Consider the following 72,089-nt stretch of genomic DNA (forward strand, 5'->3'; position numbering starts at 1 on the left):
ATTAAAGAGCTCTGCCGTTCTTATGGGATTGCCAAGAGTAGGACGAGCCCCTACCACCCTCAGGGCAATGCCCAGTGTGAACGTTTTAATAGGACAATGCATGACATGTTAAGGGCTCTACCTGTAAAAAAGAAAAGAAACTGGAAGGAGCATCTCCCAGAGTTCCTCAACCGGGTATGCTCCCTTTTACTTACTTTTCGGACGGGATGCAAGACTCCCGAGGGACATTCTCGCAGGCAAGGACCTGGAAGTAAGGGATGTGGGCAACCTTGATGACTGGGTCCTGGGCCATCACCAGCGACTACAGGCAGCAGCTGATGCGGCCCGTAGGGCAGGGCAAGAAGCCTCCCAGAAGCGCAAGAGGATATATGACCACAGGGCACGAGGAGCCCTCATTAGGCCTGGGGACAGGGTTCTTTTGCGCAACCATCGACCAAGAGGTAGAAATAAAATCCAGGATCGGTGGGAGTCAGAGCCTTACCTCGTTGTAGCGCAAAACCACTCTGATTTGCCTGTTTTCACCATTAGGCCTGAGGCTGGCGGCCCTACTAGAGTTGTGCACCATGACCAGCTGAAACCCTGTGTTTTCCAAGTCCCCATTTTGGGGACCAATCCCAATACCCATAAACCCCACACTCAAGATAGGGCCCAATATCAGTCCATGTCTGACACCTGTGATGCAATATTTTTGCCTGGCGCACAGTCAGAAGTGGGTGGAGACCAGGGGGCCTTGGGCGTTGAGTTAGAGGGTGGGGCGCCATATGAGGACACAGATGAGTCTAACACAGACATTACACAGTCAGAAGTGAGTGAAGACCAGGGGGCCTTGGGTGGGGAGTTAGAGGGCGGGGCACCGTCTGAGGACGCAGATGAGTCTAGCACAGACAGTGAAGATTTGTCACGGCTTACTCGGCCTCAGAGAAGCACAAGGGGTCAACTTCCCGGGAGTTTTAATGACTATGTTTTTAAATAGATCTGGTGATTGTGTTTTGTTTTTTTTTTTTTATTTGTGTGCTAATGTACCCATGTATGCATTATGTTGATTGTGAATGTTCCACCTTAATTCCTACCAGCTAAACTATCTTGGACAAAGGTAACCGATGGACAGTTTTCACTACGTCCCAGTGCTGTGGAGAAGTCTTGGTAGTGGCAGAGTTTGAAGGGGGGGAATGTGACGAGCCCATGACAGACTTGGACCAATGGGAGGAGACAACACAGAGGGAGAGCGTGAGGGGGGCCGGACTTCCGAGAGAGCCAGGTGACAGAGAGAAGACGGCGGCACAGTGTGAGAGCCTGTGGAAAAAGTTAAAAAAAGGACAAGCTGAGGAGCTGTGGGTCGCGAGGAACCGGAGGACGGCTGGCGAATCTGGATGAGAGGACGGCGTCGGAGTCACGGTGGGAGGTGTTCGCGCGGCAGGCTTGATTGTGTTGCGCTCTCCAAGCTCTTTTCCCCTCTCCCCTAGTGTCTCCTCTCCTAGTGTTTGAACTCTGACGCTGGCGTTCTCCACGGCAGCACTGGGCTGTGAGTTAGCTCCCGCTACAAGCTGCGGATTCTATGAGGCATCTCCCCGACCGAGTGTTACGATAAGTGAAACGGACACTTCTGACTGACTGTGACAATAGTGAAACGGACACTTCTGACTGACTGGGACGTTAAGTGAAATGGACACTGTGAACTGACTGTACGGAGTGAAGTGCGCGGCACCAACTCTACGAACAATTCTGTCGTGATATTTGGACTGCTTGCCCACGGTGGTACATTGCACTTGATTGACGTGTTGTAGTGTTATTTGTTGCTCTCTGTTCACTGATACCAGCTGGAATATATATTGTGTAAGTTGTTTTTTGCTGTTGTATTGATGTGTGTTAAAATTAAAATATTTTGGTTATATGAAAGATACATATGAATGGTGATTGTTATTATTATACTGTTGGGGATTTAGCACTCGTTACACATGTGTTATCATTTGTTTAAGGATTTAGAATTATTACTGTATACAACAGAGTTTTATAGATTTATCTTTTAACCTAACTGCTAATATACACATTTACAGATTTGCCATACCCTGTCTATCAGTTTAGGTTTAGGAACAAAGCAGCACAGCAGTTTGGGCCTTGAAGCACAGAAACATCATCAGAATACATAAGGCCTCATTCAAAGCTGGATGCTCATGTCGTCATGCCAGAAATAAACCACATTTAGTGGGTGTTCTGTTGTTGCCTCTGGAGTCCATCGTATTTCCGAGGCGAGCACACTCTTACGAGGAGCTGATAGATATAAGAGGGTCACCTTGGCTTGGATGCTGTCACCTCTCTGCTGGCCTGCCTGACTCTCTTTCTCCTGGAGCAGCAGTCCTCAGAGTATGAGGGATTTTGAGAGTGGTTGTGTCTATAAAGCATTTATTAAACACACACACATGCACAAACACACACACATACACACACAAACACACACACACACTCTTTCAAAGTCTCACATAAGCTGCCACTTCAACCTCCTATATCTCCATCGATAGACAATTACCTCAGTCCGGTGGGGAATTTATCTCCAGGTTTCTCTACACAAAAGAACCATTTGCAAATTCAAGTGAAACAAAAGGTTAATAGGTGTGAGGGAGGCAGAGAACATAAATAGTTTTCAACGAAACTTGGAAATGGAAATGGTTTATCATACGAGAGAGGGTTAACAACATTTTCTCTTACGATTTAATGCGTCTCTCTCCGGCCCTAATCTGTATCAATACATCAGATAGCCAGATGGCACAGAGTTATTGTGGGAATAGAGTAACTGACAGGCACAAGAGCTTGTAAGATAGATAGAGCGAGAGGGTCAGAGACTGAGGCAACATACACTGAAATAAAAAATAAGATCCAAATGATGCTGATACTGCAGCCATTATGCCTAATCTAGCCATTTTCAAAAGAGCATTTTAAAAGATAAACTTTTGAATAAAATTGATTCTTTAAAATAGTGTCACCTCAGGACTTTATTTCCAACATTTCCAGAGGCACTGTTTGAGAGTCTTGATGTGTCCTGATGTGTGAGGGCCAGCAAAGCAATGACATGTTGCTACCATAGATTGTATATACATTTATAAAAACAGATTTTTACGAAACTTGATGTAAGGATGAACTATGGTTAAATATTTCGGTGCAGATCTGGATCAGGTGGCAATACCAGGATTTTTTTTTTTCACTTTGTTGAACTTTTTAACATTACTGTGGGAAACCACAAACACTTTCAGGGAACTGATATCTATGAGTATGAAATTTGGTGCAGCTATTTTAAATTATTGGACTATTTGACCTTGGCAAAGGTCTGCACTCAATTTAATGCTAGTCTAAGTGCCAGTCACATACACGCACACTCACCTGCTCCTGGTTTTTCATGATGGCCTGATACGATGATGATTTAAAAAATGAACGTGATGTTCACTCACGTTCATCATTACGTTCACGTTAATAGTATGTAAACTGATTTGTTAAGTTCAGCGTTCGCGAAAAATATACACAACACTGCACAGCCACTGCAGAGGGGCTGAAGAGCCGCATTCGGCTCCAGAGCCGCGGGTGGCCGAACCCTGTGTATGGAATTTTAATTTGTATGGTGTATTGGACTTTTTTGTGTCTGCTGTGGCAGCAGTGTCCATCACTTTTAGCTGTCCTCTGGAAACACTTCGTTGTGGTTTTTCCTCTATTTTCAGGGCGTTTGTCTATATGCAGCGCGTTTCTTTATTGGCAGCACGTTTGTCTATTTGCAGAGCGTTTGTCTATTTGCTGCGCGTTTGTCTAATGGCTGCGCGTTTCTGTAATGTGTTGTGTTGTGAAATTGATGAATATGTTTTCTTACTTTGCCTGTGTTTTGTCAACTTGCATGTGTTTTCTTAAGTTGCTGTTCGTTGAGCTCTCAGGGCCACCGTAACTTTCAGAGGCATTTGAGGACAACTGAGTATATCTTTGTCTCGGCCTCCTCTTGTCTTTACTTGTATCCTTTTCTTTTCCCTCGTCACGCTCATACACTCACACACCGAAGATGACACAGAAGAAAAAGGCTGAGAAAAGACAGAGGTGAGAGGCCTGAGCTTTCTGTATGTGCCTCACTTTTCTTTCACACAAGGTGACACTCAGCTCTGTTTACACCTTGCATGACAGAAACCAAACTTAAAGTCAGGTTCAGGCAGGAAATCTTCTGTTAACACTGACGGTAAGTCATTGTTCAGCTTAGTGTAAACTATACGTAGCTCTGGTTATACACTATTTGTCACATGGGCAGTGCATCCTGAGTGAGCCTGTTCAATTTCAGTACATGGTAATTGTACTATACTGCAGTTGTGAGATTAACAATGAGACACATGCTTTTCAATAGGTGATTACTTTGTGGAATGTGTTTGCAGGGAAAATGCATTAGAAATATGATAGTCTATGTGCTGAAATTTCTACACTGTATATTAGAAGCAGCATTCTGTCAGATAAAAAAAATCTATTTTTTCTATTATTCTCGTTTTTAGCCAGATTGCATGAAACAAAAGAGTTTATTTGGTCGATTTGACCTTTTCGGTGGATGACACTAGTAATTATGTTTTTCATCAGATAATCAGTAATCTTTGGTAAATCACAATTCATATTGTTGTGGCTGAGGGGTAGAGTGGTCGTCCTCCAACCTGAAGGTCAGCGGTTCGATCCCCAGTCTGACCCATCTGCATGCTGAAGTGTCCTTGTGCAAGATGCTGAACTCCGAATGGCCCCCCCACAGAATAACAAAGTGCTGCAAATAGATGCACTGTATGAATGTGTGTGAATAGGTGAATGCAAAACTGTACTGTAAAGCACTTTGAGTGGTCATCAAGACTAGAAAAGCGTTATATAAATAAAAAACCATTTACCATTTAACCATATTAATCTTTGCAACCTTGGCATTAACCCTGTTCACATTCCTCAGCAGCCGATTAACAGGGATTTGCCATTCCCTTATCCCTCCAGTCCTTTTGTTGTTTACTCTATGTTGCCAGCCAAGATGCACATTTACTATGGAGCCCCGCCAACTGTTTGAGGCTATATTGCATTATACACAACATTTAGCTAACATGATGAATGATATGGAGCTGGATGAAAAATTCAGGTGAAAGGTAACGTGCTTATTTCTCTCCCTTTTCTGAAATAGGGGGTGTTATTCTATTATATTCTGAGCCAGTCTTGATTCCAAAATGTTGCCTAAAATGAAAAAAAATGCACAATTTGCATAAAATTGATTGAGATATGATATAATTTATAGGTTCTTTTCTGTTTGAAAGGGTTTATGTTGTACCCTTTTTGTATTTAATGAAAGGAAACTAATACAAATATTAAAGTGATGCATTTAATTTGGACAATGTTTACAAAACCTGTATCCTCCAAGCTATCAAGGGGGATGGGCTACACTATATTATTTTACAGTGCATTGAAGGGATTTACTGATTTGTACTGTAGATAATGATAACGCGATAAAGGTACCCCATTTAGTGTGTGTTATAAATATGAGGCACTTTCCTTGACAAAGTATGCGAGGTAACTCCACAGTCATCTTAAACTTGAACTCAGTCCCACACTATACAAGTTACAACATAATGTGTTATAACTTTAGTGTGTGTGTGTGTGTGTGTTTCTGTGGTGAGGTGATCATGCATAATTCAACGAATGTCTGAGTGGGGACCCAAGGTGAGAATGAAAGTCTGCACCAGTCACGCGGCAGCAGATGAGATGATACTGACAGGGTATCACAAGGCCTGTTGGGGGAGAAAGCTATTGCATAAATAAATTCAAATGTTGACTAAGTTTCACACAGAGGCAGCTGGAATCATATAGCTGTGCAATCTTTGATTACCTGCCCAGGTTCAGAGAGCATACTTTCTTTTTACAAATCATGTGCCAAGAAATCATCAATAAGAGTCAAGGTATCTTGAGGATTTGGAAAGGCTATATTTGCCTAGTTCCGCCAAAAAAAACACCACAGTGCAGCTGTATTCCTCAACATGTTTTGTCCCCCTCATTAGTTCTTTCTACCTTTCTGCCTGTGAGGCAATTGTGATCACATCTAGACGCGACTTTCTGAATGAGGGCTGTAATTGAAACAGTTACATTATGGCGCCAAGAAAGACAGCAGACTTCAGACAGCGAGTTATAATTGGAGTAGACACTCAAGTTGTGCTGGTGGGGACACAGATCTCACACTGTTACACTACATGCATCTCTCTGATGGGATTTCTGTGCTTTTACATTTAGTGGGGAGAAGATCAGTGGTTTCCCCCACAGATAGTCTATATTTAGCTCAGCCTAAAGCCAGTCAGACCATAATCCGACCACTGGGCTACCGATCTGGGCTATTCATCCAGGGAAAATGGTCTTTTAGCACCCACACAAGTGAGAAAATGACAGCCCTGCTCACAGGTTAAATGCACTTGTGAACAACCACCATTATAGGTCATTATTTATTAAATGGCGCTTTAATGGCAGTGTCACCGGAAATCAAACGGTCATAGTAATCAACATGAACCATTTTGGAATTGAAGTGAAAAGAGCAGAAATGTGGATTGGATGTCTCACATGGCTGACCCAAAGTATATACCTGACAGAAGCCAAATTGTATCATGATTTCCAAAAAATAAAAAAAGTGACACCCAGAGCAAGGGGCTTACCTTATTTCAGTTTTGTAAGTTTCAAATTTGTTTTCTGGCCGATTACTTCTCACAAAAATCCCTGATTTCTACTTATTGCCAGCCTCATGAGTATCATAGGGGGTTGGACAAGGAGCAGCTAAGAGCTTTTGCCGGATAGCATTTCCCATCATTGGATCCCTGCCTCTCTTCATCCATCCCCATATCCGGCTCAGAGGGATGACTGAGGGGGTGTTGGAGACAAGGTGTCCAGGATTTTTAGGATCTTGTCAGGACTGCGGCTTGGGGGAGATGGAGTATACACTTGTCAACTGAGGTGCCAGCCATCATCAGTTTTCAGGAAATACAATATGATAGGTGCACGGCCTAATATTGGGTGGTTTTCCCAAAGTGGGTGCCGTTTGGGGAGAATTTCCAGACGGTAACTAATGACCTTGGTCTACAACTAGCTGTGGCTAGGGGAACTGGAGAATGATTTGGTTGGCTTGTCCGACAGGAAAACGCTGAGGAGGTTGAGATTAGAATATAAATAAAGTATGGAGTTGCCCTCCACTGCAGCAATGAGTATCCTGCAATTTCACACTATGGAGAAGAAAATCTGGAAACTGACAACCTGTCTTTCTCTGATTGTCTGACCATGAATTATTAATGGGCACACTAGATCCCTTGAGCCTTTGCACAGGCAAATTCTGCTATTTTAAAAGGGGCCATGTTTTTCTCATGGTCTTACGACGTCAAACAGTAGTGTTGACAGAAATCGGTAGAATTACATAGCACAGATATTTTTGAGCGAGAACGGACAACATCCACAGATTTGGTACCTTCTGACGTATTCTGTCCAGTGGTTGTGTGTCACCTTGTGTGTATTTGTGGGTCCAGCCCATTACACAGGCAACTAAAGGACCAGTGTTTTCCATTAGGCCTGCTGATCAGCTCCCTTTACACTGCTGATTCACTTAGACTGACTAACATGCAGTTCATTACACCAAAGAGCGTCCACTCAATCATGTCTGGATACAGAACATCGGCTTGACTTTTATTTCTGTGGGCATGAAGGTGGCTCAGAGAGCACCTCCACCTGTACAAGAGGAATAGTCAGTGCAGCCGAGGGCTGTTGGCTGATACTCCTCATGTTCAAAAAGGAGAAACTCAGAGAGACACATGACAGAGAGTTATTTGACTTTATGTTTTAGCCTTTAAAAGAAAAAAATTCTGAAAATCAACTTGTTTGTCTCTGGCTGTGTTCGGGAGACCCTGGTGGCATTGTCTTTTGCCACAATCTCCGAGTGGGGAATGCAGCAGATTAAACCGAGTCTGCTAAAAACAGGATGACAATGTGTCTAATGCCAAGCTGTAAGAACAAAGTCAGGAGCTACATCAGAGAGCTGCAGCTCTGGATTAAACAAATGGCAACGATGAGTGATTGTGACAGAGCTATCAAGGGAAAGAAAGACCAACAGATCATCAGGCATACACCTGATTTAATCCGAAGCAAAATGGAATTATCCCTATGTTAGGTCTAAGAAACAGAAATACAAATGGCAAGAGCAGCAAAACTGTGTCATCAGTCATGGTCATCATCTGCAGACCCTTCCCTGAGGCGTAAGCTCAGGCAGTAACGATGTAGAACAATGTTCTGACTCAGCATCTGGGCCTAATGTAAAGGGCAAATGCCATATTATAATTTTAAATGACTCCTTACTCAGTTGATCAAGCTATGAATTAATGAATTTTCGAGGGGATTATTGGGAGGCATTATTAAAGCGGATTATTTGTGTATAGGCCAATGCTATCCTGAAGCAATAAGCAATGAGCAAGCAATGACATAGTTCATCTTCAGCCTGTGCTGCTTGCTAAATTCATTACTGTCACCTTAAAACACCTCAAAATAACCAAATACTATACATATTTTTGCCTTACTCTGCATCAGTGTAGGCCCATCAAAAATTAGGCTGCAAAATCAGTCCAACAGGCATGTGAAGGCATTCATATATGCACCAAAAAGGGATAGTCTGCCACGTTCTGCAGTCCTCAAACACACCACATCTCTTCCCTAAGGGTTGATTTAGCTGTTTAGCAATGGAATTTCTTTCTTATCTTTATTCAAGTGTATGATCTTTCATTTTCAAAGTATTTCTTCACAATATCACATTCAGATTTTCTAATGCTTTCCTTCAGAGCCCTGACATCTCTCTTAAACAGTCCATGCTCTTGTGCAAATTTGCTCTTATTCCGCTCATCCCATCAGATCCATGGCACCAAAATGCATTTCATTGTGATATACTGTTCCTGCTATTTATTAATATGAAGCCTGCAACTGCATGTCTTGTAATCAACAGTCTTTCCTTGAAAAAAACATGTATGCAATGATCACCGTGATCAATCTACAAATGGACTGATTTATCTGTTGGGGTGCACTGTCCTTTCCCTGCAGCATCACCATTTCCCCACTTGCATCAATCATGCTTATGTCCCATAATGCAATCAAAAGCTTAATGGCAAACACGGCCCAGCAGCAGAAAGCTGATGCAGGACATTTTTTTTGCTGGCATAAGTGGACGCGTAAATAAGTGAGTTAGGCTAATCAGGGAGTAGAGATAGCTGTAGCTCTGGGTATTGGGGTATGGGTGTGTGTGTGTGTGTACGTCAGGCCAACATTGATCACATTCACAGCTGCAAGACCATGTTGGGCAACCTGCCTGCCAGTTTGACAGGTGTCCTTGTCGGCCTAATTCCTCTTGCACCATTTTCTTTCTCCTTCTCCTCTCTTCCTCTCTGAGGTGCAGTACCCCAGAGGGCTGCTCACGTGACAGGTGTCCCAGTCGATAGGGAAAGCACAGACAAAGACAAAGGTGAAATAAAAGACACCTGCTTCCATGGCTCCTTCCTTTAATATGTCAAATATATTTAAGTGGCCTGTGTGCAAATGCAGGTTCATGCTAAGCAGAGGCTTTAGCCAAAAACAAAACAAAACATACAGACATGAAGGCAAGCAAACAGCAAGGTGTCCTCATATGACTGGATTGAGGTCAGGTGTGAGGCACCAATGTGTGTGAAGAATCCTTGGAGAAGCTTTAGATGAGCAGCCATGTGGCAGGTTGAAAGAGGAGTGGTAATCACTATTCAGAATGCAAAAGTTCTTTATTATAGGGATACACTGCGATCATGCAAGGCAGTTTTGCATGAAATTGAAGAACTGACATACTGTGTTTCCATCTCCTTTTTTATTTGTCAGCTTTCCACAGTTCAATAACGAGGTGCGTCAGTCACTCACTCAAGGCGAGTGACGCCGTGTTATTATTTTAACTTTTCAATCATGCTCAACTATTTCCTTATCCCTGCACTGAATGGGGCAGCTGATTGAAGCAACGTACCTTTGTGCCACCTGCGAACTTGTGTGTCTGCATCTGAAAGGTTGCATCCCTGTGATTGAAGGAGAGAGGCCTTCCTTTGACGTGCCACACAAATATGTCCAGGAGAATGGGTGATAAAGGGGTTCTGGGAAGGGACTGTCACCTAAAATTGTTATCAGCAAGGGAGGACACAACACGTGGCAACGGTTCAGTGGTTCACCATGTTCTGGCAGTTATTCATGACGACAACTTTTCAAACACTGCTTTGCATGACTTTATCCCTTAAATAATGAATTCATACAAACCAACATAATCTACCTGGCTTATGAGGGTGTCATTCTGCTTGTCATGTAGATTTGGTTGTCATCCAGCATGTTAAATGTTTCAGTTCATACAATTAAAATTAGTGGGGACATAAATAGAGAATATTTTTGGCTTGACTTCTCTAAATTGGAGAAACACACAAACACTGTTTATTCCTGGAAAGTCTAGAATGTCTTAATTTCTAAGGGTACCTGAAAGGTGTCTGTCTTTTTCTTCTAGTTTTTCCCATTTTGATCTCAGAGATAAAACAAAACAGTAATGTAATTGCTATTAATCATTTTAAAATTAATGTAATATTTCGCTGCACTACTAATATTAAGATTAAGATACATTTATTTATCCCAAACACATGCACAGACATGCACAGGCACACTCATGCAACTGTAGGGAAATGTAACCTCTGCTTTTGACCCATCTGGTGCAGGACACACAGAGCAGTGAGCAGCCATGTACGGCGCACAGGGAGCAGATTTTGGGGGAGTAAGGTGCCTTGCTCAGGGGCACTAGACAGGTTAGGGAGAATCCTCTTGGATTTTTGGACAGATCAATCCAGGTTCGCCTTTTTTGTTTCTCCGTGGAGTTGAACCAGAGACCTTTTCTGCCCATAGTCCAAGTTTCTGCCACTAGTCCACCGCCATTAGTTCAACAACTTACTTCACAAACCTTTCTTGTGCTGTGTGCAACAGGCCTTTCATGCAGTCAGTTTATTTTCTGTTCTACAGTTCTCACAACATTGTTGAGAATGATTGACGTCACACTAATTGCCTGATCATGTCTCCAGTGAAGGTGAATTTCTGAGTGAGCTGATACAAGGAAGCATGTCATCTGTATTATTATACTGGCCATAATTCTATTTTGCCACCGCTAAAGATAAAACGATTTCTTAAAAGGGGAATCATGGTGATTATTAGTAAGTAAGGAAGTGTACCTTATTCGATGTATCCCAGCATCACACCAGTAGTAATAAAAAATAAAAAATACTTTTCATAACCTTGTCCTGTTAAGGAATAGCTACACTAAACAGATACTTCTTGTTTAACTTTTTCTGGTTTCTGTCAAACTCTCACTATCTCTCTGTTTCCACTCTAGCATATCCCACTAGCCTTCTGCCTCTTCTGACTGTAGCTCTCACAAAAACACATTCTTTGGCCTAGCCAAGACCATCCCGAACCTGCCTTAAAACACAGATATCCAAGAATATTAATAGATTTATGCATATATAGCATACATATATATACAGTTTTAGTCCCATCTTCACCAGGGTTATTTGTTGAATTAGAATCCAATGGTCTTATATCAGCCATTAATGTTACATGTTTTTACTTTTATCCTGGGGAACAACGTGCAACAGCGATTATGTCTTCGTATCGTGCAAAGATGTAACACCAGCAAGACAGCAAAGTTTGTTATTGTTATTTTTTGAGCAGCACTACTGTGAAAGTAGTCGAAGTTAGAAAAACTGTGTGTGATGTTTCGCATTGATTTTGAAGAAAATTTTTGCCACCCAAGCACATCCATGGTGGTTGGTGGGTGAACAGGCAGTCTCTGCTGGGGTAACAGAAGTGAGAGACTGTGGGTCTCATGTTGGTGTAGCAAGAGGTAGAAACTGGGTGTATGGAATATAAAAAGCCCTAACACTGTTGTCGTTGACTATCTCCGCGTGCGAAATGCGATGTTACAGCTGAGCAGGGCTGTGAGGGCAGAGATGAATTCACAAATGGTAGCCCCAGGGAGCAGTGTTGGGGGGTGGGGGGTTGACGGTGCATGCTGGGGAGGGAGGGGTATCGCGGACTATACTGAGGGTAAGCTATCTGCAGTGCAGCCACAATTTTCCCTTTGCCATTCTTTGTTAGGTCTAAATAAGACCATCTACAGTTATCATGAAAAGCAAAAGTAGATATGGTGATAGTTGAATGAAGCCTTTAAGCATGAGGTTGCATTCAAGGTCAACGGAAAGGTCAGTAACAAATGTTTGATATCAATCCAACATCTGTACACTAAATATGAAGCTATCCACCTTGTTAGCTTATGTTAGCAAAGCATGAAGACAGGAAAAGCAGTAAACTGCTGACTTGGCTTTGTCAAACAGAGTATCAAAACTTTCAAGGACCTCTAAAATGTTCAATTTGGAACCAATTACAAAGGTCCAGTTACCGGGTACATGTGAAAAAAACTGTGGAATTTTGGCTATGCTTATCTGTTCCTGAAATATATATATATTTAACAACCAAAGGCTACAAATATCTAAAAGGATGACCAAGCAGTAACGCTTCCAGGTTCACTTGCCATGCTGTAGAACTGGTATTTAGGAGTTCATGATGACCTGATGCACTAATGGAGAATCATTACTTCTTCAGATTTATCATCTTGATTATTTATAAAGGCGTGTTGTTTATCCAGAGGAAATCCCTGCAAACATGTGTGTTAAACAGCTTCATGTGCTATTCTAAAACAGGACATTGTACTTCAAACTGTTTCAGACATTAATAGCATGTGAATTACAGCTGATTCTCATTTTCTTTTTGTCCCCACATTCTCCCACATTGAGACCCCTCGTCATCCACCCATTTCTGTAATCTCCATCTGACACTACCCTAAAAGAGGGTCCGTCCTGGCCTTTCCTCATGCAGGACAAATTTGGAGGCTAAATCCTGTTGTGGTGTAGTTCCCATTCCCTGAACAATACAACTCCACATCAGCGGACCTGTTGAAAACAATTGCCAAACAGCAGATTGCTGATGACATGAGGCATCAGTCCACCAACTCAAAACCTCCTTCCATCTAACACACACACACTATAACACACACACGCAGTCCCACACGCACGCACGCACACACACACACTCAAACACGCACACAGACACACACACACGCACACACTAAAACACACATACACACAAACACACACCTTCACTACAACTATTCAGCACTGGCTAAATGAATCACTAAGAGTGAGTTTAACACTACTCACAGTGTGTGTGTGTGTGTGTGTGTGTATAGTGCTGGTAGTGTAGTAAGGGTGTAGGGTCTTTTAAGCAAGCAAGAGCAAATCCGACAAACCATTTAGCATTTTAAAAAGCTGCACCATCTCAGCTGAGCCCCATTAATTAAAAGGAGATGCCCCGTTGAAGCCTAAATTAAATCGGACTCTTACTCACTGTGAAAGACTCCTGTATGAATGATCTTTCCCTGTCCCGTGGCAAATCCATGTTATCTAGGCTACGGCCTATATTATAATTGGATGAAGATGATTTATGCCAGGTAGTGAGAAATGATGAGCAGGGGAAACCAACTCCACCACCACACTCGCTCACAGTCTTTCAGCTTAAGAGGATGTCACATGCGACTGTACACAGTAAGCGCTCCTTGCAGCTAACATACCGAGGGAGGTACAAATTATCTTGATTGACATTTTCATATCATCAGGAAATTTGTCCGCTTAATTTGCACTCCATTTGTCAAGAAAGTCTGTGGTCAAGTTTGAAGTGTATGATGATTGTACATACATAAATTAACTCCTATACTCTGGGATTAAAATTTTATTTTATAGTCTTTAAACTGATTGAATCCTATGACTAACCCTTATGGTTAGCAGTGGTGGGATGCAGCAACTGCATTACTGTAATTGTAAATTTTCATTTGTCTGTATTTTACACTATATATATTAGCACATATCAATGCCCTCTCCTCCACTATATTTTTGAAATACAGCACATTACATGTTTACATATTTATGATTTTTTTTGTTAAGTAATCAGTAACGAAGTCAAACATTATCCTCTGATCAAAACAGAGGCGACAAGTAATATTAAGCCCCGCCTCCTTCAACGAGAGAGCCACAACAATGTAGCACACAGTTGCATTACATTTAACAATATTAACGAGAGAGAGAGAGAGAGAGAGAGAGAGAGAGAGAGAGAGAGAGAGAGAGAGAGAGAGAGAGAGAGAGAGAGAGAGAGAGAGAGAGAGAGACACAGAGAAGGAGGGAGGGTGCCGGGAAGCTTTAATAATATATCCTCATAAGGTTTTTAACCTATTAAGTACTGTTACAAAGCCAGGAGGCTTTATCTTACATACATTAATGGAATTGAGTCATGTGGTCGACTAGAAAACATCAATAATTTATGGTGTTATATGGAATACAATATGCTGTGGGGAGGGGGATAATAATAATACTTGACCCATTGCATGTTGGGAGCGCATGCGTAGCTAATGAAATGGACAACAAAATGGACATGTTGCTGATACAGTGGTAATTACCAGCTGCTGCCACTGCAGTACCTACACTGCCTCAGTCACATGCTCATAGCCCTGAGCAGGACTTGGGCAACGCTCAGAGCAGCTCTTCAGCCTCAACACTGCTCTCCCTGCTCGTCACTGCTACTTTCGAGCGCTGGCTCTTCACTAGCTTTACTTTATACTTCACTACTTTTTATTACTTTATTTTCTTACACATGCTTCAATCACATTACTATTCAGTGCTTAACTTTGCCAATGTACCATTGCAATTTATGGGTTTCTTCTATAAATAATACATGTATATACGCTTTTATCCTGTACAGATCCATATTAAAGAAATGTTAATCACGAGCTCCTGTAAATATTAACTTGCCATTCTTATAAACCAGTAAAGATAAGGATAAAATAATAGCGGAACCTTTCATTAGCACATATCCAAGATAAGATAAGAGATTTAATATAGTCAACACCATCCTGTTATCCGCTGTAGATCAAACCAGTCATCCTTCTCCATTCACTTATCACTGTTTGTACTTGAATGGCTTTAAAAAACTGCAAACTCCAAAGCCCTCATTTCAAATCTAAGCAAAATGTCTAAAGCATTAGCCAGGTTAATTGCGGGTTCTCATGATGTAATGTGCCAACGCAATGGCCCATATTAGCATAATGCTGAGTGGCTAATCTGACTATTCACCTAACAAAGCTAGGTAAAGCGAAAGCTGAGGCTAACACACACTGAAAGCAGTTGAGCAACCATAACAGGGAAAGTGACATTTTTTGTTAACATTAAAGCATGTAAAACTTTTCAAGTAATAACAATTACTACATTTATGAACCTGAATATTAGCATAATATGTCAACTTTAAGCTCATCCATTAAGGTTAGTGTTTTCTAAACTTCGTCCAGTCCATTAGCTGCATGGTACACACAGCTTACTCATCTCAATGGGGTTAGTATTGTTGTTGAAATACATGAGAGTAATACCACAAGACATACAGGGTTTCAAAAGTTGCAGTCCATTGATTGTCTTAAATAGAACGAGAAATTCATGCATCTATAGAAACTCTCACAAATGTAGTTGTAAAAATCGCAGATGCTTCACAGATCGTGTATTGCAGTGATTACATTGTAGGATGAAACTGATCATTTCCTTAGACAATGCAGCTCATTTCACTTCTGTGATAGTCAGTAGGTCAATTCCATTTCCTGTTCCAACAACAACAGACGGCTCATTAAGAGAAGAAACATGGTTTAACAACAAACAATTATGTGTAAAACCCTAGCACTGCGAGTGGAATTGCAACACCTGCAGAGACCCTAAAAGCTAATTTGGGAGAAATCCTTTGAGTGAGACATTAACTCAGCACAAATGATATGAAAAACTCAATTAACATTTAACCAAGTGATGGAAAGCAACAATACAAACAAGTGCGCCTCTGGGCACAATGAAAATAAGCCCTCATTAGCCAGATGGAAAATATTAAAACAAGATAATAAGGAGACATCCCACAGTGCAAGGCTGTGCAGGGTGAAAAAGTTAAAGATGTTGATATTATATACCAAAAATGAATATTAACCAAGAATATTTATAAGGAGGAAAACATTTTTATCTCAGATGTAAATCCAAACCAGTTTGAGAAGGTACACAACCAACAAAGCTGCTATATTTCTTTGGCTGTTTTCTTATTTTTGTTGGTCATTTCAAGTTTTAAACATATTCATTTAGCTGTTGTAGAGTTGCAAAATTCCTGGAATATTAAAAGCTGGAAACTTTCCATGGGAATTAACGGGAATATACAGGAATATGCAGGAATTAACAGGAATAAACTAGACATTTTGTGGGTAATTTATACTAATTGTATTTACCTTGTCATATATATAATATAAACATTTTGTTTTGTCTTAGGCTGATTTGAGCCCTGAGGCTACTTTGGGCATTTTACTATATACTTCTGCATCTTTGTGTAATTCTTAAAGGGGACATATTATGAAAATTCCATTTTTGTAGTGCTTCTACACATTAGTTTGGGTATCTGGCATGTCTACCGTCCCAAAAACTCAGGAAAAAAATCACTCCCGCGATTTGTTGTGGTTCCTCTATTTCAGAAACTATGTGCTAAAGTGCGTCCAATGGAATTTCCCCCGAAATAGACGTCATAGTCGAAAAATGCCCATTTAGTACATTCCCCCATAGCTCTATGCACTCCCCCACTACCACTCGACCCACCCCTAGATGGACCCTCCCACTTTATAGAAGCTCGGTCCACCGGTGTCCGCTATTTCATTCTTGCAAGCCTTGGAAACACTTGGATTAGCTAACTAGCAGCATGAATCGGTGGTCGGCTGCAAACATGTCTTCATGTGACTCCAGCTTCAGAAGACACAATATTGAGATGGATTGAGTTCATATATGATGGCAAAGTTCCTGCCACCACTTTGAATCGGACTGTTTTATCAACCTGGGCCAATATAACGCTGGATTCTCTTAAAGGTTGTTATTGAAAGAGGGGTCGTGCCATCTTTCCATGGCAATACTGAAGACGAGGGAAATGTAAGTATTTTTTTTTTATAATTCTGGTATTTGCTTCTTTTAGACATTTTGTGTGGAGGCTAGTGCCGTTAGCATGTTGTGCCGTGTGCGTGAGGGGGTGGGGGGCTAGTATGTAGTGGTGGGGGATAGGTAGAGACTCTACAGGAGTTTTCATTAATCGAGGACGGCTGGCGAGTCCATGGTGAACGGTGATCACATGGCAGGTTCTTGAGTGTTGTGCTCTCCACGCTCTCCCCCCCCCCCCCCCCCCCCTGCTCGAGGGGCCGTAGCACCTACTACGAGCCCCTTAGCAGCTACTACGAACCCCGGTAGTAGCTGCTACGAGCTCTGGTTGTAGCTGCTGGAGCTTGAAGTTAGCTACGGATGTTTGTAGCAGCTGCTAAGAGCTCCGGTTGTAGCTGCTGGAGCTTGAAGTTAGCGACTGATGTTTGTAGCAGCTGCTAAGAGCTCCGGTTGTAGCTGCTGGAGCTTGAAGTTAGCGACTGATGTTTGTAGCAGCTGCTAAGAGCTCCGGTTGTAGCTGCTGGAGCTTGAAGTTAGCTACGGATGTTTGTAGCAGCTGCTAAGAGCTCCGGTTGTAGCTGCTGGAGCTTGAAGTTAGCTACGGAAGTCTGTAGTAGCTGCTACGAGTGTCGGCCGTAGCGAACTTCCAGCCCAGTGCTGCCGTGGGAAAAAAATCAGCGGCACAGTACTAACGGGAGGACACGCGAGCGGGGGGAAGAGCGTGGAGAGCCCAACACTCACGAACCTAACATCCAGCTGCAGCTGCTGCTATGGCCGCTCGTTCAAGATACCGGAGTATGTTGTTGTCATAATGTGCGGGAATAGAACGATTATTCATTACCAGCCCTAGTTTGGGGAAATGTGTCCTTGTATCCTTGTATGCATGACAGTAGACAAACATAAATAACATTGCTGCTTTTGGTGTTCAGGCAAGTACAGGTTTGTTTACCCTCAGTTACTTCGTCATGTCCTTGATTGTGTCTCCGTGTTAAAGTTGTAACAGCATCTCATTTGTTGTGACTCTATGGATATTGTGTCTGTTTTATCATAGGCACACTGTGCTGCACTGATGTCGGTGTTGGGACCTCAGCTGTAAGAGACCTTGCTTGGAGGAGGGAGAGGACAAGATGTGACGTGAGTGACTCAATATTTAATCTAAACATTTCAATAATCACAGATTACCATCCTACACTTTTTTAGCTGTTGCAGCCTTTTGGTGAAATCTTTGTCGTTCTAATAGAATGGAATCTTCCAACCCTGTTCATAAGACACCCACATATATTGTCTATGAAAACTGCCTCCTGGAGCTGTTTGAGGTGTGTCCTGTGTGTCGGCTGGGGACAGATGTAATATATAAGAAGGGAGAGTGCACTGCAAAGCCGGTGAAAGCAGATGCAATCTTCCATGATTCTTACAGGCTCTATTTAAAAGCCAAACAATGTACAAACAGTATGTGAAACATAAATAACATATCAATTAACTGCTGTCTTTAAATTGTCTTCACCATTTAAAGACCATTTATTTATCGTCTTCACGATAAATAGAATAATATAATTATAAAAAGAAAATAATAAATACAAAAAAGTGCAAAATGTCCAACTTTTTCCCCAATTTGTATTACAGATTACATGGATAACCTTTTGGACCTCATCTTTCACGAGATTTTTTAGGACCCGGCCCCTTATGTGAATGAGATACTGAAGATCTCAAAACCTGAGGATCTCTCTGCCTAGTATGAGAAACCTGACAAGCAGGAAGTTATAGCCAGCTATGTGTCGAGTTTCAATCAAGGGCAGGTCTGAACCCTGTATAACTTCCCTGAGCATCAGGGAACACTCTGCGTATCTGGAGCAGCGAGCAGGAGGGCAGGACCACCCTGATTCTCCGGCCCAGAGGGCCTCAACACCAGCTCACAAAGCTTCTGTACGCCAAATACCTGTAACGGTTGAGCAAAGTTCACATTGTATTTAGAGAATAAAAGGTGACACACAAATATAAAGTGTTCCTTTGTTTACAGTATAGCTACTGATGGCACAAATTGTATTTTTGTAATGAATGTATTTATTATACTTGGTATTTTTTGTATTTATTACCTCTGTCCTAGCCAGTACATTTAATAACTATGATTAAAAAGCTCTGTGGCAATCTTTCTAGCAATCTTTCTGACAATAAAAGTTTATAGAAACAGTTGTGTGCTTTTAATGTTTGATATGTAACATGTCAACAATTGACACATGTAAGATGAGCAGTTAGCAAAGTAATACAGAGGGAAGAGTAATTTATTCCTCAGTCATAATTTTAATGCAGAAATGACTGATATCTCATGCATAAAAAAAAAAAAAACTTACTGCTCTATTCCTTTTAGACATAAAGGCCCATAATCTTCCCTATAGATGTTGAATGCATTCTGTAGTGAGAACACATTCAAACACATGTCCTACACCTCCATGAGAGGGGGGAGGGGTGAGAAGGGGGAGGGATGAGAGGGGTGACAGGGGGTGGGGTAAGATGGGGGCGGGGTGAGAGGGGGCAGGGGCCCTCAAAAGAGCTTGATCTGAGGAGGTCTGTTTTAGAGTAAAAAGGTGCTGTTTTAAATGATCCTTGGGGTATTTTTACCAAAAAATGTTACAGACATTTCATTAAGACCCCAAGGAACCATATCAACTGTGGTGAAATGGGCATAATATGTCCTCTTTAACATAGGTCTTTGCACAGTATTTGCAAATGTACACAGCCTTTCCTTCTACATTGGCTTGGATGAAATGTCTCCACACATGTGATGGTGCACGTGGCATTGTTCTGTAGAATAACATGAGAAAAAAGCTTGTAAAAAAACACTAAAGCAATGCCAGAGATATAATTAGTTAGCCAAACAATTGGAATCGTCTTTAAAAGTATTTTCCAATTGATGGATAAATGAATAGAAATTGGCTAGATGAACAGATGAACAATCCTCAATCAGCATGCTAATATGTTTTCCCTAGTAATATCATCGAAACTTACCTGACTAGTCCTGCACACTACAGCAGGGCTTCTGAGGCCTGCTGTAGTGTGCACGATGCTGGGAATTATCTGCGCATGTGATTGAGAAATGCACAGTGCAGGGTTGAAATTCAATGTGCAGCGTGTGCTGCATTCCATATATCTTTAGAATAGAGTTTTGAATGATGTTTTTATTGCTCAGCGTTTAATTTGTGTATTTATTTAATTTCAAAATTTCCGAGCTTAATATTCCCATAGAAAGTTTCCGGAAATTTACCGGAAATGTTCCACCCCTTTGTAACCCTAAGCTCTTGTTAATAACACTTATGTCCTTATACTGTTATTCTAGTCACCGGGCTGCGGTGTAGCAGATAACAGTATTGATTTCTGTCAGTGTTTTTTTGACCTGCCAAACAGCTCGCTTATCTCATTCCTTCATCATAATGGAATTAAAACATTGGGATCGCAAGTGGTTGGGGTGTTGCTACCAGAGTGGTGATGGTTTCAACCTTTTCCCCCTGTCACGTGTCACCTATTAATAAAGTCATATATCACTGTAAGTGCTGCTTATTCTGCTGCTGTCATTCTTGTGCTGCAGTGAGGCTGCCTCAACCACTCAGCATGACACTTGCCTGACCCTGCTAATGAATAAAAAATTGGTTTGGGATTAGTCCTTCATCATTAAAATCCTCTCAGTCCACTCGTAATGTCTCAGAATCTGCTGAATCTGATTTCCAATCTGTTCCAGTCAATGATATATATATATATATTTCTTCCCCGTAGCCCGAAAGTCTGTTGATATACGTTTCTGCTGCAGTTCATGACATTGTCCAGAGTCTTTGTAAAACAAAATAAGGAACACACTAAATTTACTATTTACATATTCCCCCTGCATGGCGACATGCTTTAAGTATCCTGGTTGCAAGACTGGAGCGTGGTACCATAAAGTGGAAGCATGTTTTGCTATTAGACCCCCATGCAAAGCTATAAAATGTACAGATATGATTTATGGAACACCGCCAACACCCCTCTGATTCCCATCTCTATCTGTTGCTATAATTACACGCAACAGCATTTTCCTTGTACTCGCAGCGTGAATTGATGTGCATAATTTATTTACTTGCCGACCGATTTTAAATAGGCAGCATCAAACCACGGAGTAACCTTGGTGCCGCGTCCAATCGCAGTTACATTGCCGTCAGTTTGCTGAAAATAAAAGTGTAAATATGGTTATGTATTTCTCTTTTACATTCCCTTACAAGGGCTGCAGGTAGGGGGCTCACCCTGTCATTGTATTTCCACTATTCTCAAAATGCAACCAATGGCTATTATCTTTGTTGACAATGCACTGCATGTTTTTGAGACCTTACCCTAACTCTGTTACTCGTAGTGAATATTTGTGCTAATTCTGAAAAGAAATCTGTTGATGTGTCCTTTACAAAATGCATTCACAGTGTAAAAAATGTGTTTTGTATGGTCACTGTATACTTGACCTTTGACCATCAAAATCTGATTGGTTCATCCTTGAGTCCAACAGAACATTTGTACCAATTTTGAACGTTTTTTAAATATTGTGTTCACAACAATGGGACGTGACACTAACCGACAATCTGAAAACATAATGCATCAGGCCACTGGCAGTTGCTAATGCGGAGGCATAAAATGTTTGCAAATACTGCTGCACTGAAATTGCTGGGAAAAAAGTCCTCAAGAACCTTTCAGCATGTTCCACATGTTGTTGTATGAATTGAATGCATGGCTGTATTATTTAGTCTTGATAATAATATCAAGGACACTTTGTTGTCAATATTACAATGTCACTTTCCTGTCATTTGTCTCCTATCTACAGTGCTTGCATATGGCATATGAGCAGATGCCATCAATACTCTTCTGCATTCCATCAACATTATCTGCTAGTTAATGTATCAACCGCTGTGTTTTTGTTGCCAGGGGGGACAGACCTTTCCCCTACATCTCAAAACACCAGACAGAGAATATAAAATTAATATTTCATTCACTCCAACGTCCATCAGACAAATTTATGTCGACATCCCGTCAATAAATTGTTGAAAGATTAATAGAGTATGATCTCTGGGTGGAGCATGAAGCAGCTGCTGGGAGTTTTGATACAAGAGCTATTTTTGGAAGATCCCGGTTCTTCCCTTTAATCTAGTTGGGCAGGCAACTGATGCATTGTTGCATGCATCAGTGTGCTGTGGGAAAATGGAAAGCAGAAGGGCATATCACAGGAATGTCCCTTCTCTGTTTGAATGTGTGCAAAAAACAAAGTCATGCTCACTTGTAACTGACAAACAACACAGTACATATTTACTTCCGATGGATTTGTAAAATAGTTATGGTGAATATGAAAAAATGCATTCATGTTCATTTACTGTCATTTTCATACTTTTTGTCTCAATACCATGACCCCATATTCACTTTATCAACAGCCTATGTGAGCTGAACCCTGTAAGCCTGGAAGTATTCTGTTCAAAACACCTAACTCTCATGTCAAAACCTAATAAAGGTCAGATCGCTGCTGATGTTAACATGTCCCATTGGGACAGACAAAAGAAACTCCATGCTTGAAATAAGACATATTCTTCGGATATAGTATACAATAGCAGCTGCAACCCAGCACTGTAAGGGAGATGTCCCATAGACTGTATATAAATATGCCGCCATCATTTGCGTTTGATGCACTTTGTGGCCTGAGTCTGCCCCAGTAGTAATCCTGGAGTGGAGCCACTCTATCAAGTTTCTGTATATACAGTGCTGTGAAAAAGTATTTGCCCCCTTCCTGGTTTCTTATATTTTTGCATATTTTCACAAACACACAAAGCACGTCCAGCTCTGAATGGCTCAAAAAAACAAAAATGAAGGTTTTGGAGTGGCCTAGTCAAAGTATGGATTTAAATCGGATTGAGATGCTAAAAGAAAATGAATTAAAACTATTCTGCAAAGAAGAGTGGGCCAAAATTCCTCCACAGCGATGTGAAAGACTCATTGCGAATTATCGCAATCGCTTGATCGCAGTTAAAGGGTGGCACAACCACTTTTTCACAAAGGACCAGGTAGGTTTGGATTGCTTTTTTCCCTTAATAAATGAAATCGTCATTTAAAAACTGCATTTTGTATTTACTTGGGTTATCTTGGTCGATAATTAATTTGTTTGACGATCTGAATTATTTAAGTGTGACAAATATGAAACAAAATAAAAAATCTGGAAGGGGGTAAATACATTTTTTCACAGCACTGTACATGCTTTGGACCAATTGGGATTCAGTTTCAGCTGTGAATCATGTTTCATCCCATTTTGATGGCATCAAAAATTTGACATACATCAGTGTGAGAAGCCTCAAATTACAGAAACCATCTTTGAGAATAATTTATTTGATGTGTTTTTTGACTTTTTAGTGCACAGTCATATCTATGGCGATATTGATAACATGTACTGCAGCCAACCACTAGGGCGAAAAAGATTATCTGGCCTCACACTATAGGAGCTATATATCTTTATGTATTTTTATATGCAGTTTATGGGATGGACTATGATTTAAAAGACCAATGATACTCTTCTGTGACATTTGTCCTCCAGCTGCAGGTTTTGTTTGCATGTGCCTAAAGGGCAGCCTGAGGCCCACAGCCATCCAGGAAATCCTTATGCATACTCCTAATGGTCATAACAGTGAAAGCAGCGATCTAAAAGCATATTTGTCACAGTGTCTATCGGCATAATGTCTTATAAGCAGTAACTTATGCTGATGTCTTTGTTAATAGAGGCAAAGCTTCTTTATTTAAAAAAAACACGCAAATTAGTGCACTGCTATTTGTTTAGATTTCATAAACATAATATTCTTCTTATAGAGCAACAACAAGAGCAAAAATGTGAGGATCATGGTTTAGGTCCATTATCTCTCTCCATTTGCAACAAAACACAATCGCTCTACATGTTCTGTAGTAGTTACACACCTCTTTTCCAAAAAAAGACAGCTGAATGCCAAGGAAAATGCTGATTGTTTTTGTACACACAGAGAACCCCAGAAGCCAATGATGAGGGCCCACACAATATTAGTTGTGACAACCACAGATCCAAACCCCTGAAACAGCCTTCAATGGATTTGACATGGTCCCATCCTGCCGGATATGTCAAATTCATCTTGAACTTTTCTTTCTATTATTCTGCGGTAAGGAACCCAGTACAGCCTAGAGCTGCTCCTACATGGGTTTGAAATAATTTGCTTTACCCTGACAGTGAAGATAAAGGGCAAGTGATCGGACTGAGGAAGAAAAAACAACAATCCTGAGGTCTCCTGAAGAGCTTACTGTGAATTTGAAGGTTAGCTCTGCACTTTTACACTGAAAAAGAGGCCGGTATTTTGATTCAAGTAGTCGACTGAAATCAATTAATGTAAATCATAGTTAATGTGTAATACTCGTTCTGAGTATTACACAGGAAGAAAAAAAACATGTTGACCTTTTTCCGCTCTCCATAAACACCCAGCCGGCTTGACAAATGAAAATTTATTTCATTTTCATCATTGACTTCTTGGAGCTTGCAATTTTAGCCAGTGCCTAGGGTGGTTTAACAGTCTCTTAACTGTGCGCCAGTGATGAATGGATTATAAGAGTCAATGTTTTTTAAACCACAACAAACATGCAAGGATGATGACACCGTCACTTGAGTGGGATTATGAATTTTCCTCATCTCAAGTGCTATTTTATCAAGTAGAGCTTCTATTTTAGAACAGCCGTGTTGTCTTGTCACGACTGAAGGATTTCCCTCTGTATCTACTGTAAATTTAGACCTAATCCACTTCTGTTCAATCTGCTGACATTACAGATTTGAGTCTGACTGACTGCAGGGTTCTCCTCAGGGCAATTACATCACTGACGGCGGTCAAATTGCAAGCCTGAACTCAAGTGCAAATCAAAAGGAAGAGCTCTGACCAGGAGGTTTTACACTGAGAGTAAATGTTTGCATCACGAGGAGTTGGGATAACATAATCGAATCAAAGGGAAAGATTTTGTGTTAAGATGTAGGCTATGGGCTGCAGTATTGAATATGGTGTTATGTTTTGCTCAGCAGCAGGGATATAGGACTCTGTTTATTCTAATGGGGAAGGAAAAGGCGTTTCTTTTGGAGGATGGGGGGGGCAGTTTCATTTTGACAGAGATCATTATCTTCTCTGAAGGTGTTTGAGGCTTTGTAAATAAGCAGCTGAGGAACGGAGAGGACTTACAGTAGGTATGGAGCATCAAGAGAGGCTGGAGATTCATTGATGGGATAACATCCTATAGGGATCCTGCCAGAGGTGTGGACTCGAGTCACATGACTTGGACTCGAGTCAGACTCGAGTCATGAATTTGATAACTTTAGACTCGACTTGACAAAATGTAAAGAGACTTGCAACTCGACTTGTACTTCAACATCAATGACTCGTGACTTTACTTGGACTTGAGCCTTTTGACTTGATAAGACTTGCTCCTGTCCCCAAAACACAAAGACTAAAAAGTATGTTATTAAGGAACGCTCTGAATCTTTCATCGTGTTTGTGTGCGTCTGTGTGTGTGTGTGCAGCGCCTCCGCTCCAAAATGCGCACTACGCGCTGTGCGTTGGGCACCAAGTCCTGATTGGGCACCAAAAAATAGGCAACTGAAAAATCATCATAGTTATAATAATTCTGTAGCCGAGTATTTGGTTGTATCATAAGTCCGGCTTCAGCCGACAAAGGACACGAGAGCAGGTCATATGCTCGTGACAGCACACCCGTTTATTCTCCGTTCATTTTACAACTTCACTCATCACAGCAACCACTTCCTTTAAAACCCCCTTTCAAAATAAGAGTCACTACCAACAACCCACTTAAAACCGGAAATACAAATCAACCCTCAACAATAACGTCATTAAATAAATTAGCTTACAATTATAATGCCGATATTATTTCAGTAAAGAAATATTAGGTACCTTTTAGCCATGTATATCACAAAAAAGGCAGAACAAGAGATATATTAAATTGCTCAAAAAAAGTTAAAGAAGATTGACAATTATTGATGATTATTTAACATAATCATAGAGGAGTTATGCTTAGGGCACCAAAATGGCTCGCAGCGGCACTTAGTGGAATCATACTACGTCCCCATCGTGCACAAATGACTGACAACACCTTTGGCCAATTTGGTCTTTTGCAAATGCAATGCAGCATAGGGCCCTGACATATAAAAAGCACAACCCTGTTCATTATTATGTTCAAGTATTTGTTATGTTTCTCACATGTACACACACACACACAGACAATATGAGGTGAGATAAATGAGATGAGATAAACACAGGACAGGACAGAAATGTTCATGTTCATGTATTTTTTATGTTTCTCACATGTACACACACACACAGACAATATGAGGTGAGATAAATGAGATGAGATCAACACAGGACAGGACAGAAACTGCTGTGGAACTAGTTAAAATGCAAAATACAATGTTAGCACTTTTGTACAAATAATTACAGTTGCACCTGTTTTTTCAAATGTGTTCATACTGTAGGAGTGGTTTAAAATGAAGAATATTCTTGCAAAATATGAGTTAAATGTTAAAAATGACTGGTTAATAGTGCAATAGGGAAGTGCAATGTTGGCACAATTTTTTTTCTGCAATTTCAATTGCACTTGTTTTAATAAATAAATACAGATTTTAAAAGCATACATGATCTGTGTAAATATATTATTAATCAGTGATCAAAAGGACTCGAAAAGACTCGAAACTCAAACTGCAGGACTTGTCAGTCTTGACTTGGGACTTGACTCGGGACTTGCCTGTCTTGACTTGGGACTTGACTCGGGACTTGAGGGCAAAGACTTGAGATTTACTTGGGACTTGCAAAAAAATGACTTGGTCCCACCTCTGGATCCTGCTCCTAATCATTCTTATATAGGACGGCCATTTCACATCCATTCCTCGGTTATATGGCACCTTTGGCAAATGGCGATATTCTGCACCTCAACAGGCTGGTGTCAGGGGTGAGCCTGGCCATTGGAAATGTGCTGACACCACACTTCTCAGGACAGTAATCGAGATAGAGGTAATGGGAGGAGTGGGGTAAAGGGATTAATGTATGTAAAGGAAATCTTCCAACACACTTCTGTTAATATTAGTCTTCGGACAATGTAAGGAGTAATGGCCGCTGTTTTGAGTTTAGTGAAGGAAAGGAAAAATGGGATTTGGATGCCGTGCCGCAGTCCTTTTTGTGGTGTGGAGTCGATGCCAGACATCCCTCTTTCTCTCTCTCTCTCTGATACTGCTACTCAGCACTGCAGCACTGTAGCAACAGGATGGATCTTTGCCTTAATCTGTTTTTGTCCGCACGCATGTGTGGGTGTGTGTGTGTGTGTGCGCGCGTGTGGAGAGAGTGGAGATGAAACGCCAGAGGGCAGTCCAGAATGAAAATGAAGTCGCAGCATGTCAGGGGAGCAGAAACATGCAGCACTGATGTCGAGACAACACGAATGTTACAGCGGTGGAGAGAGCCGCGAAGAAACAGAGTGGCTCGGACACCCTTCAAAAGATTTTTGCATCCATTCGTTTTCCGAGGGTGCTGAAGTGGGGTGGCACGCTGCCAGTGATAAGCACTTTTGTGTGTGTTTAGGCCCACGTGTGTGTGAAAGAGTGAGAGAGAGAGGGAACCTCTTCTTCAGATTTGTCTTATAAAGCGGGGACAGAACATTTCCCTCCATTTTCCTACACTTAATAATTGAATCAAACCTGTTGAAGCTGATTGATAGTGAATGATTATTATTCTCCCGGGGAAAGGATGTTGAATTTGTGAAACTCAAATAGGCACCACTGTTGCTTCTCTCTTGTCACTAGTCATAGGCAGGATTATATGCATATGGACTGCGCATTCATAAAAGCACAGGACACTACTACTACGACATGTTGAAGGGATTATGTATATGCTTCTTACCCAACTATCTAAAAGCAAGCTTTTATGTATAGACTGCAGTCCTGAATAATTAACACAAAAGCAATTCTACTGCTATCCTGAATTAAGTATGATTGATCCAGATATTGCCAATGGAACTATGCAAACCACCCATTGATTCTATCCAATAGCAGCACAGGAGGTGTACAAGCAGACTCCATATAGTCCCAGGTTGTTGCTGGATAGGCAGCAAGTAGCACTTATAAAAAAGGTACACGTCATTAAAGTCTGCCCTGGATGCACTGAGACGGGGAGCCGCTCTGTGACATCGCCCCGCCAAAGAGGAATGGCTTAATTCAACTTTCAATGAACAAATATTCACGTGCATTTAAATGATCCTAAATCACTTCATTATGCATGAATTATAAATATTAATGACCAGGAGGGAAGAGCAGCGGATGGGGTTGCGTTGTGTGTAGGTTGGAGCCTAATGCGAGGTTAGGTGTTGGTGAAGGAGAGGGATGTGTCTTGCCACCAGTCAATCACTGCAGAGTCCCCACCAAACCCTCCAGGCCAGGGGTCATAATTGGAAGGGAGTGCAGTGTTTGTGTGTGTGCGTGTGTGTGTGTGTGTGTGTGTGTGTGTGTGTGTATAGCCTCATTACAGCAGCACTGTGTGGCAGCATTAAACCACCAGAAAATTTCACCCAGATCTGACCAGAACAACAGAGGTGGCTGGTCATGGGCTATTTCTGGGGTCCTGCCTTGTCGCTTCTCCCCTTCACTGGCTGCCATCTTGCCCTTGAGCATTGCTCCCATATTGTCAAGTTATTTTTTTCTTTGTGCATTAAATTAATTCAATGCAGCCAAGTCTTGTGTTCAGGCATCCAAGAGCCCATTCAGTCATAAAAACATAAGCTGATGCAGATGATGAGTAAGGGGTGTGATTTGTTTTTGTTAGCTAAAGTGCATACAGCTGTTGCAACAAAAGTGTTTCTACGACAAATAAGCACTGTGGCTTTCTGCTCGAGAACAACGGAGAGGTAAAAAGGATATAACAGTACTCTGCTTGCCGGTGTCTTGAACACAAACCTGTGAGTTTCTGCATTTCACTTGAATGGTTGAATGCAAATATCCATCCATCTCATCTGACAAAGGGGAAGAGAATGGACAGGTCAGCAGCGAATTACATGGCCAGAAAAATAATAACATATGACGAGAAACTCTTATTGTTTCAATTTAACCTGAGATATCTTAATGACCCTTACAGTAAGCATGTGTATATACTGCCAAGGACTTATTGAATCTATGAATACTCATATTACGGAGTACCAATCCCACAAATGAAAAATAAACGGACTTTAACTTTGGTAACATTCTTCTTAAATTGAAAAAATAAATATACCACCATACCAAAAATAGTTTTGTGGACAACAATACCCTCCCCCCTCTAACAAGCCATTTAGAATCCTTTAATGTTATGAGAAAAAAAAGCTGAAAGTGGGCTACAGGCTAAAAGAGAAACATGATAAGAGGATATTCCTATGACAATCAAATCCAATTCCCTTCCCCACATAAAAAAAAGATTTCTTCCTCGGTGCACAGCAACTGTCTCAAATCCCCCACAGAGATGAAGACTCTGCCAGTGCAACAGTGAAAAATCAAGAATGACTGGATCAATGCTGCCACCTACTGCTGCTTTTTGGTAGCTCCAGTGTCACACAGTGCAGTATTGTCCAAAGGAACAACTGAACTGGTTATTGTAAAGAAATGTAATTGATTTTGGCATCAAATGGTCTTAAGCTAAATGCATTGTACTGTGTTCAGCATAGGAAGTGGTAAGGGCTTTACGGATTCAGCACATCTGCCTGTTTTGTCTTCCATTTCACTTACTCATTGACCTCATTTCCAATCGTCCTGTAAAGCAGCACTTTCAGAGTGCTCTCCTGAAATCCTTCCAATGGTTATAAAATGGGAGGAGGACATTCATCAGGGAGATCTATGGGCTAATAGTAATGTAGAGACCCAAAATAGATTCAAGAGTATCAGTCATCAAATAGTGTACAGCACAGGTCTAGTTTAATGGTATGGCTTTTTTTACTGCTTCCATTGCTGCCCTGCAGCTTTAAAATCATTAGCATTTTGTGGGAAATGTGCCAACATCCAACGCATCAAGTCTTAACAACTGTGCAAAACAGGCTGCAAGACATGATGAAAGCCAAGGTTTGAGAGGTAAACTGCAGTGTGTTTTGCCCCAGGATTAACATCATAAGTTATGCAACCGATGCATGAAATAAATATATTATAGAGATTTTATGGAATAGAACAGCTATCATATTGCAAGAAAAGTAAAAAAGAGACTTCAGGTAATGGCAGTTGTGCCATCTGTGTTTCTCTTACTTGGGCTTACCAAGTCAGAATCTGTTAAGGATCCTTCCCAGGCATGAAGGAGAAAATCATAATAGTTTAAATTGATGTAATTTATATTGAGGACCGACACCGTGGCCCAGCTGATTAGGGTGGAAGTCAAGCCTCTCGTGCCGCTCGCTTGACCTCCAAATTCAGTGACGTCGCCAGAATCAGAGGCTCTCGTTCCAGGCTCTTAAGCCACTGACCCAATCAGAGTGAGCCATGGTGGTTAACTTAGAAAACATTAACTGTGAAGAACTCAGTACAATGGATGGGCTATGAAAAGACAATAACATAAAACATTGAAAAAAATATTTAAAAGAATTAACATTACAATCAACAGAAGAGCTGAAAATGAAATGTTTGCAAATATAAAGCAACATTCATAACTGTCTTTGAGCACTACTTGTACACCACAAGTACACCATAAGGAATTAATGCTGTCTTTTACATGGAAGGCATTTTTCCACACTAGGAGGTGTTAATAACGCCTTAACTTCGTTGCTACTTTTTAGCAACGAAGTTAAGGCGTTCGTTGCTACAGGGTCCCTGTATTTTGCAAGTTGGCTCACGACGACACTATTTACACTTTTTTGTGTTTTATTTGAAGTTTTGCTACCCTTAAGAACTTAAATTTGTTGTTTTAGACATCTTATTTTGAGGTTTTATGTATCAAGAAAAATATGTTTTAAGTTGGCTGTTTTCTGGGTGACACAGCTAGGCCAACAACAGCAGCTGAATAGATGGTCGACTTTGGACTAAGATGCTCGGCCACGGTTTGATGCAAACCTTAACACCAGAGGCTTGGGGCCGGTCTTGGTACGAACCCCTGGATAATCTGGAAGCTTCAAGGCGACCCTGTGCGATGTTGTAGTGTCAAGGTCTAATGAAAGAATTTTGGAGTCTCCTGCCCCAAGGCCAGCCCAATCGCTCAGCTGCTACTTCCTCCAGTACCAAAGTGGTTGGGTGCATGAAGACCAGTCATGTGACTGTGTGTGGTCACGAAATCTGAAAATAATCAAGGAAATCAGGGAGGCGGAGGGCCAGGCAATTGGGAAGACAAGAGTTGAAGAAATATGCTTTGCCTGTGCATCACAAAGCCGTCAAGTAGCTAATCCTTTATTTCTGAGCTATGACATCAGTTAAATCGCTAGCACGTTTGCAGTCCACACACAACAATTGGTAGATGAATGTAGGATTATAAAGAGTAAAATATGAAAAGAGTGTTGAAGCGGCTGAACAAAAGACGCCAGGACTACACAAGTCTTAAAAAGTGTATAAGAAACCAAATCCAAAAAGGTTGAACAGTGGGTCAACCTAGCTGGAGGTACAAAATGACTGAGGTCCTGTCAGCTGATTTTAAGGGAGATTTTTTGGCATTTAGGCTGTGTGATCAAAGAAGAAATGCAAATCTTACTTTCTACAACATGGGACATTAAGTGTCATTAGTACTTTTCCCGCCGTGACAAGTCAAATGCTACTGGGAAAAAGGCCTTGAGTGTCATGGACAGGTTATATCTTTCTCCGAAAACCAAAGTTTTTTAACTGTAGTTTCAGCAATCAGCAAATCCAATACAATTGAAGTGAATATCTTTAATCCCTGAAAATATCGTCACATACACCTTTGGTGAGAGCATAGAGGCGCCAGCTTGTGGGGTATTTGTGCGGGAGCGTGGCTCTAGGCTGAGGATAACAGGGTAAAACATTTTGTAAATGATGCAAAAGTCAAATATTCAAGTCAAATATTAATGTTGGGGCTTACAGACACTTGGATGATCCCAGAGTGTTGATATCCATAAGACGTTATATCTATTATAATAAATATTTGCGACCATAAAATGAACTTGGAGCTGAGCAGGTCAATTTAAGATAAAACTCACTCAAATACCTATAAAATAATATTTAAAAACAGTTTTGTCTTGTTTACAATGAAAACAAATATAACTCAACACATAACAATAACACCATGTAGCCGAAGACTAAATATGTGAAGTAATACCTGGGGATATTCAGACCTATGAGCACATGAGCTGTTTAACAAATAAAGGTCGAGCTTGGATTTACCGCCACACTGGATTTAAATTGTCGTAAAGTAGTGGCTGTCAATTACGACACAAGCTCACGTCATAAGACATTCACTTTTTGGCAAACTCAGGCCTTCCTGTCTATAAACAGCAGAGCGCTGTTTACAACGTGAAACCACCTGGGGGAGAGTCACCATCTGCACAAACACGATGGGAATAGAAGATGAAGCGGACAGGACGCTGTTCATCAGGAACCTGGACCAGAGGGTGACGGAGGAGCTTATGTTCGAGCTATTTTTACAGGTGCTGTCGCGCTTACCGTTAGCTTTAGCATAACACTCATAATGCTAATAACCCCAAACTGTGTCAGTTGAAATAACCCGCAATGTTACGTTTTGTTCTTTCCTTTCACGTGTTGCATCACCATTTGTTGGTGTGCACACGTTGTAGATATTTCGTAGAGAAGTTACTGTTACTTAGCTAGCTAGCTATAAGTAGCATCAGAAGCTAGCTAGCTATAAGTAGCCTTAGAAGCTAGCTAGCTATAGGTAGCCTTACAAGCTAGCTAGCAAACAGTAGCTTGCGCTGGTTGCTGCTTTGTGTTCAAACCTGTATTGATGGGTTTACAGGCAGGACCTCTCATCAGAACCAAGATCCCGAAAGACCTGGACGGGAAACAGAAAACATTTGGTTTTGCTGTGTACAAACACGAGGTGTCTGTGCCGTATGCCATGGAGCTGCTCGACGGGTCGTCGCTGTTCGGCAGAACACTTCATGTGCAGTTCAGATCAGGTGAGAAGACAAGTTACGACACGTTATTGCAAAATTTAAATTCAATCTAAATCAAACTGTTAACATATTACTATCATAAATATGTTTCGGTAGCTCTTAATTGTGCTAACAAATTAAGGAAGCAGGATCTGAAAAACTGCTTCCTATTTTACTGGCTGAATAGCACAATGCATGGTGCATAAATACTCACTAAATCGACGTCAAACAGCACTAGTGCTCCCAAGTTGTTATATTGTAAACAGTTGGTTATAAATATCAATTAATAAACAATAATTAAATGACATTTTAGAAAAAGAGGTTCAGTCATGCATTTCATCTTTGTTCAAATTTGAATGATCACTAGACTCTAGCAGTTTGGACCTCAGACCTCAGTTTGTAGCATTGCTGACGTTTGTAATTTCATTGTCAAGGCAGTGAAGGTGAACATTATATACACGGCAATACATCCTAAAATATCTCATCTCATTTCATCTCATTTTCGTCCGCTTATCCGGGGTCGGGTCGCGGGGGAAGCAGCTCAAGCAGGGGGCCCCAGACTTCCCTTTCCCGGGCCACATTGACCAACTCTGACGGGGGGATCCCGAGGCGTTCCCAGGCCAGTGTTGAGATATAATCTCTCCACCTAGTCCTGGGTCTTCCCCGAGGTCTCCTCCCCACTGGACGTGCCTGAAACACCTCCCAAGGAAGGCGCCCAGTGGGCATCCTTACCAGATGCCCGAACCACCTCAGCTGACTCCTTTCTAAGTAAAGGAGCAGCGGCTCTAATCCGAGTTCCTCACGGATGGCTGAGCTTCTCACCCTATCCCTAAGGGAGACGCCAGCCACCCTTCTGAGAAAACTCATCTCGGCCGCTTGTACCCGCGATCTCGTCCTTTCGGTATTTTTTTTAATATATATATATATATATATATATATGCCATGCATTCATGAAGGGTTTCAATACCATTTTCAGAGTTTTGGAGCAAATGCTTGAACCAGATGATCTGGAAAGAAATATGAAGAATTGTCTTTTTTGCGTTCTAATGTACTTTATTGTCAACTACACTATTTGTACTGTAAGTATAAATAAAACCACACTAACACTGGAAGTATAAATAAAACCTTTGCAAATAAACAGTCAATACGATTCCTAATAGTTATTTGTTAAATTTTAACATGTAGAAAAGTGAACTGCTGGCCAACGCAGAATAATTGAACCCCAGCACACTAGCTAAGCTAATACTAAACTGTTCCAAACAATCTTCCAGGAAAGATTTCTGTAAATAGACTACTAGCATAATTTGAATTAATTTCAACATCTTTCATCCCCGCTCAATGTTTTTATGTCAAGAATATTTGTTTAATTAACTGACATTTTAGTTTTTTATTTTGCTCCCTCAAAGATATTTGTTATAAACTATAGTGATTTTGCTGCTGTTAAGATTGTTGCCGCTCTAGAAACATATTTTATTAATCTTCATCCTATTCCAGACAACATTTTATGGAAACCTACCGTTGTGGTGCCAATTTGGTGGTGGTGGTTTAAGCCACATAGTCAGACTACTATAGAACAATATTATCGCAACTTTCAGATTTTGCTCATATCATGTAGGCTTCTTGTGAAGCAACACGTGTGATTAATGTACCAGATCAGAGGGTTTTTAATCCACTGCAACATTATGGACATTAGTGGTTTGAATTGAGCCAGGCTAGATCCATGGTAAATATTGAATTGTATTTATACAAAAAACAATCATTGTTCGTTTTAATTCATTTAATTTTAATCTAAATTGTTGTCTTTTTAAGAGAAATAATATATACGACTTAGTATAAGTCTTCTTTTCAAATTAATGGTTTTCTCTTTCTTAAACTGTGTCTTCTTCCTTTATAGGAAGCAGTCATAGCAGCAGTCCAGGGAACTCCCAGAATTCAAGTCCTGCAAATACTCCTAACCCCCACGGCCAGAGGTAAGAATAGCTCAAATGTTTTTTGTTGCGCCAACAGAAACAAAACAAAAACATGAGCATCACTGGCATTACAGCAACTACTGGAATGTGTTGACCCTCCTGCCTTTTGATTTTGAGCTGTTCTCCTTTTGGTTCTCAGTTGAACCTTGACGTGTGCTCACAGGTAGAGCTTGTATACTTAACTGTGTCAACATGGAGTGATCAGTGATTAGGGTGATCAGTTGGTTAAACGCTTACACTTTCAATTGATTCTAATTCTTGTACACCTGAGACTGTTCAAATTATATACAGCTGCCTGCCAGTAGGTGAGGCTGCAGCCCTGGCAGACAGCAGTCCCTCTCCTCCTCATACTAGTAAACGTCTCATCTCATGAAACCAGTGCGGTTTGGCCATATGTCGATCGAGAAAATGAAAATAGGTTTGCGTGTAGGCTGTGTCAGAATTAACTGGTATAAAGCCATTAGACCGTAGCAAGGTGTGACTACATTCCACACCTGTTAAATAAGGCTGCTGGTGCAAACCCTCATTTACTTCAGTGTTTGCCATTACATCCTGGCTATAGTACAGTCTGGCCGCAGTTTCATAATGAAGATAAAAGATGTCTTTCAGTATTTTTCAGCCTTTTTCCTTTCTTGTTTGTCAGGAGCTAAATAAGTTTGAAGTACGACTCCAATGTGTGCTTGTTAGGTGCTTCCTAATTATTGAGTACAACTTAGACAGGCAAGTTTTTGTGCTCTTTTAATGTGTTTTAAAATTGGAGCTCTGACACAAGATGTGGAATAAAATTGGATTGGTTTGTATTCACACGACGAACAGAAGATTCAGTATGCAGTCCTTTCCATGCTTCATGCCCAATTGCAGCGCCTGTTTAAGGCCCTTACTGGAAAACCTGAACATATTGGCACCAGAGATGAATTGGAGAGTGCAATGCATGTTTTGCCAGAAATTTCCAGTTCCTTGAAAATAAGAGTTTTTAAAATAGTTATTGTGTCTAATGTGTAGACCTCTTTTCTTTGGCTCTGTGTTTAAATCTTATATCAGGAAGGGCAATTTTGTTTGGTTTTTGTCTAACTCCCAGCTAATCAAAACAAGTCGAGCAGACAAAGGCAAATGGCATGTGCACAGAGATAAATGTGGGAGCCTGTATCTCAAAGTGAGGATCACTGGTTAGCCAGGTTCCTTTGAGCTTAACTCATCATGAATCTGGCTCACTAAGTGGGACAGATGGTCTCGATATCCTTAGCAGTCTCAAAGGATGGTTGCTAGTATAAAAGGAAGTCTGTATTATCCTGCTTCCCACCTTCTCAGTTACTAGTTTTGACCAAATAACTCAGTCGTTGTCAAACATTTCCTGCTTGGTTTGGGGAAAGAGCTAGTTGTGTTGTCTCAACCTATGACCAACACAACAACACAGCTCTCTGATTTAAACTTGAGTTGCAAATATAGTTCCTTGGAATCTGATCTGTCAGACTTGGCTTTGTATCAGTGCTGCTGGACTCGTTTATCAGATTCCATCAAAGATCTTGGCACTAAACGCTTAGAAGAAAGGATGTCACATTACTTTGCCTTCCTGTCTGACTTTTGTAATAATATCTGGCTGATGTGGCTGGATGGAAGATTTATGTGTTGTTCATTTATGTTCTTGGACGAGGTATTGCTTGCTTTAGCCGGAGGTCTGAGTTTGAATACAGTTGTTTTGATTTTTGATAGACATTTATAATGTGCTTGAACTGCTGACAAATGTTTCCACTGGTGTGAATACATATAAACATTTCTTGTGATCATTATTGTGCGGTGGGATAACAAAAACAAACAAAACAACTCTCAGTAAGCTTTATCACCCTCATCATAAAACTTTAGGTCTCGAGATATTCTGCGCTATGCCTAGCTACTTTTTGTAGATTTTAATCATGTTAAAAATGATTCAACTCTTCTTCCGTCGTGCTTTAAACAGTTTATATAGAGAACCGCTTTGGCTGACTGTTTAATTTTGTTATAATTGTAAATGTTAATACACTAATAAAAGCATAAACAAAAACAATGTGGACTTGATAACTGATAGAATTGTAGTGCATTGCCTGCACTACATTCAGATGGCTGTAGCAAAGAGAGAAATAAGGTTATTCTCTGTTTGGCTAATTGTTTCATTCATCATTTAAAAAGTCTTGACTTCAACTTGTTGAAACTGGTAGAAGAATTTACAGAACCTACTGCTAATTGTTTTTATTTTGCCCCCCAATTGTTTTGCCATTGCATAGCTATCTGATGATGTAAATGAATGTGTGTTCAAAATATTTCTTCATATATGTAAAAGTGAAGAAATGAGGTCAAAGCATGAACAAAACATAATTCAAATAATCACAGCCATTGAGAAGTCAAACATGGATTTTGTGTGTGGCTGTCGGTACATATTATGTACACGTGACACTCTGTAGACTTTGGTATTGGAATTACAAAATATTTTCTTTTTACCTTAACAGGACGCCGAACCACTTCAATTCTCCACCATATACTCCTCCGGCCCAGATGCAGAGACTCTTTTCACCTCCCGATAATCTGCAGAAACATGCCATCGTAAGCTTTTGTCCACTTTTATAATGAGAATTCACTACAATGCAGTGACAGAATTATTTATAAAGAATGCTTAATTTTAGTTTTGTTCCTCAGTAACAGATTATGTTTACACTGTACAATTGGGCCGCAAAAGAAACATGCTCTTTGGCTTAATTGAACAGGAGGAACCGCAGGTCCTGTTAACTGTCCTTTCTCTTCATCTGTAGATGAACAACATGATGTGGCAGGCCGAGCAGTTGAACTCTGGCTTCTCCAAGACTCAGCAGAGGCAGCCGCCCTCAGGTGGAAACTCGAGACAACAGGACAGCAGCCCCTATCGGCATCATCCAACCAACGCCAACAGCGGCACCAGGACCCAGCGCTACGGGGAGGAGTCAGGTTCTGGGCGTCACCAGCAACACAGCCGGGACAACTATCAGCCCCAGGGCGACAGGAGCGGCAACCGTCACCATGATGGCAGAGGCGGAAACAGACATTATGACGACAGGAGCAGCAACCGTGGCTACCAGGATAATAGATGGCGGCGGTACTGATGCATACTGAAGATTCCTGTAAAGACTTCAGTTCTTCACAGATTTGGGCACAGCTTTCTTAAGAAGAGCATGAATTAAGTTGATAAACTCACAAGTGTACTCAGGTTGTTTGTACATGATTCTACTAGTGGGCGAGATTTAATAACTTATGCCTGATTGTTTTTGTTTACTTTTAAAGGCGTTTTTTAAATTTGTAAACTACTTTCATGTGAGGTTTTTCTCAAAACTGACGTGAAATATTTAGATGTGAAGAATTGTGTTACCCTGAGAGCAAGGACAGAAAAAATAATCAGACATGACTCAGTCATATTTGGTAGACAAATGCCATGTTGAAAAAAGAATGATTTAAAGTATCAGCAGGTTTTTATGTAATGCAAATTGACTTGAATGATGCTGCCAGAATTTTTAACTCTTCAGGTATTTTGCCACAAGAAGAACAATGACAGTGTCGGCTAAAAATTCCACCAGCACCACTTTTACTGCAATATGGCACTTTTTCTTATTGTTAGATCACACGACCTTGCTCTTTCTAAAAAAGAAAGTATTTTTATTTTTTAATTCTGAGTCTGTACGATGAACTGTTTTACAATGAACATTTTCATTATTATAAAACAATATCAGTGATTGTTGCCTTGTCTTTTATGTGGCCGCAGTTCCAAATGCCAGGCGCTTGGTGTGCGTGCGTGTGCGTGTGGTAATGTATGCACATGGCCTTATCTGCACCTATAAATGGCCCTTGTGTAACTAATACACTTGTGCAGCGGTTATGGAGTAATCTACAGGTGGCGCCACACACATCCTTTCATTCAATCAATTAGGTGTTAAATATAAACTGAGCCACATGATCGGCTCCCATTTTTGACCTTTCTATTTAAGGAAGCTTTCAAGTCTTCACGTCTTTGTTGTCGCCCACTCTGTTCACTTTACAACGTGCAATTAGGTCCAGGTTTATTCTCATCTTTAATCAGAATCAGTCTTTACACCCTTTTTTTTTTTTTTTTGTATTCAAGACATGTCTCTTGCACCATCCCAGCATTTGAAGCCCCTTCATCCTGACCATCTCATGTTGCCATCAGGCCTTTCAGCACTAATGCCACCGTGTTCAGGTTTGCTTGCAACAAAGGATGATCACAATCCCCTAATGAGCGCGTTGAGGTTATAATCTACCCTTCCGAAAGTGCTTATGTCTTTGCATGACAACTTCCAATGAAATACCCTCCTTCAATAAACCTCCCACTGTCCAGAAGCGGACGTGAATTTGCACCCTGCTGGCCCATAAACTCCTGTGTCTTGCCTGTAATCTGCTTCGTGTCAGATTGCATCCTGATGCCACCACACGGCTCCAATAGAGGTTATCCTGTGGCCGGTGTCGGTACTGGGAAGGGCCCGTGTTACGCTCCACGAGCTGTGGCATAACTCTTTTAATTGCTTGATCTGCTCTGGCGTCTCCAGCCCCCGGAGCGGGCGGATTACAGGGGCCGCTCGGTAGCCGCTGCTGTGTGGATTTATATAGAAGCGTGTCTCCTGAAATGATCTACTGTCAACCACCCGGAGACCCCGCCCCCCCCCCCCCCCCCCCCCCCCTCCTCTGCAGCAGCCCCCCGCGACAAACGGGGAGCAGACGCCTGCAGCATCGCTTCCTGATGAGTCTGGGCTCCACCTCGGGTTACTGAGTTCACTGGTGCCACAGGAGCCCAAGATTTCGATTCACATTATCATTATTACTATTACTTCATTGCTATTATTATTTTACCCGGCCAAATTCTGTATTTTCATGCAATGTTAATTCCTTAAAATATTATCATTATTATTAGCTGGTGCTGCAATCAATCATTCATCATATCAATCATATCTATAAATAACTTTATTATTTTCATGATAAGCAGTCCTACAGAGTTTGGACTGTTCTTGGAGTTTCTCGCTCCCCCATTTCTCTCCTCTCTCCCCAACCAGCCGAGTCAAATTGATTCTGGTTCTAGAGTTTTGTTTATTTACATTTAAAAGATTTTTAAAGCGTTTGCTCGTTCTGGGAACTGTTAAGTTTCTCTATAATCTTGGCTCTCGACCTCGCTATGTTGTACTTCGAAATAATGTATGTTCTAATTTGGGGCTACATAAAAGGATATTTAATTGAATAGAAGGTAATAGAGCTTGCTGAAAGCACTAGCGGCCTAAAGTTACGCCTAAAATAATGGGATGGGATGATTCACAGTAGCATTGAAATGTGTGGCTGCAGTGCTTCTCTTCCTCTCTCACCTCCCACAGCAGTTCTCCTGTCCCTCCTCTCTGCTCCTCAGGGTTCTGAGGAGAAGCTGCGCCTCCACGGATCCTCCTCCGATGTCCCGACAACCCGAGAACAAGGAGCCTTCCATGAGTTACATGTGTTACCATTTCATGTGATGAAGATGATGATGATGGTCGTTTCTCCTCTCAGGACACCGGCCTTTCAAAGTATAGAAAATTTAAACTTAAGATCTTTCTTCACAGAATTGTTTTTGTTGAATAAAAACAAATAAGAAAATACCACACTGAACTGTATTCTGTATTCGCTCGTGCAATCTAAAATCTAAAATATATACAAAAACATTCATTAATAATTGAAAAAAACACGTGTAAAAAACAATATAAACAATTAAAACATTTAAGTGAGAAGAGAGCGAGCCTGTTGAAATTAGTTATTATAACTCAGTTGTATCCTCACTTTAATTATTCTAGTTACTCATTCGATCTGCCTGTCACTTGCGATGTTGTTAAAAGTTTGTTTGTGTGCTCGTCCTCATATTGTCCTAAAACACGGATTTAGAGCGCATCTAGTTTGAAAGTCTTTACGATGTTTGTCTTCAGTTCTATCGAAATCTCTGCGCACTTTCATGTCGTGATGATGAATTACAAGAAGTCACCGCAGCCTGTTTGACAGGTAAAGAAAGACAGGACTTCAACAGCAGGATGTTTTCCTCTGGGAGTAAGGTGCTCATAATGTTGGTGTTCTTGCTGTTAATCCAGCATTAAATACACATTAATATTATACTTAATTACTTATTATTATAAATTTACACGTTGGCTTAAACCTGCCCATGTGCTGCTATCGATACAGGACACAACCTCTTTAAAAAGGCCTAACACTCTTTATATATTTATATATATGAATGGGGAATTATATAAAAGCGATTTCAAGAAAATCATTAAATGATGCAATGGCTAAAGCACACTCAAGAATAAATGATCACTTAATATAATAAGAATTTCAGTAATAAATTTATTATAAAACCCATCAAGATAAATCTTTCAAATAAATCATTCGACAAAAATAAACAACTGGATAATCCCATGTTCTCAATGCATTATTAATAACCTACCACATAGTGTATTTAATGTATTGGATCTGAAACTTCGATAATGATAGGAATACGTTTTAAATTAATTTGTATTGATTGCATTTGATTTTATTAAAAAAAAAACATTACCTGATCCTGTCCAAATCTTTTAGAGTCAATTAATATGAATTCATTATTCTAGTTAAAAACAACGTTTAGGGTTAATGAATATAAATAAATCTAGAGAGAGTGTTAAATTATTTGAATGTATTGGGGAGTATTTGGGAGATGGCCATGTGAGTGTACAGTACATGAGTGTATTCGTAAGAGAGAGAGAGAGAGAGAGAGAGAGAGAGAGAGAGCATGGCTCCAGATGAAGCAGCAGCGATGTGTTCAGGGACGGTTTATATAGCGGTGGGTGTGAGCACCTCTCACTTTATTCCCTCCTTAGCGCTGTGCGCAGCTCAAGTTCAAGGCTGCTGATCGTCAGCGCGACACTTCACCGCTTCTTACACATGAAACCATGACTCCTTTAAACGCCTGAACCTCCAGCACCGACCCTCACACCCGCGGGTTAACGTGCACCTAAGACAGACAGACAGATATCACCGAACAACACAGACGCACTGTTCAGGGAAGGTACCGGCGCGGCGCTCAGGGGCCGATCATGCACTGTCAAGCCGAGCTGAGGCTCTCCTCCCCCGGGCAGCTGAAGGCTGCCAGGCGGCGCTACAAGACGTTCATGATAGACGAAATCCTCTCCAAGGAGACTTGTGATTATTTTGAGAAGCTCTCTCTTTACTCGGTGTGTCCTTCTCTCATTGTCCGGCCGAAGCCTCTCCACTCATGTTCGGGTAAGACAACTCTTCTTTTTATTATAAATATTTATATGTAAAAAAAGAAAAGGTAAATGTTTATTTATCTGCGCAACTTTTGGCACTTTTATGTATTATCTCAGTTATATTATTGATTTTAGTTCAAGACTTTTGCCCTGCAGTGTATTTTGGATTATAATGTATCGACACATTTTGAGAGCTGAGATAAAGTTGTTATTTCAACTTTTTTTAAATAATAATTCCTTGTGCATTCAAGTGTGCAAATCAACATATTGATCCTTATATCTATTACAATGCATAACAATGTGTCCTTACTTAAATTCATCCCGTGTTTCCATCATTATTTAATTTCCTTTTCATAGAGAACATTTAAAAGACATGATTACAATGGCTGTTGCTTCCTCCTGAAGCTGCTCACTCTAAACTTTATAAATCACAGCAGGTCAAGTTTTGACAATGGAAGTGTCAGTGAATGTCAGTGATGCTTGAGGGCAAGATGATGAATACCTGCACTGATAAGTTACAGTAAAAAAAAAAGAAAGGATCAGTGAGATATTAAGTAAAGCTAAAATCAATCTCACTCCGACGTGATTATTGTAATGTGGCTGTTGCTGAATCAAAGGCCTTTTTTGCTGATGAGTTTAGCCTCTGTTGGACATTTGCAGACGGAACGATTGTATGATGTTAATCTTCTAATGTCACATAGAAGTATATGTGACCCAGAGCTGTGGGCAGGAAACAGGGATTTCATGGTGCGTTGCCAGTAGCAGCGCCCTGTAAAAACACTGATAAAAGAAAAAAAACTGTTCTTCACATTTATGTAGCTTGATTAATACTGGAGAAACTGAAGGAAGGAAACAAACAAAAAATTATTTAAATGAATCACATTTGCTTTAAAAATTATCAAAACTTTAAATACTTTGTGTAGTGCTTTATTTTATATCCATCTCACCAAGAGGGTTGTAGGTTGTATGTAGATGGTTGGATGGACAGATAGATACATAGATAGATAGACAGATAGACAGAAAGACAGACAGACAGACAGACAGACACATAGATAGATAGATAGATAGATAGATAGATAGATAGATAGATAGATAGATAGATAGATAGATAGATAGATAGATAGATAGATAGATAGATAGATAGATGGATTGGTAGATAGATAGAATAGATAGACAGATAGATATATATATATATGATAATGACAGAAAGAGATAGATAGATAGATAGATAGACAGACAGACAGACAGACAGACAGACAGACAGACAGACAGACAGACAGACAGACAGACAGACAGACAGACAGACAGACAGATAGATAGATAGATAGATAGATAGATAGATAGATAGATAGATAGATAGATAGATAGATAGATAGATAGATAGATAGAACAACGGTTAGATAGATAGATAGAATGATGGTTAGATAGAGTGCGATAGATAGATAGATAGAAAGACGGTTAGATAGAGAGATAGATGACCAAAATAGCTAAACAAAGCTCAGTTGGCACAACACATGTTACCTTGTCAAAACAAAACCTCTTGATTGATTCTTAATTATAATTCCAGATAAATCCAAATAACTCAACGGCTACTGCTCGCTCCAGTAACCATTAGGGTAATTGCCCTATAGTCTGAAATAATAGCCACTGCAATTTGATGATGACAGCGGCGGGTGAATAAAAATAGGTCTGAGCTATTCCCTCATCCCTCCAATATGGACAGGCGTACATGCTAGAGGGCACTATGGCAGGGCCTTGGCACCCCTCTGTTTGGATGGATAGAGTGACCTGCGGTGCATATCAGAACACTGTGCCCACCACTTATTTGTAGCCGTGGGGGTGTGAGACACAGTATATTCCCCAACATCAATGGCTTTTGAGTGCTGGATATAGAAGCTGGCAGGCTTACGGGGGCCTGGGCCGAAAAGGAGGCGTCCGGCCCCTGAGCTGCTGCTGTGGCTCCCTCAACAATGAAAAGTTGACTTCTTCATCCGGCAAAAAGGAAGGTGGTGCTATAACCTCTTGCTGCCAGTGGAGGCTGCTGAAAGACAGTGATGGCAATAATGTTTGTGAGATGGAGTTGATGACAATCCACTTGTTTCTCTTTGTGTTGTTTATCAATGATGCGCCTCTCAGCGCATCAGCGAGTCAGGCATTTTCCTACGCCTGACTCTTTTCTCATCTCTCTTATGGCGGCCCAGTCTATTTTTATATATGAGTGGCGGAACACCAAGCTTAATTTAGCACATTCACAGTGGCTAATTGTCTTGGAGTTGATTCCCCGTCAGTTACAGACGGATCAGAGACGTTGATGAACTGTTGCTGAACAGCGAGTGACGCAATGGCAGGTTATAATATTTCATTTGGAGTCCTGTCTCTCAGCGGGACCCAGGGCAGGGCTTTTAGTGGTGTTTTCTGGAGGAGGCAAAGAGATTAGGATCAACTGAGGTATAATCTCACCTGACAGCATGATGAAAAATAAAAACACGAGAAAAAGGAGGAGTCTGTGCAGCCTGAGGGCCAGCGCTCAGTGGCTCGGTGTCCCGGCTGAGGGCTTATACAAATCTAAGTGAGCAAAAAGAAGGGTTTTCATCGCATCTTAAACCCTAATCTGCTGCAGACAATAAAGCCTCCCATTAAGCACAAAGCCATCTTGAAAGGGTTGATTACACCCACATCAACACACACAGGAGAGTACACACCTACACAAAGACAAAACCTGTGCACGGCTTCCCCCCCAGTAAAAGATAATGCTTGACAACCTGTCATCTACTCGTCACTTCCTAGCTGCCATCAGATTTTTTTCTCTATTGGGACAAAGGATCAGTAATAAATCTTTTCTAAAAGCAGTTTACGTTACAGAAGACCTGTGCGTATTAGGTTTCTCATTAAACAGTTAAGGCTCGTGTTCATAAGTCATTTTTAAAGACGTTTGCCAGTGTGTGCCTGAGAAACTACTGACAATTAAAGTCAGCAAGACGTTCTTGATTTGTTGAAAATCAACAGAACAGATCGATCTAATCTGTCATGTCTCGAAGGTGAATGCTTCTAATTATAGCGAATCAGTCAGGACAGATATAGAAGCTGCATGGCCTGTTGCCCTTCCCACCCTCCAGCGTTTTATTTGCTCACTCAAAAGAGCAAGGCAGAACAAAAACAAAAACCTGTTTAACTGAGAAAAACTCTCAAGCTGTCACCAGCGGTTTATACCCAAAACGTGACAAAAGTTCACAAACACATGTCGTAGCTTAGCCGTGAATCCTCCACTTCAGCCACCCTCTGAGAAAGAAAGAGGCAGAGAAGAAGAAATAAGAAACAGATGAGTGCAGGGGAAAGTGTGCCCTCGAAAAGCTGCTGCATGAATCTGTCATGCAGGTGTAAAAATTCAAATGTTCCCTGACAGCCATTTCAAATAATAAAAATGTGGTCTACTAAATGAGGATAACGCCATAACGACTATGTGAACAATTGTTGGCCAATTGTTGGTATGAAAAAGGAAAGCTTAACAAAGGGCTCTTCTTAGATCTATTCTTAGCAGGTATGTCTTCTGTAATGGTTTCCAAGAAGCACTTGTGCTAGTCCTCACATTCCCACTGTGATTATCAAGAGTATCAGTGTGCCTTCCGCATGGCCCCGGCTGCAGCTACACTCAAAACAGTTTATTTGTAGATTATTGACAGGACTCTGGCACTTGTCAACATGTCAGAGAGAGAGACCTTCTCGCTGTCAGTGGAAAGTCACCACGAGGGCTGACATTTCTCTCTCTCGCTTTGCTCGCTTTCTTTCGCTCTTTCTTTATTCCTCCTCTCTTGCACTTCCTCCGAGGGATTGTCCGGAGACAACTTCAAGCTCGCTGTTGACAAGACACTTCCTGATGGCCCCGAAGACAAACGCAGACGCTATTTCTCATTCGGGGCTGACGTGACTGACACTTCCACTTGACTTTTGTGGCTGCCATTTCTCAAATCTCTCTCTTTTTTAAAAACCTTTTATGCATTCCACAGATAATGCGACAGAATACATATTGAGGTATAAACATATCGAGATTATCTCAATACTTTATCTTGTGAGGCGTGCCCCCTGACTTATCTCTGAGTAGTCCACTAAACCAAATAGGTGTACTTACAATTCTGATAAAAGGAATTGAAAGACACTTGTATAAATGAGATTAAAAACCAAAAGAGATGCTTAGAGCTCTGTCATAGCTTAAGATGTTAAATCTGTCTGGTTTCAGCTGTAGTCTCACAGTAATTTCAACCATAATAAAGAGTTCTTTTTATTCTGTGTCTCCATTGCATTATGCTGAGGGGCTGTGGCCTTCACGAGAAGATAAAGCCATTTCATTAAGATCTGAGCAACTCAAATGTCTGGCCGTCTGGCTTCCAAAGAATATACCTGGTATGCAAAGTCTTGGATCCATACGTTCAAATGTATACCCAAAACTTTTTTGATATCTTATTGAACATGTTTCCAGAATTCCAAGATTTCTCCCAGAATAACAAATCTTCCACATCCCACAGTTGATCCAACATAACTCAGAAAATGACTGTACTTTGATGTGATATATGGGGTGTTCAAATATCTCATCTTAACCCAGTGCCCTGCCACATGGGGCTGCTTGGCAGTTTGTTTCATGTTTTGAACGTTTCCTCTCACTCTTGGTCTCTTATCGTAATACATGAATCACATCTCCATTGACATCCATGTGAAATCCCTCATATAAAGGAGTACATGCACAAACCCACTGATCAACTGATATCAGACATCTAACATGAATACAGATAAGTGCTGGGAGAAAAATTCAAAGCAATATAAGCGGGTAGAGAGAGTGAGGAGTCTTCTTGTTCAGACCTGTTGCAACAGCAGGATTCTAAATGCTGGAGGGTTACCGATGACCTCAGTGCCTTACTATGATGTCATGATGAGCCCAAGGCAGTGTCTGGTGTCTGCATGTGTGCAGAGAGCAACTGTGAATGCAGCACTGAGACTCCTCATGCTTGACTTACATCGGATCGTGTGCTAAAATCCATATGTTCTGGGAGAAAACAAGAGAGACAGAAAATTACAGAAAACTAGCAAAGAAAATCGTGGTTTCCAAGTGTTCATGTTGTCTGTTATGGTCAATGAGGGAGATTAGTGCGAAATATCGACCGCACAGGAACACACATGCAGTGTGTGTGTGTGTGTGTGTGTGAGTGTGTGTATGAGCGTGCGTTGGTGACAACCTCCTATTTTCTTTGCTCCATTGTCCACCTTTTTATCTCACTCTATGTGTCCTCTTTTCAGACCATTACAGTGTGAGCTGTGCTGGGCCTGCTGCTTGTAAATTCCTTTTTTTTTTACGGATTATTTTTTTATATCTGACGCTTTGAGGATTTTTCTGGCAGATATTATGTTCACTCTGGTTGACCCATCACATCCTGTCGGCCAACCTCCTGGTCTCCTTCCCTCCCGCCTCGGCTCCAGACAAGTGTTACTTTTTATTGATTCTGGCGTCTTGCTGCTTCTGTCTGCCCTGATAAAGAGAAAATATGTGTGTGTGTGTGTGTGTGTGTGTGTTTGTGTATGACTGTGCACATTCATAGGAGGGGGAGAGACTATTAAGAGAGAGAGGGTTAAAAAAAACTTTATTAGTTCATCAGCGTTTGATTTAGTTTTTGGGGTTTTATTGCAGCTCAGTCTGTGTCTGAATTTGTGTGTGTGGGGGGGGGATTTTGTCAGGCTCGGTGTGTGCTTGTGGTTTAGTGTTAGGAAGCCAGTTATCATTTAACAACCTCTGAAAAATAATCCTTCATTTGAAGGGTTCATGGGAAGCGGTGAAAAACACAGCCTGCGTCATCGAGGTCACGGCCCTCTACATGGAGGAGGTCAAAAGCATAACGTTCTCCACAGCAAACAGTGCGGTTAAATTTGTAGCTGTCTCAGCAATTACAACCGGTCGATAACTGTACAACCGAGGTGACAGAGGAGCCCACTAAAAACTTACTGTGAATCAGAAGGATAGCATAATCTTTCTCCTCTGTGTTTTATCCACTCCACCTTAATGCATTTCTTTCTGTTTCTGTCATCTGACGCACCGTCTCTGCTCCTCCAGGCTCCTCATCACTTCGGGCCTACCCGCTCCTCTCTGTGATCACACGGCAGCCTCCCAACATGCCCCCGCACCTCCCCCAGCCACAGTCTCCAGGCGGGGTCCCCTCGCACCTGTCCCTGCTCTCCCCGCAGCATCCGCGGGGGTCCGAGCCGTCGCCCAGCCAGACGCCCCTCAGCATCAGCAGCGAGTCGGAGACGGAGCGCAGCACACCCCACCTTAAGAAGCCACGCCGCAGCCGCACCATCTTCACCGAGCTCCAGCTGATGGGCCTGGAGAAGAAGTTCCAGAAGCAGAAGTACCTCTCCACACCAGACAGGTCAGTGTAGTTCAAACGCTCACATCTGATTGGATAGAGGATAGCTACATAAAGACCTAGTTTGACCTTTTTAGAATCTCTGGATATTCTCCGGAGGGCCTGCACGTGAGATTGCAAATGTCCAGACAGTCATGAGTTTCTCTGGAGTTTCTCCAGCCACAGCTCCAAAGGTCTCACTGTAAGCAAGTGGGTGTGTCGGTAGTGTTTCTATCACACTACAGACACACAACTGGAAAAAAACAAAGAATACAAATATCTCACCAAGAAGTCACCAACAAAGATGCCATGAGAGCTTTCGGTGAAAAGGGCAATTATGCTGTACACAAACAAAAACATGTAACCGCTGCTCCACATCCCCCCCACCTCACCTGAACACCTGTTGTGTTGTTCTTTTATGAAATACCGGACCAGATTCTCAAGACATTCTCCAGAGTTCAGGTCTGAAAACGATATAGGTAGATTGGATTAGGTAGATTATAGTCATCAAAACACACACACACACACACAGCCACACACACACACTCACACACACAAACACACACACTCACAAACAAACACACACTGAGAACTGAAAGAACACTCTGCATAAGGCGTGTATACTAAATCATGACAGCGCTGACCTCATAGCTAACTTAAATTATTTTGTGATTAAGTCACAGTGATGAAGACAAACCACTGATGTGTTAGAGGTAACCAGCATCACAGTTATTAAATTTCTACATGAAAGCTACCAGAGTCATATAGGTGTCACTCAACTGTGACATTTTGATAACCTGCATACCTGGCAGAGAGAGCAGTTTGAAAGTACAGTGCAATCATGCGCACACATTCATAAAGCCACAAGTGCAATTATGGCGCAGTGGTTAAACTAACATCATATTCTTTCTTTTTAATTTATCCCACGGGGGGAACGTCTCATGTAATGTGAATTTCTCTAAGCCAGAACATTACCTCAGCATTCTAGTTGAGACAAGAGTAACGTTTTAACCCAGCGAAGAAAAAGGCCCCAACAAAGAAACAGTGACTTATTCAAGAAAACGGGGACGCTAGCCAATAAAAGCAAACACAAATGTATTACATTGATTTACTGCCAATCATCTCACATGTGCAGGTGCACATGAAGCACGTTCAGCTCTCTACGATAAGATGAAGTAAGCTGCATGTAAATATCTGGCGGTCTCGGTCTTAACTTTCATGTTCTGGGTCATTTTTGGGACCCGACATGAGGTTGGCATATTTTCAAGTTTTATTGAACGTCTTACTTTTATATTTGGCCCACAGGCCACTTTTCCATTTTAGCCCAGAATAGTATTGGACCATAAATGTTGTAAAAAGCTTCCCCTCACATACGCACTAGGAATTTAAAACTGCTTGTGAACCCACGTTACTCAAATGTGTTGTTTCATACTGTGGAAAGCAAAAAAGTATGTAACCCTTTTGGAAGTTCCTGGTTTCTCTGGAATAACTGGTCATAAAATCTGATGTGTTCTTGATCCAAGTCAAAAGTAAAGATAAACACAAGGCTTTTAAGATAATAGCACAAAAGCTGTCATTATCTTTTGTGTCTTTATTGAGCACACCCAGTAAACAATCACATGCAGTCCTGCCAATAAAAAGTAAGTGATGAAGTAGCTGGTCAGACCTCTTTCTGCTACAGCAGCTTCCTGTAGCTCCTGTAGCTGCAGTGCACAATTTTCAGAAGGAATGAAAGAGCTTTTCCTGGTGCTTCAACTCAGCCATTATTTACTCATTCTGCAATGTTCAGGCTCATTGTGCTGCCGCGTCGCACAGCTTCATCGGAGCTCACGCCAACCTGCATGCACCACCATAACCCTTCCTTTCGGTCAGACATATTCTGTTTGCATACTTGCCTAAACACATGAGACTCCTCCCCATTTAAGTTGTTTTGTTGATGTGCTCTTTTAGGTTTTTATCCCCTTGGTAAAAAATTTTTTGGTCGTTTATCTTCACCCTAGTTGAGTGGGAAGGAGGGAGGATTTTGCATGTTGTACAGATTGTTAAGCTCTAAAGGAAACTGTGATTTGTGAATATGGGCTATACAACTAAAATTACATTGATTTGAGAAAGTGTAGGAGCAAAGCTGGTCTAAAGGCTGGCGCATGCTTCTGCAACTGCGTCTGCAGCTTTTCACGCAGCTCTGTCGCAGGACTCGTTGTCATTCATGCTTCTCCAAGCGTTGCGCATGTTGCAAAGCAATTCCCCGCCAGAACACTAGGAGGAGTAACGTGTTTTGTCAAAGACAGCCTTAGAGACGTCTTCTTTGTGTGTGGCAGTCGTCGTCGAGTGTTTATTTACATAGCCACTCCGGCTCCTCTTAGCCTTTTTCTGGCGGACGAATCCGCCAGTCAGTGACGGGTTATACAAGTGATCATACTTTCGGATCTCTTCTGCCAAACGCTCTTCTATTTGGTCCATTCGTTCTTCGAAATCTTCCGTGGTTTCTGCGGGTATTATGGGGCATGAAACCGTAAATGTGACTCTGGAAAGGATGTAGTTCGCAGACCAAGTAATTCTTGCGGAGCTTTGCCGTATAGTTAGAAAAATTGGGCGACGCACGCAAGAAGGGGTACGTAGGCACGTAAGGGGCCCGGTAGGGCTCTTGCGCTTACAGGCCCGTGAAAACGCAGAAGCATGCGCCGGCCTTTATTTATCAGGCTTCCTCCTCTGTTCTTCACCTTTGTGTTGATCTTTCCATCTTGGAATGCAGAAAGCCTTTTACACCAGGTCGGGCTGCACATTTGTTTCCAAACAAATGAAAGTCAATGTAATCAGTCCACAAAACGTTTTTTGTGTCATTAGCAATGTCATTAGCAACTTCCAGTGTCAAGCTGCTCTACTGCGAACAACAGCATGCGTTCTTATAGTGTCCTACAATGGACGACTTGCTCCATGCAACCATAAATGATGATTTGTGAATGGTGAATTTAGGGCTGGGCAACCAAACATTAACCTTTACTTATTTATTGTAATTTAATTTTACAACAATAGTAATGTAACACAGGCCCAAACTATATCAATATAATTCTTATGCACAGTTAAAACACAGTGAGGAGGTTTAACACGTAATTGATAGCTCAGATTTGTAAAATCAGGCAGTTTGTCAAGTGTTTCTCTGCTATCAAAGAAGAATTTCAAATCACAACCTTCACTCAGGAGCAAAAATAACTTCTCTTTATATGGTTATTTTAGTTTTTACCTCATATGCTCTTTTAACTTTGTAACCCTTTCCAGCTTTATGATAATGAGATCTCTTTTTTTTACTATGCATGGCTCACATTGGCAGCAAACAGCAAACTTAAAATGTTTCTACGAATCAAAGTAGCTCTAAGCCACACCTCCAATCCGGTTCCAGATTGACAGAGGTTCACATGTTTTTTCCAACAACATAACCGGATCAACCCAGCGATTAGTTTGGTATTAGTGTAAAGACTTTTTCAGCTTTACATGGATTGAGATGTAACGACATTGTTTGTCAAATTACTACATATATGCAAACAAACGGCAAATAGTTCACTTAATTTTCATGTCAATGTCCATAGAGTATATATACAGTAGTATGAATCTAAAGGGATTCAAAACTCTCTTTGCAACATATCTGCTCACCATATCTAATCTGAAAAGACATTTGCATATTCTGAATAAATCAAAATGATTTGTCTTGCTATTTATGTCCCCTTCCGCGGGGAAAACTCCCACGATGCATTATTAAATATATCAAATCTTGGCTTGCCTGCACTTGTTGGAAAGGTGCCATGACTCATCTTCCAGCAGAAGCCCCAGGGCAGAGCACAACTCTCTGATCAAAACCAACCACTGTACGGGTAGCTGTGCCAAAATACTGTGTCCTGTCAAAATATCTGATTCTGACACTGTGTTCAAAATTAATTAAATATCCTGCTTTTAGAAAAACATCAACGGAGAAAGTCCCCCCTGTTTAAACCCCACATCAAAAGGTGTGACGTGCTCCACTTTGGATTGTTGTGATCCAAAGATGACTTCACTTTTTTCCCTTCTTTTTCTTGGCCTGGGAACTCCTCGGTCTGGAATCAAGACTGTGCATGGAGGAGCAGCAGGAACCACAACCCAAATTATCCCTGAAAAAAGATTTACAATAATTTTATCGTAGAGCAATAATGATTTTACAGAGTTTCCAATTATAATAATCAATGCCTTAATCCTTCTCATCATCCTACACATCATCATCATTATTATTATTATTATTAAAGCGTAGTGGGAGCCAAGATTCCCTCATTAAAAAGGTCTGAGACTGGAACAAAATGGCGGTCTTGCCTAGAGGGAGTAACTCAAAATACGGTTTCGCCAAGTGTGTGGTTTCCCTCCATTGAGAACTAGAGAGCATACATAAGTGGGATGTTTTTTCCTTCTGCAATTACTTTTTGTCACCTTCGGTCACTGCCCTGCTTGAGACCAGGCTATGACACGCACACTGGCAGCTCTTTATGTAAGGTATAGGGTTGTGTAGATGATCCCATGAATCTCAGGGATTTGTCGCCGCTCTACTTTTTAGATTTTGTCACTGCTTTTCCCTGTCTCCTTTCCACTTTCACCATCAAATGAAGCTCGGTTCCTTTCACTCTGTGGTCGGTGGGTAAGAGAAACCCTTCATCTGACTCTTAAAGACGTCGAGACGAGCAGGGAAGAGGAAATATCCTTTGAAAAACCCCTCGAAAGCCGCTCCTCCCCATAACAAACGCCTTTCTTACTCCGTCTGTCCCTTTCCTGAGCTATCACATTTCCCACAAACCAATAGCCCTTTTAGTCATGGATCAACACATGTGGTGGAAACATTTAGAATCATCCAGCTACAATTACTGTGATTGGGTAACTGACCTCAGTGGTTTCAAACACAGTTTCCTCTAGCTGCAGGTATACAGTGTCAAACTCGAGCTATTAGCAAATGGGCTTAACTGCGAGAAACAAAGACAGAATAAAGGCTGGTGAAAAAGTTTTGTAATTTATGCTGAGGTTGAGTTTGCAATGCTGGAGACTAGAAATTAAATTATAAAGATGACATTGACCCAAATGATAATGTATCAGTAGTATTGTCAAAATGGGCTAAAGACGAAAGCACTTATAAACAAACTGAAGTAATTTTTTTTTAATTGAAATAAGATATTCTTAATCAATAAAAATAAATCTGATTTGCAGCACTAAAATTGAAATTTGAAGGATTTCCCTACTAACGACACCTTACACATTTTTTATGAAAACTTGGTTGGTAAATGAAAACCACCTTGGAATAAGTAAATCAAATGCACAAGTTGTTGCAGTGTAGCAGTTGTTAGCTGTGGTAAGAGCACAAGTAGCTCTAATGTTACTGTACCAACCAGGTCGTCATAGTCATTAATTAAAATGGAATTTTAAAATGATATAACATGAAACCAATGAGCGTTTGGTGATCTCCCACTATGATATGTATATAATGAATACATTAACAATATACATGGTGTCTTTGGTAGACTGGCATGAAACCTGCAGCTTTTTTGAAAAAGTGAAGCAAATGGATTTTAGAAAGCTGTTACTAATATAATAGTTGGCAGTAGGTGTGTGAAATGTCTTATGTCTAATGTGCAGCTTGTATTTCTTTCTGGTTCTGCAGGTTAGACCTGGCCCAGACACTGGGTCTCACACAGCTCCAGGTGAAAACATGGTACCAAAACAGACGTATGAAGTGGAAGAAAATGGTAAGTGGTAGCACCACAGTTAAGCCTTGCATGTTTCCTCTTCTAGTTCCTGTCCAGACCTTTTTACTTCTCTCACAGAAATGCGGCCCTTTGAGGAGCATGTGAATGAACAGATACTACATCTGTAAATTACATAAAATCAATGCAGAGTGACATCAATGTAATTTTACATAAAGTTGGATGCTAAATGTGATCTTCCTAAAGTGGTTCATCATTGTTATAAGAGAAAACCCTGAAAGGCAGTTGCTCTGTACATGATCCATATGACAGATCTTGGCCAAGCGTTAACGTCCTCCACAAAGGACAGAAAATTCGGAATAAAGGAAAATTGGTGAATCAAAAGTCTTTTAAATCCCTCATATGTGCCACTGAAGGTTACATGTTTGTATTTATTTCATATCTTTTTTTGTCATTAATGGATCAGAGCTTCTTCTTTTCTCCCAGAAGTCTTTTAATTTACATGCTAACCAAGTGCTCAATGTAATGTTGGTGAGAGCAGGAAATGTAATGTCGCAGCATAGCAGGAAGAGAGGGTGTGTAAAGTCAAAGCGCAGTGTGAGGTGTGACCTATGATGACGGCAGTGTGAGCAAACACTTTGGCAGAAGGGTCAACAATTCAGAGAAAAAAAAAATTGTCAAATCGTTAAAGATGAATCAGTGCACGAGGGGCGGCCAGCAGCAATATGTCTTCTCTTAATTACTATAATAGCGAGCATTGCCTTTGACTGCTGCTGCCATTTATAACCAGGAGCAGTCAGCTAACGTTGTCTATTGTTATTCTAGGTGCTCAAAGGAGGTCACGAGGCCCCGACTAAGCCCAAGGGAAGACCCAAGAAGAACTCCATTCCCACCACCGAGGAGATAGAGGCTGAGGAGCGAAGGATGAAGATGGAGGAGGAGGAGGAGAGGATGAGCCGGGAGGCTGACCAGGTGCCGTTGGCTTGCAGAGCGGAAGCATCTCAGCTGGAACCTCAAGATCTCAGTTCAGACACTCACAGTGCGGCCCGAGCGCTGGAGGAATCTGAGCGAGAGGTGCCGCTCCTCAAGCAATCAGAGACTCACGCAGAAAGCTAAGCGACAACAACGCAACCAAAGACTAAGCCAACCTGAAAACAAATAGTGCCTCAGGATCACTTCAAAAATAATTAGAAAATAAGAAAGATAAACACAGCCTGTGTGGTGTTTAGAGCCATTTGCTTTAGGGATTTGACTGGAGACATATCAGTGTCCATTCTTTACCTAATGTCACCTTTAAATTTTGTTTGGGTGTACTGGAATATGATCCATACAAAGAGCTAACCTGCATAGACACTGATTGCACTGGTGTAACTTTGGCCCTGGCTCCACAGTAAGAGGAGTGTAAATGTGTCAAATCCAAATAGGTCAGTCAAGCCTTAACACACAGTGACATGCATCACAGCATTGAGTCATTGTGATGACAAGATCTCACACACACACACACACACACACACACACACACACACACACACACACACCTGATCTAGAAAGCTGCCTCACACAGTGCATTAGCCAAAATACCAAACGTTTGCCTTGTGTCTCTCTGTATTTATGTATTATACAGTACATCTCTCTACACTGCCATAAACTTAGGATATTAAAATGGCTACAGTGCCTTGACGGTCTCAGAGGAAAGCTTTTAAACTGTTGATGAATATAACAAATGCAAGTATATTTTCTAGAGTGAATTTTTGATTATTACACGTGCATTTTTTTTGGTGAAGATTGTAAAGTTTAGAAACTGTGCGTAGGTACAGATTTAAGGCACAACCGTGTTCATGATTTCCTTGCATTCTGTTTCCAACTGAAAAAGGTCTGCCAAGCCATACAAACCCTGTATCATACTGTAGAAATGTGTATAAAGTATAAGATATATGATACTGCCAGATATATATGTAAAACAGTATTTTTAACTGCTGTTTTAAATTGGATTAAAATAGTTTGTATGTATGATGTTATAGCCGTTCCTTATCTTCTTTTTCCTGCTTTCTGCTGCGAGCCCACTAAGTATGTTAAGTTGCTACAGAATCTCAGAGGGAGTAAATCAGCAGCTTTTTTTTACTTCTTTTTTAGCTCGCAGCCTTTGCGTGACTACCTGAATCAATACGTTAGAGCTGCATGAACGTAATGCTGTCTTCAACATTATGTTATTAACTGACTCATCCGTGTACTCCTTGCAAAGATTTGTCATTTTAAGTGTTCTCACTCTTTTCGATTTATAAAGATTTATTTTTATTTGTTGTTGCTCCATATGCAAAGTCCAGTATTTTTCTGATGTAAATACAATGCTTGTTTGGTGACCTTGTTTGCTGTTTTTTTTTTTAGGTTTGTGTAAAATCGTTTTTACCATATACCATGTAAAAGTGTGTGTTTATGTATTTAAATGCACTTAATAAAAAAAGGCATCATTTAAGTTGTGTTTGGTATCATTAAGGTGGAATTGTGTGAAATCCTCTTTGTAATTTGAATTCATATCCTCAATCTTCACATATCTAATGCATCACATTCATGCTGCTTCAACCAGTTTTTCTTCACACTGTTTTTTAAGCCCATTTGTTTTTTTTACCGCTCCAACGACAATTTGAAGTCACCTACAGAATCCCATTAAATGACTGCACAAATTATTCTCCAACGTCATGTCATGCCGAGTGTGTAAATCAAACAGTTACAGTAGCCCTGGCCTGTTGGAGTTTCGGGTGGATCCATTACCGAGGACAGCTCTTGAAGATGTATTAGTCGTAGGCAAGGTTCAGCATAAATCACATTGGAGAGAACAAAGCATTTAAGCATTCCATGTTGTGACATTTATCATCTTTATCTGTGCGGCAAACAAGATGTGCCTGTGGTGCACCTCAGGGCTTCTGTCCGTGACCATGACGGAGTGAGGCGCAAACTGAAGTGTAGTTTTTAGTGCCTGATACTGGACATGGATGATTTCTAAAGCAAACAGCAGAGGTTAGCAGTGAGTGATGAACGCCGTGCTTTAACACCTTGTGCAAACACTCGCAGCATGCTCCATCTCTGTGTGTATGAGTGTGTGTGTGTGTGTGTGTGTGTGTGTGTGTGTGTGTGTGTGTGTGTGTGTGTGTGTGTGTGTGTGTGCTTCTCTTGGAATCTGGGTCAAACAATTTATGTTTTTCAAACTCAAAGAATAAACTGAATGGTTTCATCGTTGGAAAAACTTTGAGCTGTTTTTTAATAAAAAAATCATGGTTCCATGTATACAATCAAGTACTAGGAAGAATTTGTCAAAAATCTGCTGAACCAAATTTCATCACAACTTGTGTTGAATTGATACCATCAACTTTTGTAAAGAATGTACTAAACTTGGATATTCAAGAAATGGTGATTCCCGTCTCTTCAGGGTTACACCGAGCTTCTTCACCTCAAATTCACCACCTGGCTAAAGCCTCTGGAGCACGTACAGTGTATTAATTGCTGGGAATGAGTGCCAATGTTTTCCTGTTCCATATCCTTGTGAAAACAGAGGCTCTGGCTGGCAAGCGCAGAGGCAGGTCTGTGAAGCGAGCTGCAAGTCTCCACAGGCCGGTGAGCTCCTCCAGGCTGATTGTTGTGTGGCGAGGTAAGGAAGACTTCCAGAAACAGCCCTGCGGTGAGACACTGGCGGTCTAATTGGGGAACCTGTTATTTTCTCACAGGTCCAAGTTCAGCGGTAGGTCACAGGAGTGGAGTGGTGTCAGCCTTGGCCAGCCCTTCCCCCATCCCACCCACCCACCATCTGAGACATACATCGCGCACCTTCACCTGTCAGCTTAGCGTACGCTCAGGTAATTAGCAGAGGGGCTGATCTGGGGGGGGGGGGGGAGTACAGCTTGTGTTTCGCCTTTATTGTGTGTTGACAGAGGAAGTTACCTCTAAATGGTGAATGCAGGAGCAACAGCAGGGGCTTAACTGAGTCAATAAAGGTGGATGCTTTTTTACGACACGCACAATGCTCCCCACTGTCTTCCACCACAGAGGAGAGGCAGTGGCTTGAGGATCACCTCCTCCCTGTCAGACGGGTGGATCACTGTGGCTCTTGCTTCCTGTTGAGCAAGATGTGGGAGAAATAAAGTTTTAGTTCATGGAATATCATAATACAAACTAAGCTGTCAATCAGTAGGGGGCAAACCAATGCCCAAAAGTCCCCTTATATAACCATTATAAACCTCAAAACATATTGCATTTTTAAATCAAGATGATTATTTTCTGAAAAATCCGCAAAATGTAGAAAAATGTTAATCTTGCAATGTTTAAGAAAGCGAAAAAAGAGATCCAGATCTGTACCAAATTCTTTTGGGCTTTCCTTCTTTCATGCCCTACCGGACTAACAAACAATACAAGACAGACGAAAAATTGACCTCCTTGGTGGACGTGAGGAAACAATCTTCACAACATTCAACCGTTACCAACACCAACTTGCTAGCCTGGATGCCAGACGAACTTAGCCCCGCCCACAACATTTGAGGTCGGGAAGTTCGGTCTGGAGTCGCTCCGTTGGGGAGAAATGATGCCCTACCGGGCCAATCAGATTGTCAGGGCGGGCTTCATAAGATGATGGACAGATGATCAACCATAGATATATATATTTCCATGTGATTTACGGTAACGTAATCAACCACGTCATCAAAGTGCGCTTAGGTTGAATGCCTGCCGCTGGAGAGCTGAGATCTGTAGATGCTGCATTTGAGTCTGTTTTAGAGGACATCGACAGCGCATTCATTTTGAAAGAGGAACAGAGAACGTGGAGGCGACGCCAAAGCACCGCGCTAATCCCTATCGTGCCGGCGCTTGGCTGTTCACACCGGACACTGAAGCGACGCTGAACCACCGGGCAGCGCTAATAATATCACCTGTTGATCCAGTAGATTAAAAGCATATACTTACTTGTTGCTCCAACATTAAGCAACAGCGTCCCAACATTTGTCTTTCTTGGTGTTGTCTTTATACAACATGTTTTCCGAGGATCATACAACTCACTGTACTTCTCCACTTCAATTATTAATTTAAAGTCATCCATGTTGAAGATCTTCTTCCCTGTTTTATTCCGTTTAATGTCCGGTTTTGAGGGTAAATTAAGTATTCTCCACTCAAGCCTATGTGGAGAAGACGTAGCCCCCCCCCTCTCTCTTTTTATCTTTATCACTGCTTGTGTGGCTGTAGTGGATGGGCAGAGGGGGACATTTAATAATGTCATTGGTAAAATTAAAACTCCAGGACAACAGAAGGGGACTTCAAAGTATGGCATGCATATTTGATCATTTATATCATATAAAATATGTCATCAATATAGTTTAAAATCGTTTTTTCAGTGTGTTTCCTGGTGCGAAACGCTCGCGTCAAGCGCAAGAAATAGACTCGATGGCGAAACGATCGCTGCACGGAGCGAGGCAGCCTTGGCGCAGCGCGGTGCTTCAGCCTCCGGTGTGACCCGCACAAAGTTTTAACATGGGAGTGGATGGGAGCCAGCTGTTATTTAAGGCTTGGCGCTGCGCTTCAGCGTCCGGTGTGAACCCGGCGTTAGTAAATAACTCACCATGAGTCGCTTAACATACGTCACATAATACGTTGCTCTGATTGGTTGTAGGTCTATCCAATTGAGACAAGAGGCTTTTTGTTTCTGGATCGGTTGAAACACGCCCCATAATCACAGCCCAATGGAACGGTATCAGACTCACATTCTGACTAGAATTGTGAGTATGACAACGTCAGGCTACCAAGATGCGGCTCTAATCATGAATTGCAAATATTGAAACCACTGGAAATCATCATCCCCCAAAAAAGATATTTCAATACAATGTTAATAGTAGACAGAATCTAGAGGAGGCGCTCTTAAAGTGCAAACCTCCCACCACCTCTCACCATGTTAAAGAAGGTTTTGCGTAATCTCGCCCACTGAAAATTATAAATGGTCTGTATTAATATAGGTCTTTCCTAGTCTTGATGACTTCACTCCAGCCCACAGCATGCTCTTTACAGAACAGTTTTTGCCAATCACCCATTGACACACACATTTATACAGTGCATCTAGCAGCACTTTATCTATCACACATCAATCATGGAACATCTGTCAGGGGCAGTTTCTTTTTGGCATAAAGAACAACAAGAGTTGTGCTATGTCTCTTCGGAGAAGGACATCTCCACTCTTTCTTCAGCTGTGGTTAGAAATCATCTTAGGAATAACAGAAAGGTATAGGTCGTTATCTGAATGAATTCACCCTTAAAAAAAGGCATGTTTCAAAGTTATTTACCATGAATGTGTTTTTGCACTTTTTTACTCAGCAGTACTTCAGGGTGACACTGCATCTGGGCCAGATTCACACCATAAACATCATGCACCATCTGTTGCCCACTAGAGGTCACTACCACAGATATGAGGAATCCCATTCCATCGATTTTCATATATTACAGGTATGCCTGAAAGAAAACACAAAACTCCAACACGTAGCTTTGAATAATCAATTTTTTTAGTCAGTGCAAGAAGATTTTTGATTATGATCGAATGCTTTTTTTCTCCCTCACAACCGGGGCAGAATGAAAAGAAGCATTCATGCTTTGCCAGAATCCGCTTCCGTCATTTACACAATCGTCCCTTAACACAGATGCTTCAGCATTAAGAGCTCACTCCTCTCTCAGTGCGCTCCCCCCTGTTGATGTACAAAGGGATCTCTCAGCCTAATGTATTTAGTGCGTTAATTACAGTGCTGCCCGCCTCCATGTCTTCTCTCGATAGCTCACTCTCTGGTCAACATGTCTGGGAGACGCCGACACTGCCTCCCACCTCCAGGCTCTCAAGCTCATAAATCAACTCGTGAGCATGTGTGTATTCTGTAAATGTGTGAGTGCATGCTGGTTTTGCTGCAGGGATATTGAAGGGCTTGTTATGGAAGTCATGATCACCGGCTTGGGGTTGTATATCCGCCTGCTGAGGAGATGGGCGGTAATAGACCTGTCAGTTGTGTTTTTACCCAGGAGCTACCGTGTGCTGCTTTGTCCTAATCACTGCAGACTCTCCCAGAGCTGCAGAGACCTCCGTGGAGAGCTCGGGCTCGCGTGGAAAAGCAGGATGTCTTTAACGCCTCTAGAACATAGCATTCAGCATGTAAACCCACTTGCATGATTGTTAAATCTGGTGGGAGCGCACAGAACAACCCCCCCGAGGCATTCAATACATTTTACATGAACTGAAACCCTGATTTGATATTGAAAACACATGCAAAGGTTTAGATTTGTATTTACTAAATTGCCCACATGTTGATTAGATCTTGCATAGACTTATTCTTTCAAATTCTTCAAAAAATCTAAATATACCCAAAGGGGAACTCTTTAAAATTTGAAATCTTTGCAAGGGGGATGATTGGACAACTGTTCTCACTCAATGACTCAAATCCTGTGCACACATTTTAAGTTCTTACACTTTTCTACAGCCGCACATTAGAAAAAATCAACTTGACCACAGAAATCTGCATGTGTGTGCTCATCTGTGTCTTTTTGTGTGCTTATAATTTCATGGTTCTGTATCTTTTCTGTCAAATGAGGTTTTCTCAGAGAGCAAAGACAACTTCCTCCTTGTCAAAATATCTCTAAATAAGACTTTTTTTGGACACAAATCCGCACTAGGGTGCTTTCCTGTGCTGACAGAATCCACTTTCCTTTCTCTCTATGGGTGGACACCCTCTTTCCGCAGTCAAACAAGTGTGTGTGTGTGTGTGTGTGTGTGTGCGTGTGGATGTAAAGGACTAAATCTCACTTTAATTGTGAAGTGTGGGCCAGCGGGCAGGTAATGAGCTCAGGTGGAAAAAGAGGGAGAGAGGATGGGTATTTGTGATTGGCAAGCTGCGAGGAGCTTTTATTTTCTCAACATGTTTAACTTCTCCTCTGTCAACTGCTCTGACAGCAGCGCATGTCAGTGAACCGGTGAAGGGCCTCTGCGCTCCTCTGCCGCAGCTGATGTCAGGGAGCACCCAGGGGTCAGCCGTCAGCCCTGGAGGTGGAGCCAGCAGAGTTTGGGGGGGGGGGGAGGGGGTATAAACTGGCAGGGCTTTGCTATCCTATAACACGTGTTTTGTTTTTTATTGATGAATGAAATAAGCTCAAAGTTGTCTAAGATTTATCGTACCATCTCCAATCGACAGCATTTCAGCGCTGTCGATGGAATCAGATCTGCAGAAACAGCTGTGCTTATACGGCCGAGGAGCTTGCAGGCTGCTACATGAGAGGCAAATGTGTGTGTGTGTGTGTGTGTGTGTGTGTGTGTGTGTGACTCATCTGTGGGTTATTCAAGGGAAAATATACCACAAGATTGTCATAAATAACAAATGACAATCACAGATCCTATAGACAGACTGGCATGATTCGTTATTGTGGGCCACTTCAGGGAAATTACTCACTAAATAATAATAAGTTCCATAATAAGAGTAATTCAAAATGGTGTACAGTGTGCAGGCAAGTGAAAGGAGAGAGGCAGGAAATAACAATCATTAAATGTTAATCATGATGTTAACGTACAATTTGTTTTACAAGGTGTAGTGTGAGATATAAATACAAAATCGTGCTTCAGAAGTTTGAGAGCAGGCATTCGCTCCCGATCCTCGTGCTGCTCGCCGGCAAAAAAACATCTTTAAATTTGACACACTCAAAGTGAGTCAGTTCCTCTTGACTTGCTGTCACAGGGCATCAGAATGCACAGCTCCATGAAGAGCTAGAAGGTTCGCGCTGCCAAAGAATCATCCCTCTCCACCTGTTGTGGCACTGGTTGCTATAAACATCTGAGTAATTTGAATTGAGTATGCAATACTGTAATGTTTCCTTCAAGATGTTATCTGCCTGCTTCTGGCACCACGCCAATCGCTCGGGGTGTAAGCGCAGGCCGGGACACATACACAATTAGTCACTCGCACACATACTCGCGCACACACACAGAAACACACAGAAACATACACAGAAACACACACAGAAACACACACACACACACACACACACACACACACACACACACACACACACACACACACTCACATGCATTCAAGAGATTGAAAAATATAAGAGAAGTTGGAGAAAAGAGAAAAAAAAGAAGAAGAGGGGTAAAGGGAAGAATGAAGAGCGATGGGGGAGTGTGTGGTGAGGTGAAATCTCCGTCCTCTGCCCTGACAAGGTGAGCTCTCGTTTGCCCCGAGGACTGCACAAACAACATTGCTGGCAGGTGAAGCATAAGAACGAGGCTCAGAGCCATCACTTAATATAGATAATTTCATAAGCACTTAAAGGTGATGAAACACGAGGGCACGGCAGGTGTAAGAGAAATATGCTGTGTTTTATGTCCTAGAATGTGCGCGTTTGTGTGTGTGTGTCAATTGACAAAAAGACAGACACACTTTATCACATTGTCAACCTGTGCCAAAAGGAAAGGCAAGTGAAAGAAAAACATTCGTTGACAATGCACAACATCCTCAGACAATGCTGCTCTTATTAAAACATTTTTTGCGAACGCTTGCTGCATCTCTGCGCTTTAACCCTTCTGTCGCCACGGCTCTGCCCGCACACGTTTTGTTTACAGATTGACTCAGCTGCGGAGCTTGTGATTAGATCCACGGGTTCAGCATTCATTCATTTCCCCCCCCACTGCTTGCTTAATTCTTTTTGTTCATTATTTTTTTTTTTCTGTCAGTCAACTTAATCCATCACTGAAGACTGGGCCTATCCCTGCATGAACTGGGCAGAAGGAGCGGAAACACCCTAGCCGTGTAAGGTTCAAGACTCTTCACATCGGCAGTTTAGAGTCCGTCCTCAGACGAGCTCACGATGCCTGAAGGAGCCTGGGTAGATTTCATTATGTTTATTACTCATCTGTCCACGAGATCCAGACCGTGCGCCTCTGATGAATCATTATGAAACGCTTTAATAACTGGCATAAAATGAAATGCTAATTGACAGATGGACGGACCTGCTCATGTCACACACTGTGAGATCAAACATGTTGTTCCGACATGGACGTGTTCAGTGGTTGTGACATAATAATTCCCTTTGTGTTTTGCCACCTTTTTGTTGGATGATGGACAATATGTTACTACTGTTACTGTAGTTGTTGGCCATGTTGACCATACTTACAGTTTTTTTTCGATTGCTTAAGCACGATTTTCAAAACAGGGCCCGGTGTTTCAAAACAGTACACACAATCAGCAGAACACCTCAGATCCTTTACAAAATGAAACACTCTTGTAAAAACTATACAAAAGTATATTTTGTTACCATATGAAACACACACTCTTCATATGACTTAATTCTGTTTGAACCAGTTACACACTGCTGTTGCTAAAATTAAACACTTTTAGTAATTCCAGTTCTCAGTGATTTGAGTACTGTAAGTGAAGTACAGAGAGAAAGTGCAAATATACAATAAATTCACTAAGCACTAGACAAGATCAATGCTGCAGACTCATGAAAATAGAATTTATTTATCTCCATATCCCCAAATCAGTAAACTTGTCAACATAGAGAATCACAACAAAACATGTCCCAGTTTTCATGCTACTACAGGAGTGTGCATAACACTGTAAGCTCGACAAATATCAGACAAGCAGAAAATTCTGTATCCAGTACAGGTTTCAATTTGGGGTACCTGAGCCTGGGGCCGGAGATCGTAAACCCTCCAACGCCATGCCGAGAAAAACTCTTTGATTGGGTTTAGAGACGGAGAGTATGGTAGGAGGTATGGTACTGTAAACTGTGGATGGTGTTGAAACCAGTTCTTGACCAGAGCAGAGTGGTGGAATGACCCATTGTCCCAGATGAAAATGTATTGCATCAGGTGCATGTGGTTTACTGCTGTGACAATGTTGTGTAATCGGTCCAAAGATGTAAGAATGTGAGGTGTGTTGTAAGCACCCATATTGGTGAGACGGAGGAGGACCCCATTCTGTGTAGTGGCAGCGCAAAGGATGATGTTACCCCCACGTTGCCCTGGGACATGGATTATAGCCCCATGGCCAATGATATTTCTGCCTCTCCTTCTTGCCATTGTCAGGTTGAACCCTGCCTCATCTATGTAAATGATTTCATGCGATTTCATCAGCATCTGTAAAACTCTCAGAAATACAGTGAAAGACAAGATTGTGTAGTTCAGCATAGGTCTGGAATACAGTACATTTACATTATAAAGGTTACGTGTGCAGTATGCAACATCACAGTGCTAAAGTGAACAACAAACACCTCCACATACTCATGCTGCAGCCTTCTCCTCCTCCTCCATGGATTCCCCCTCTCAACCTCACTCTTCTTCTTTCATGAGCACGAGCTTCATTTTGGTTGAAAACAGGTGAACTCGGCTGCTGCATTTGTAAAGTGCTTAAACCTGATTGGTGTGTCTAAAATTAAGCAATCATGTGTTTGAACACCTGATGACTGTGTTTAACAAATTGGCTCATAGGGGTGGTCATTTGACAGGCAGTGTAACTGTTGCCACTATATTAATGTAATATGTTATAAAGGTTTCTAATGTTTATTTTGTATTTGTATATATCATTGCTGTAATTAGAAATAAGACTTTTATTTTGAAGCCTCCGCTGAGCTGCATGTTTTGAGAAGAACCATCTAGAAGAAACTCGGAGAAGTAACACGAAGAAGAGACACAGAGAAGCAGTCAGATGGAGTTACACACCTGTCTAACAGTTTGTTAAGTAAGAGAAGATAAGAGGATTCCTTTTCAGAACATGCAGCCAACGAGTTTTCACTAAGCACAGTCAGACAGCAAATGGTTTCCTCCACGGGTCTGATGTGGAGTACAAGACTTTATTAAAGACCCATGGAGGAAACCATTTGCTGTCTGACTGTGCTTGGGAGGGAGTCATAGGCAGTGCTTAGGAATTACAAGGAAGTGACATCTTGATATACTTCTGTGTCTAATGTATACAAGTGTGTTTAATGTTGTGCAGATCAATCAATCAATCAATCAATCAAATTGTATTTGTATAGCCCATATTCACAAATTACAATTAGTCTCATAAGGCTTTAACAGGGTGTGACATCCTCTGTCCTTAACCCTCAGCGAAAGTAAGGAAAAACTACTAAAAACCCTTTTAACAGGGTAAAAATATGTAGAAACCTCAGAGAGAGCCACATGTGAGGGATCCCTCTCCCAGGACGGACAGAAGTGCAATAGATGCCACGTGTAGGAGAACATCATCAATAATCAAAGTCTCTATAGCAGCATTTGATGAGGGTAGACATCCCGAAGGACAACCCCAACATGACATGACAAGCAGTCCCACTGCAATCACTGGGTCTATTGTTTTGCAAAAAGTGTGAAGCTTACATTGTGCTCATAGTAGTGCAGATCTGGGCCCATGTTCTGCTCCTTGAGTGTAAGTTTTTGATAATTGTGTAATTCTTTTGATTTTTGTGTTTATGGAATCGAAAAAAACTGTAATGCTCAAAGCTTTATAGTGCAATACAATACCATTGTTCTATTTTCTACACTGTAAAGTCTTACTAAATTATGTTTAATTTGTATCCACTTGTTAATTTCACTTAAACTTAGTTAAATTTACTTAATTTTGTCAAATTATTCCAACCAAATTGAATCAGTTTAATCAACCAACACTGGGTGGTTCCTGCCCTGCCCCTGGTCATGTGCAGAGCTGAGCTCTCACTCACTCCAGAGAACCCAAGTCCAATTCACTAAAGTGAAGTTGGTTTAATAACTGTCTGAGGAAAACAAGCACATTACTCACATTACACAAGTTGAATCAACTGGATGGAGAGAAATAAATAACACTAAAGTAATGTAAGTAAGCATCAGTATTACATTGTTACTTTTATTTGGATCATCAACTGCTGAAGAATCTTTACATGTGACATGCAGCTATAGCCGATCTTTCAGCATGATATCATGTGTGTTTATATGTATGTTTTATGTATGTATGTATTTAAGACCCTTTCTTATCCTGAGAAGCAAAGGAGACAGAGCCTTTGCTGTGAGGGCTCCCATACTGGAACAATCTGCCAGAAGAGTTTAGACTCGGAGGATCGGTCATCTGTTTTATCTCACATCTTTATGAAAAAGCTTTTATGTGATGTCTATTGCTTTTATTATCTTTATTATTATTTTATTCCAATTGTTTGTGAGTTTCCGATTGTTTGTTGTAATGCACTTTGTAACATATATTGAAAAGTGCTCTAAAGGTGATTATTATTAATTATATTTTTTTTTAAAGGCAGAAAAGGTAAGAGTCCATTGTGGTTAGTGAGAGGAGTTTTTAAATCATATTATAATTCTTTTAAGAATAAGTTATCATTCATTCTGATGTGGTGGAAAAGGATCATTGATAATGTTATATTATCTCAGGTGTATATAATAATATACAAGTAATAATTCTTTGGGAAAAAAACTGTGAAAAAATAATAAATTACATAGAAATGTATATGTTTATACTTCCCTGTGGTACGGTTATAATTAATGCAAACATGGTACATTCAGAGGTCAAAAATCAAAGCAAGTCATTTAAAGAAGATCAAAGCATAAATCATTAACCCCCCACATCTGTTTAAATGCATAATCGCAATCACTATATATGCAGTCTCAAAATGCATTAGGCATGATGATGTTTGACTTTCCTGTGGTGTGGGTGGTAATGATTCCATTTCCATGATAAATAGGGACTAGGTGCTTCCTGATTAGCAACGTAACTGGAAAAAAGAAAAAAAGAGAAGAAGAAGAAATTATGAAAATGGCCTTACTATTAGGTTTGGTGATGATGAAGCGAGGGAGAGCCAGGCCTGTTGATCACCAAATGAAAGAACAAGAGGGAGGGAGGGGAAAAAATGTCACTGCGCTATTTTTCTTCCAGCAAAGGGACAGGGTAACGGAGCCTCGGGGGGGATTTTCCTTGCAGTCGAGGGGCTTATTTGAATTGGATCTGCTGTTGATTGAAATGAATCGGCCCAATATCACAAGTCTTTATAACTCGATCCCGGGGACAGTTGGACGAGTCATCTGAGAGGACACTTTCTCTAATCCTCAGTCCTCTCATGTGCTCTGGCATTCTGAGACGTCTCACAGGGAAGAAAGAGGATGGCAGAGAGCGATGACCCTCAGGACCCTCAGACATATGCACACACACACACACACACACACACACACACACACACACACACACAAACTCACATTCTATTTCATCCACGAGGCATTTGCGACTCTGGGCTCTGAGGCAATCTGATTTCATGGTGGACAGAAGAATCAGATCAAAAACAACAGAAAGGTGTGGAGGAGAGTGTTTTCTTAGTTTTACTTGTCATCCAGCAGTCAGAGTGGCAGGGTGCTGGGGTGAAAGGTCAGCTTGTCAGGCGTACTTTTCTAAAGATGGCTTTGACCCGTCCTCACCTTTGACAGGGTTAAATTTCACGGAGTCTTAGGGAAAAAGCTTGTTCTACTTTTGCCGAATATCGCTTGTTGGTCTGTGGTTCAGTTATGCTGCCAATTTCGGCTGTTAAAACAAATATACTAAAGACCTCAGAGCACGACATGCTGACTGGTGGAGTAAAAGGTCTGTACTGATTTCTCAGTGAGCAAAATACAGCACAAGAACTCTAAATATATAGGTCAAGACCAAAAACATCCAAAACACAGGGAACAAAGAGCTGGAACTTGAGATTCAAAGTACTGCGACACACTGGCAAACAGAAGAGAGGGAGAACAAAGTCTAGAAACACTTTAGGAAACTCCTGAGGTGTAGGTGGAGGAAACAGGGCAGGAAGTGAAGTTATCTGAAAAGACACAAGAGGTGACGATACAAAATAAAACAGGTGCATTATAAGTGGAAACAAGAAAACAAATCCTTAGCATGAGTCCGGGATGTTACAAGTCCAACAATTTTGTTACAGTTTCTGATATCATGAATTAATGTCTTAATATTTGTCAAATTTCACTTTGGAATGTTCTTCATGTAGTTTGTTTACAGAAAAAATTACCCAAATTTCACGAACTGAACTAAAGTGATAGGTTACCGTTACCCCTTGATATGAGTGGTAAATCACACAGGAGCAGGGTTGTTTTGTTGAATGTCATATTATTATTTTTTCGAAATTACCTTTGGATTTAAACAAGGTATTTTCTGTGTAACAAGTGTAATCATCTGCACTTGATCTTTTGAAACATATGTCAATATTCATATCTGATTCTTAATAATATGTATATCCTTTGCAGCTGAAAACCTCACTTTGTTTTGAACAGCAATACATACTTTAGGTAAAAACTTTACATATCTTTATTATATATATTTACTATTTATAACTATATTTCTCCTGTATTAATATTTTTGTACAGCCTATAGGTAATACTTGACACTGAGAAAAACCCCCAATGCTAACTGTTAGTTTGGGTAATTAAGCCAACAGTAACATAGATACAAATGGTATGACATATAAAGTGTGATTGTTTTAAATGTAGTCGTTGTAGATTAAACCATTGAGCATCATTGAGCGTTCACACAAGGTGCTTTTCTTAAAGTTGTGTCAGTCTAAAAGTCAGAAACATTACTTTAGGACTAAATGTTTAACTGCCATGCTTCTGTTATAATGACGCAGTGCGTTCAAACGAATTTCACGTGTAATGCTGTCAGCAGCAGTACATCATTTCAGCTGGTATTCAGGGCGAGTCAGTGGAAGGACAGAAACAATGGGTACTGTTGTTCAGGGACGGCCTTGGATACAAACGAGTGGTTGCTATCTTTATCAACACTGGCTCAAAACACATCTGCTAGATTTCTGTTAACTTGAGTGGCCATGCACAAAGAACGCCAGTGTTCCGCCTTGACTGACAACATCTGCGAGACATAAATGATTTACTCAGCCTTTAAAACCAGGGCAGGGCATTGTGCACTTCTAGCATTAGGCTGCATGACTGAGAACGGAGAGATGGTACCTACAGTCACACAGCCTGTAGAGGTTTACCTCAAATATACCTACATGCAGTCAGCAGACACATGTGCACTGGTGACACCATTGTATGCAACAGACCTTCAGTTACATGCACCAAATACACGCACACCACACACACATGTAGGAGCTGATGCATTACTTTGGGTTCATTAGCTCTGTGGAGCGTGTGCACATTTCAATTGTAGACTGTTGTGAATGTGCAGGGTTACCCAAACAGACCAGCGGCCAAGACAAACAAACCGTCCCCTCTGACACTCGACTCTTTATGCACATTGAGACAAAATATCCTCAAACTAACTTTCTGTCCCGCTCTTAATTCAAAGTAGAATCTAGAATCAAGGAGTTCTTTTCTGCTCCGGACGTTGTATTTCTTTTACTGTGCTGCAAACAGGATTTGAGTTTTATCCAAAATGTCTTTATCTGTCTCACACTGAAATGTCGGGTGACTCAGAGATGAAATAAAAGTACCATGTTGGGTTTCTTAAGTGTTTTTTCCACCCATGCAATCAGCAAAGATCTGGAGGCGATTACACTCCTCATTTATAAAAGTCCCATTAAGGCTTGAGTTATTGAGAACAAAGGTCCTGCAGTCTCTTCTGCATAAAATATTGTTTTCTTAATTAGATTAAAACCTCAAAGTGAGTTTGGAGACCTCCCACGTCCTTACAATGGAAAAAGCAAACTGGATCACTGTAGATTCACATCTCATAAGGTCTTCAGTTACTCAATAGCTATTAGACAAGGAGCCTTGTTACAAATTCTTTATTTTATTGAGACAATAAATCTGTCAACTAGACAATACAGAAGGGATGCAAGCTTTTTTTCACTCTCTGTCCCTTGGAAAAGATGTTCCGTGAAAATAAACATTCGGTATCTTCCCCCATCATCGTCCGCAGGCTTTTTTTTCTTCCTCTCCCTCCTCTTCTCCTTTGTCCCCAGGTGAAAGGACATTGTTGGCACATCTATGCAGGATTGCTCAGCCAGTTGTGATGCGCAATGTACAAACTTCTCTGACAGTAATCCTGGCTGATATGTGTGTGTGTGTGTGTGTGTGTGTGTGTGTGTGTGTGTGTGTGTGTGTGTGTGTGTGTGCGTGTACACACACAGTGTAGGTGTGTGCATTCGCTGTATGTGTGTGTTTGTGTGAGCTGGGTTTGGGCACTTGTGTGCGTTGACAGCAACCTGCTGGGTGAGCTTAGTGCTCCGAGTGAGTTGGACGGATGACACTGTGACACATGTCAGCAGAAAGTATCCTGTTCAGTCAGCAGTCATTTGTAACTATTTACTGACACACACTCAGGAAGTCAAACACACCGTTGAGCATTTATTTGTTTCTCCTCTGAAGAGAAGGAAGAACATGCTTAAAATGACAATCTCCTCAAAGTGGATTAGTGCAATAAAAATGTGAGAAGTTTGTTTCCAAAAGCTTTAAACAGAAGTTTGACAGTGTGACCTGTACCAGCACCTGTGGAGCTCTTCAACTAAAGAGAACAAGTTCTACACTGTGGATTACAAACATAAAATGTATAAGTCTGAAATATATAAT

The 72,089-nt window shown here is 41.2% G+C and overlaps 2 protein-coding genes and 1 long non-coding RNA gene across 3 annotated transcripts; all 3 read left to right on the forward strand.

Moving 5' to 3' along the window:
- Positions 1 to 17,626: 17,626 nt before the first annotated feature.
- On the forward strand, positions 17,627 to 19,307 carry LOC133952257 (uncharacterized). Its single transcript, XR_009920529.1, has 3 exons — positions 17,627 to 17,915; positions 18,172 to 18,254; positions 18,744 to 19,307. It is a non-coding gene; the product is annotated as an uncharacterized LOC133952257 (long non-coding RNA).
- Positions 19,308 to 32,559: 13,252 nt separating this feature from the next.
- Positions 32,560 to 38,925, forward strand: rbm7 (RNA binding motif protein 7). The gene is made up of 5 exons (XM_062386524.1): positions 32,560 to 32,759; positions 33,086 to 33,248; positions 35,119 to 35,194; positions 37,675 to 37,768; positions 37,975 to 38,925. Exons 1-5 carry the CDS (start codon positions 32,667 to 32,669, stop codon positions 38,299 to 38,301), a joined length of 753 nt encoding a protein of 250 aa, XP_062242508.1. The 5' UTR covers positions 32,560 to 32,666; the 3' UTR covers positions 38,302 to 38,925.
- Positions 38,926 to 42,093: 3,168 nt separating this feature from the next.
- Positions 42,094 to 57,005, forward strand: barx2 (BARX homeobox 2). Its single transcript, XM_062385282.1, has 4 exons — positions 42,094 to 42,469; positions 48,551 to 48,866; positions 54,508 to 54,592; positions 55,376 to 57,005. Exons 1-4 carry the CDS (start codon positions 42,283 to 42,285, stop codon positions 55,664 to 55,666), a joined length of 879 nt encoding a protein of 292 aa, XP_062241266.1. The 5' UTR covers positions 42,094 to 42,282; the 3' UTR covers positions 55,667 to 57,005.
- Positions 57,006 to 72,089: the final 15,084 nt, after the last annotated feature.

Source organism: Platichthys flesus, chromosome 4 (assembly GCF_949316205.1).
Source record: "Platichthys flesus chromosome 4, fPlaFle2.1, whole genome shotgun sequence".
NCBI lineage: Eukaryota > Metazoa > Chordata > Actinopteri > Pleuronectiformes > Pleuronectidae > Platichthys > Platichthys flesus.

Coding starts and splice junctions, on each gene's coding strand:
- barx2 (XM_062385282.1), top strand. CDS start 42,283: ATGCACTGTCAAGCCGAGCTGAGGCTCTCCTCCCCCGGGCAGCTGAAG. Junction 42,470..48,550: donor GCCTCTCCACTCATGTTCGG/GTAAGACAACTC, acceptor CTGCTCCTCCAG/GCTCCTCATCACTTCGGGCC. Junction 54,593..55,375: donor GTATGAAGTGGAAGAAAATG/GTAAGTGGTAGC, acceptor TTGTTATTCTAG/GTGCTCAAAGGAGGTCACGA.
- rbm7 (XM_062386524.1), top strand. CDS start 32,667: ATGGGAATAGAAGATGAAGCGGACAGGACGCTGTTCATCAGGAACCTG. Junction 35,195..37,674: donor CCTAACCCCCACGGCCAGAG/GTAAGAATAGCT, acceptor TTACCTTAACAG/GACGCCGAACCACTTCAATT. Junction 37,769..37,974: donor ATCTGCAGAAACATGCCATC/GTAAGCTTTTGT, acceptor CTTCATCTGTAG/ATGAACAACATGATGTGGCA.